Source organism: Lathyrus oleraceus, chromosome 4 (assembly GCF_024323335.1).
Source record: "Lathyrus oleraceus cultivar Zhongwan6 chromosome 4, CAAS_Psat_ZW6_1.0, whole genome shotgun sequence".
Taxonomy (NCBI): domain Eukaryota; kingdom Viridiplantae; phylum Streptophyta; class Magnoliopsida; order Fabales; family Fabaceae; genus Lathyrus; species Lathyrus oleraceus.
In genome coordinates this window covers 435,525,353-435,597,441 of record NC_066582.1, presented here as the reverse complement: position 1 = coordinate 435,597,441, position 72,089 = coordinate 435,525,353, and positions in this window count along the sequence as shown.

The window sequence follows — 72,089 nt, the reverse complement described above, 5'->3', positions numbered from 1 at the left end:
TTTTTCATTATCTTTACTTCAAAGTCCATTTTGATTCATTAATTTTTAAAAGATCAATTTGATCCCTTATATGTTCAAACAACGCAATATAAATTATTTTCATCTAATTCTCTTAAACTGCATCAATTATTCGTGGTATCTGAATTGGTCTTCATTTCCTTCGTTTTCACTTTGAAATTTCTGAAAATTTCTATAAAATGAACCCTAAATCAAATTAGTGTTCAACTTTCATTGATTGTTATCTCCATTGCTTCGTGAAATCCCGAGTTCTATAAACCATGAGTTTGGGGCATTGTTCATTCGTAGCGAAATAGAAGAGCTTTGAAATTTTTGATTCGAAGGTATACACAAGTTATAATATATAATGGAATCCTATTTGTCGTTGTGGAGACATAATTGTTCTTGATAGAGAAACAACAATAAGCAATTTTGGAAAACAATTTGGAATTGTTCATATTTTAAGGTGAATTTTCTTATTAAACCTTCATCGTTGACAAATTTTGGAAAACTACATTTGGTTCCTTAATTTACACATGACTCTACTCAAGTTAGGTGTGATTTTTTTTATTGGTTCTATAAGAAAGTGAGAGATGAGAAGGACTAATTTATGATGAAGCAAAAATGGAGGTTGAAAAACTAAGGATCACAAATGAGAAACAAAAGTAAGATTTGTTGTAACTTCAAATTCAAATGAAGAATATTATGAATTGGAAATTTTTTTTGGAAGATAATTTTTTTTTTGTTTTCACTGTATTAGCATTAAGGATATTTTAATTTTGGATGGTAGCAGAATTATTAGTATGAGAACATTAAAAAGTTATGTATTAGTAGCAAGTTATGTAGCAGGAACATTATGTACCAGTTTGTTTAAATTTAATGGTATCAATATTAGTTTTGTTAATACCAATTTTATTAATACCAGTTATATTAACTCTTTGTGTATACCAGTTTTGATCCGGTAAAATTTGTTTATACAATTTTTGATCTGTGTTGATTTGTTTATACCGGAATAATAGAGTAACATAATTTAACAAAAATTGTACAAACTTTGAATAAACAACATAATTCAACATTCTGCATAAACAAACATTACACCAACTTATTTAGAATACATAAATAGACATCAACATTTCACATTCTAAAGAGATTATGCCAACATTCAAATATGCATACAAAAAGGACTAGGTAGGTTCTAACAAAAAAAATATTATCCAGACAATATATAAATGACCTCCTTGTTTAAAATACGACTAAAAACATTCAATAGGCAATTCCTAAATAAGCTAAATGGTTTTCTTATTTGGAGTGATACTCTTTGTTGGAGTAGTCATCCTTGTAGCTGAGCAAACTGAATTCTTTGATGCACTTAATCTGGTTGTTGGTCATGGGATTACACCTGATGTTGATTCCCTTTTAACACTCAACTTCTTTGCCCTTCCTTGAATTGGTTGAGATGGTTGAGATGTTCTTTCAAATTTAAGAAAAACTTTTATGTTGAATTTTCAATGTCCCCTGCTTCGAAGATGTGTTCAGCTAACATCCTTCAACATGTATTCATGAATCAGTTTATATGAAATTCTACAACGTGTATCCATGAATTAGTTTAAATTATTAACAATCATATGATAATTACCTGACAAGTCATAAGTTGGTGTATGTGCTTGTTCTCTCAAGTTCCCTTATAAGATTGGGTAAAACACCACCACCATCCAAACTTGAAACCTCATCCTATTGCTTTCCCATATTTCCATAATGTAGGTTCTGATCTCTTCCAACATAGTTACCAATTTCTTAGCCCTTGATTCAATAATAACATTATTAAAAGCACCTGACATCTTCATTAACCATTCTTATTCCCTTCATTTCTCTTTCCCATGCCTGCTGATAGGTTAATTTGAAGCCTTCTATATGATATCTTTCAACAACTTTCCAGGATACTTCTTCCTAAAGTTATTATACAAGTGTCTCACACATAATTCTTCGCTCAAAGTTACATAATAGCTCATCCATTGCAGGTAATAGACCATGTAGTACAACATACGATACATCATTAATGAGTATAACATGACACAAATATAACATAAGACAGATATGAAAACTTTTACTATCATATTTCCCATCTTTGCCTCCTTCCTTAGTCAATGCTTATTTTTTAAGTAGAATAATTGAGTTTTCATTAGTAAGATTAAAAATATTGTGTTTTACAATAAGTAAGCAATTCAATAGAGAAATGGATTTGTCGCGGTGTAAAAAATACACCCGGGCGCGTCACACACCTGATATGACAACAAAGTCGCCACCAATCTTTATTTGTTCTAAAGAAACGGAAAAATATCGAATAAAACCCGATAAATCTAAGGGGAATAGTCGTTATGACCAGATCAGGTTCGAGAGTCGGTTATGCGAGGAGAAGGTATTAGCATCCCTCATATCCATTGTACTCAACGAGGGTGGTTTAGTTAGTGTCATGATCGAGTGTTAACATAAATTGTTTGTTATATTCTACCTATGATACGAGAAACGAGGAAAAGACAAGGTTTTTATTTTTTTAGTTTATTGGGTCTGACGAGATGTTGGATCTCGCTCCTACGTATCCTCTGCTACAATGAGGAACTCAAGACCACGTAGTTCTAAGTAAAAAAACCATGTGTTGGTTGATTGCTTTTAGAGAGTGATGTGTTAGACATTCGAGCGTTTAAACCTTTTCTTGTTGCTCTCTCCTAGAGGTTGAAGCTTTTATTTGTTTGCACCGAAATGGCTAGAGCACATTCATTTCTGAAAAGGTTTTTAGAGTCGCGCTCGGGGGAAAAAGAAGTTTGATGAGTTAAGTTGTTTTTAGGTGATTGATGAATATTCAAACGGTAGGCTAAGTGAGGTCATCACATGAATATTCGAGAAAGTTACTTCCGTCCCAATCTTTTTCAATCAAATTATTTATGAAGTTTGTGTGACGAATCTAGTCGTGTTTCTTTAATGGGCAACAAGTGTTCGAACGTTAGGCTAAGTGTGGCCATCACACGAATACTCGGGGAAAAGAGGATAAAATTACTTCCGCCTTAATCCCTTTTCATCCATCAAAAAATTAACTTGATTCAGTTATTTAAATGTGTTTTGATGCAATTGACGGATGTTCAAACGGTGGGCTAAGTGCGACAATCACATGAATATTTGAGAAAAGAGAAGAAAATAACTTCCGCCTCAATCCTTTTTCAATCGAATTATTTATTACGAAGAAGAGTTTGATAACGAACAACTTGACGTTGGATCAAATGTTTGAAATGATTTTTAAAATAATTTAAATTAAGTGGAAGAGATACTTGACGTTGAATCGAGCACTCGTGTTGCATTCAATTGAAATTATTTGGAAAAACGCTCGACGTTGGATCGAACGTACTTTTGTTATTTTTGAAAATGATGCATTTTACGTTATCTTGATTAACAAATGGCTAAAGTAATAAGAACAGTAAATGAAAACGGTAAAAATTATTTAAGCTCCATGAGAATGGAGGTACATTTTTATCAAATAGGGATAATGTGGATGAAGGAAAAAAATAATATGAGCCATATGATTAACAATCTAAATCTAAATGGAGATGAAACAAATAATCACATTCAAACATAACAAAATTAAAATTAATTAGTAAAATTAATTAAACTTAGTTAATAAAATTAATCAAATGATGCTAATTAATTAACTAACTAACTATAATTAACAAAAATAATTAAACTATATAAAAACAAAGAAACAAAACTAAATGGGATTAAATAATAATTAAAAAATAAGAAGAAGATAAGCCCAATAACATAAGAAGGCCTCCCTTTCGGCCTTCTTCTTTCTTTGACGGCGCCTCCACTGAGTACGCATCATTGGGTTGTTTCCTTTTTAAGTTGGGGGGATGTGAGATTTTCCTTTTGCATTTTCTGGTTGTTCTGATCTAGCACCCCTACCTTAGGTTCGATCTCTTTCCATTTAGGTTGGTTCTCCCTCTTCTGATTTAGGGGCTTCACACACTTGTTTTTAGGCAAATTTGCTAGTAGACGAAATATCCTCTGATGAGGTTGTCTGAACTGCCTCTTGTATTCCTTGTTTATGCAAGGGGCACCTATGTTGTTTGAGGCTAACCTTGCAGTTTTACTTCCTCCTCTGCCTCTTATGGGATCGTACCTTCTGGTATCCTCTAGTTTCTTCGCCACTTCTTCATTGAAAACAACACTACACCTTGGGCGCAACATTGTCTTAGAGTCTGTAGTGGTAAATTCATGACCATCAAGCTATGGAAGAGCTTAACGTTAATAAAACCAGAGTCGTCACCGCACTTTTATTGTTTCCAAAGGAAAAGGGAAAAGTACGAACAAAACCCAAAGATAAGAAGTTTTCAAATCAAAACTAATAAAATACCAGAGATTACAGGTAAGGGGGTTGGTTACACAGAGGGAAGGTGTTAGCATCCAAAGTGTCCTAGGTACTCCTAGGGAGCCCTTTTTTATGTGTGTATGTGTGTTTGGTATAAAATGGCGTTTAAGAAAAAGTAGAGTGTGGGGATGAGAAAAGAACTGATTGATTATATTTTAATGTTTGACAAGACCTTCGGACTTGTGCCTACGTACCAACATAAAAATGAGGGATCAAAACCTCGTGGTTCGTGGTATCAATTTCAAAGTGAATGGATTCCTTTTAACAAAAATTTAAGTGAAAAGAGGCACAAAGGGCCCAAAAGTTTGAATGAGTTCTAGTTCTTTTTGTCTTTTGAAATTTTAAGTCAATGTGTTTAGATTTATTTACAAGTTTGATTTAAGAAAAAGAAGTTGGAAAATTCAATTGCATAAGGCCTGAGTTTCTATTTTGAAATAAGGTCTAAGTTTGAAATCACAAGCAAAGAAGGTTTTTGAAAAGGGGGAGAAATTTTGAAATTTAAGAAATTGGAGGAGATGAAGAGACTAATCCTAAGCATAAAATTAAAATTTAAGAGTTGAAAATATCTGACCAATGGGATCCAATCCAACAGATAAGAATGTCATATAGAAAACCCACTTTTCCTTTGGACTTTGAATCAAGCAATAATCAGCAAGCAATTAGCAATATCAGACATCATGAAGATCAAGGCATCAAATAAAGATAGCCACATCCAAGCAATAAACTTCATAGCTAGCAGTCTTCTTTGTCTTCTCATGTATCAGATGAAATACTCCTTGATTAACTCAGACTAAAGCATTAGACGCAATTTCAAAATAACAGTTGTATCAAGATCATGTAGTAGATAAGTTCAAGTAGATCCCAATTCTTGCATCAGATGAAAGCTCAAATCATAAGAACTTGGTCTCAAAATGTTGGCATTGGCCAAGTCCTTTTGCATATGGAGTGTTGCCTAATCCTAAGTCCAAAAGTTCAGATCAAATCCAACAGTCCACCAAACAATCTTTCTTATGGTTTTTGTTGTTTATTAGGTATTTTAAGATCCTAAGACCACAAACAAAAACAAAGTACATAAACAAATATATACAATCACAATATATGGCTCAAATGAGCAAAGTGAAAATGGCATAAACATAAACAAGTTAAATGATATGTAAATGACAAATGAATGGTAAATGAATTGGAATTAAATTGCATAAAATAAATAACTTGAAAGTAAATCAATATTAAATGTTAGTCAAGGTTAATTATATGTTAGTGGTGTTTTGCTTTTCAATTGATTAAGTCATTCTTTGGAGAACACTCAACCATCTATTCACAAGCATGGATCCTTGAACCAAGACATCTTCCAAAGGAAGGAAAAAAGGCCAAGTATCCACATAATACCATGAAAGATGGGAGACTTACAATCTCACTTACTAGAATGCTATGTCTTTAGGGTAAAATTTAGCTCTATGTTAGGCAATCGTAATTGGACTTATGTAGAAGTCACAACTATCTGAGGTCGGACAATAAAAATCTTGGTGTTAATGCATGTTAGAGATTTGGTATAATGGACTAAACTCCTAAAACATACCACACACTAAAAGAAAATATCAAAAGGGATGGACCTATCTCATCCATACTTGTATTGGTTCATCTGACACAAAGTCATTGATGAACCAAATAGCCTTATGATATTGAGATTTCATTGGTCAATGAAAGGGATAGGAAAGAATGGGAATGAAGATAAAAGGGGAGGGAAATAAGAGAAACACAAATTGGTCATGGGAGGAATTTTACCAAATTAAAATTATTCATTCATTTTGGGAGATGAAATGTACATTTCATCAATCCCCTAAATCCAATTATTTTAATCCAATAAAAGTCAAATCAATCTTGACCAATGCCCAAACAAATAGTCAAACATCACAAGACCATAAAAATGGCTCAACATAATTTTTACACAATTAATCAATTAAAAATCAAATTAAAAAATGCATTAAAATTCAATTTTATTTGGTCAAAACCTAAAACCTCTTCAAAATACCAAATAAATGGCCAAGAGATTTATCCTAGGTTAAACAAGGTCAAACGACCTTAGACAAAAAATTTCACAATTTTTAATAAGTCATAAGTATTTTTAAACAATTAAAAATATGCACAAAACATTTAATTCATGAAAAATATCAAAACTAATCCAAAAAATAATTTTAATTCAGAAAATGAAAAAGGAAAATATTTAAAGATTTTTGGTGAAAGTCCGATATTTTTTGGATTAAAAATGAAATTAATATGAATTAAACAAAATAAATGGATTAAACATAAAATCAGAAATTCAAAAAAACAAGGGCCATCAAATCTCCCTCATTAATTGAGGTGGCATATCTGATGGCCAAGTGCACACTTCATTCCATACACCTCAGTCAACGCGTCATAGGGATGGTAATCACAAGGAGCGACCAAGATTAGAACATTTAAACAAGATCTGATGGTTATTAGGCGTGACAACACACCACCGGAGCTAGGGCTCCGGTCTTCTTCTCCGGTGGACCTCACCGGACTGGGCCACCATCAACCATCACCAAAATAAAAAACAAGAACATGAATTCAAAGAAAAAATGCTCAGGAGCTCGAATCTGGCCTCAATTTTCTCCAATTCCAAGTATATAAAAAGATACAGGGATTTGAATTTTGAGGTTCATGAACTGAGTTGCTTCAATTTGACCTCAAAGCAACTCAATCTTGTTGTCTACATTGGTAGGACTTCAGCAAACCAAAAATTACAAAGAATAGTGGAGAATTGAGAGAGAATCAAAGAGATGAAGTTCATGAAATTTCACCTTCGAGTTGCTTCAAATTCACTTGATCTTGATCTGGATTTGCTTGATTCCTCTTCCTCTTACTTGCAGTGATCAATTGAAATGAAAATGGCAATGGATTATTGGAGTTTGAATTTCAAAACAGAAAGTGAAATTCAAACTCGATTTCAATTGAAATCTTCAAGAATTCTATGGAATTAAGGGTTTGGATTGTTCTAGCAAAGCTTAGGCAAGGTGTTGATGAAATTCTGAGCTCATTGCACTTCTATTTATAGCCAAATCAAATGCTCTTTGCACACTTCCAATAAAGATCCAAAAATAGCAAATGCATCATGCAAGCTTGCATGGGCGTGTACAAAGCCCAAAGAATGATTGGAATAAGTCCAAAATCATGCACATGTGATGCTGAAAACAATGTATTAAGCCATGCAATGTTGAAATGAAATTGAACATGAGAATCCTCCAAATGGTACCATGCATTGCACCCATTCGCAAGTCCTTCAATATTGATCCAAATGAGATGATCTTAGTCTTTTTGAAAAGGTGAGATCAAGGGGAACAACTTTCATGTCAAACACTTTTCCATTTGAATCTTGGATCATTATACATTTTGAGGTGGAAGTTTGGAAAATCAAACATAAATGAAAATTTTCTAAGTACCAAGTCAAATGTTCACTTCTTCCACCTTGAATAACTTTTGTTATGGACTTCAAATGGAAAATTTTCCTTCATCAAAGTTGTAGCTCTTTCAAACATATTCAACTTGGTCACAAATGGGACCTAATTTGGAATTGGCATGAAGGAGTTATGCATTTTAGAAGTTGAGGAAAATCACTTGTTCAATGGTAATGGCCCAAAATGACCTATAATGTTTCCTCTTGGCACATGCATTTGCAAATTGAATTTGAACTTCTTCCAAACATAAAAGTTGAATAGGGAATCTTGAATTTAACCATGGAACTTGAATGGATTTCATATCATAAAAATTGAGCAAGTTATGGTCTTGAGAAGTTGACCTCCTAACTAGGGTTCAGACAAAATGACCTATAATCTTTCACCATAAAAATGACTTTCCAAGCAAAACTAGCTCTAGACTTAAACATGAAAGTTGTTTGGAATGTCATTTTTAGTAACGTTTCTCTTGGAATCATTAACTAGTTGACTTTCTCTGGTCAACCACCATGAACCATCTTGCTAGCTTGACATTCTCTTGATGTTTTGGACTCATGGAGGATCATATATGCATACGATGATGTAATATGAAGTATCCCTTTAAATATTTGATCAAATGTTAAAGAAACTTGTTGAGGAAGTCACACAAGATACCCAGAGATTACAGGTAAGGGAGTTGGTTACACAGAGGGAAGGTGTTAGCACCCAAAGTGTCCTAGGTACTCTTAGGGAGCCCTTTTTTATGTGTGTATGTGTTTTGGTATAAAAGATGTTTGAAAAAAATAGAGCGTGCGGATGAAAAAAGAATTCATTAATTATATTTTTGTGTTTGACAAGTCCTTCAGACTTGTGCCTACGTACCAACATAAAAATGAGGGATCAAAACCTCGTAGTTCGTGGTAATAATTTCAAAATTAGTGAATTGCTTTTAGTTAAAAGTTAAGTTTAAAAGGAGCACAAGAGGCCCAAAAGAGTTTGAATGAGTGTTAGTTCTTTTTATCTTTTTGAAATTTTAAGTCAATATGATTAGATTTATTTACAAGTTTGATTTAAGAAAAGAGTTAAAAATTCCATTGGCATAAGGCTAAAGTTTCTAATTTGAAACATGTCTAAGTTTGAAATCACAAGCAAAGAAAGTTTTTGGAAAGGGGGAGAGATTTTAAATTTAAGAAGTGGGAGGAGATGAAGATACTAATCCTAAGTATAAAATTAAAAGTTAAGAGTTGAAAAGATCTGATCAATGGGATGCAATCCAATAGACGAGAATGTCATATAAAAAACCCATTTCCCATTTGGACTTTGAATCGAGCAATAATTAGCAAGCAAATAGCAAAATCAAGAACAATGCATCAAATAAAGATGGTCAAATCCAATCAAGCAACTTCTTAATCTTCCCATGTATCAGATGACATACTCCTTGATTGGCTCAGAATAAGGCATTAGGCACAGGTTCAAAGTAACAGTTGCATCCAGACGATGTAGCAGATGAACTCAAGTGGATCCAAATACTTGCATCAGATGAAAACTCAAACCATAATAACTTGGTTTCAGAAATGTTGGCATTGGCCAAGTCCTTTTGCATGGGGAGTGTTGCCTAATTTTAAGTCCAAAAGCTCAGATCAAATCCAACAGTTCACACAAACATTTTTTTAGGGTTTTTGTTATTTATTAAGTATTTTAAGGTCCTAAGACCACAAACACAAACAAGATACACAAGCAAATATATATAATCACAATATATGGCTCAAATGAGCAAAGTGAAAATGACATAAACATAAACAAGTTAAATGATATGTAAATGACAAATGAAATGGTAAATGACTTGAATTTAAATGACATAAGGTAAATGACTTGAAATTAAAAGCAATAAAAATAAAAGTTAGTCAAATGTTAGTTGTTTAGATGTTAGTGGTGTTTTGCTTTTCAATTGATTAAGTCATTCTTTGGAGAACACTCAACGCTCAATTCACAAGCATGGATCCTTGAACCAAGACATCTTCCAAAGGAAGGAAAAAAGGCCAAGTTTCCACACAATACCATGAAAGGAAGGAGACTTACAATCCCACTTACTAGAATGATATGCCTTTAGGGTCAGAACTTAGCTCTATGTTAAGCAATCATAATTGGACTTATAAAGAAATCTCAACTATCTGAGATCGGGAAATAGAAATTTAGATGCTAATGCATGTAAGAGATATGGTATACTAAAACATACAACACTCAAAAAAGGAAAAAAAATGATCAAAGGGTGGACCTAATCTCATCCATACTTGTATTGGTTCATGATGAACCAATTAGCCTTAGGATATTGAGATGTCATTGGTCAAAGAAAGGGATGGGAAAGGATGGGATTGAAGATGAAGAGGGAGGGGAGATGAGATAACACAAATTAGTCATGGGAGGAATTTTATCAAATTAAAATCATCCATTCATTTTGGGAGATGAAATGTACATTTCATCAATCCCCTAAATTCAATGATTTTAATCCAACAAAAGTCAAATCGACCTTGACCAAGGCCCAAACACATATTAAACACCACAAGTCAACATAAATGGCTCAACACAATTTATACACAATTAATCAATTAAAAATCAAATTTAAATGAATTAAATTTCAATTTTAATTGGCCAAAACCTAAAACCTCTTCAAAACACCAAATAAATGGCCAAGAGATTTATCCTAGGTCAACAAAGGTCAAAGGACCTTGGACAAAAAATTTCATGATTTTTGAAAAGTCAGAAGTATTTTTAAACAATTAAAAATATGCACAAAAACAATTAAATCATGAAAAATATCAAAATTAATCCAAAAAATAATTTTAATTTAGAAAATGAAAGAGGAAAATATTTAATTTTTTTTGGTGAAAGTCCCATATTTTTTGGATTAAAAATGATATTGATATGAATTAATTAAAATAAAAGGATTAAATGAAATAATCAGAAAATCAAAAAAATAAGGGTCATCAGATCTCCCTTATTAATTGAGGTGGCAGATCTGATGGCCACGCGTGCGCTTTCCACCAATACCTTAGTCAAATGTGCCACACACGTGGTAATCACTTTGGACGCGTGAGATTAGACCCTGGGACTCAGATCAGATGGCTCTGGATATTCCAACACACCACCGGAGCCCTAGATCCGGTCATCTTCTCCGGTGAGGGCCACTAGACTGGTCCAACTAAAACTTCATGAAAAATGAAAAATGGATACACTAATTAAAAGGAAAAATGCTTAGGAGCACGAATCTGGCCTCAATTTTCTCCAATTCCAAGTATATAAAAAGATACGAGGATTTGAATTTTGATTTGACCTCAAAGCAACTCAATTTTCTTGCTTACATTGATAGAACTTCAGACAACCAAAACTCCACAAGAACGATGAAAAATTGAGGGAGAATCGAAGAGATGAAAATTCTGAAAATTCACCTTCAATGGAGCTTCAGATTGGCACGATCTTGCTTTCAATTATGGATATAGGAAAGGGATATAGGAAAGGGATGGACTCTTGGAGTTTCAATCTCAAAACAGTTGGAGATTTGAAACTCGATTTTCAAAGAAAAACTTCAAGCTTGTACTTTAATGGTGAGAGTTTGAGGTTGCTAATTCAAAGCTTAGGCATGAGGTTCTTAATTCTGAGCAATGAAGGACTTATTTGTAGCCAAGGATATTGATTTCCACACACTTCCAATTTTCGCAAAATTTCAAAAATTCCTTTGCATGGGCGTGTGCTAGGCCCACGAAATGATGTGTTATGATCCAAAAATGAGTATGCATCATGCTGAATTCATGTTAACAAGCCATGTAATTGTGCATGAAAAATGGAAATGGAAATCATCCAAATGGTCCTTCAACTTGCACCTATGCGCAAGTCCTTCATACTTTGGCCTAATAAGATAACCTTGGACTTTTTGGAAAGGTGAGATCAATGGAAACAACTTTCATGTTAAACACTTTTCAATTTGAAGCTTGGATAATGATGAATTCTGAGTTGGAAGTTTGGGAAATCAAACATATTTGAAAAATTTCTAAGTACCAAGCCATATGTTCACTTCTTCCACCTTGAATAACTTTTTCTATGAACTTCAAATGGGAAACGTTTATTCATCAAAGTTGTAGCTATTTCAAACCTATTAAAGTTTTTCACAAATTTGACCTCATTTGGATTTGTCATGAAGGAGTTATGCATTTTAGAAGTTAAGGAAAATCACTTGTTCAATGGTATTGGTCCAAAATGACCTATAATATTTCCTCTTGGAACATGCACTTGAAATTTGAACTTGAACTTCCTCCAAACATCAAAGTTTAAGTATACATCTCGAATTTGATCATGAAATTTGAATGGCCTTCATCTCATGAAAATTGAGCAAGTTATGGTCTTGAGAAGTTGACCTCCAAACTAGGGTTTAGACAAAATGACCTATAATCTTTCACCATAAAAAATGAATTTCCAAGAAAAAAGAGATCTTGACTTCAACATGAAAGTTGTTTGGAATGTTATTTAGAGTAATGTTTATCTTGGAATCATTTTCATATGACAAAAAGTGTAGGAGATAGGGTCCAGGGAACCCCAGTTTTAACCAGTTGCCTTTCTCTGGTCAACCACCATGAACTAACTTGCTAGATTGACATTCTATTGAATTTTGGGACTCATGGAGGATTATAAATGTGTAGGATGATGTAATATTAAGTATCCCTTGAAATATTTGATCAATTATTGAAGAATCTTGTTGAAGAAGTCACATAATATACCCAGATGAACTAGGGTTTCCAAGGCAAACAAACTCCAAACTCTTGATAATTTCTTGATCAAAATAACATGTGAAGATCATGGGGAACCATATATGATGCTTAGAGCCAAACGTGAACCATTTATTGATTGTGCTCCTTGCATTGAGGGTCTCAAACCCTAGATATGAGCCTGATGGAGCATAGGTGAGCATACACACTACCTTCAAAAGAGTTAAACTATACATTGACATATTTTTGGTATTTTGGTTAGTAAAATAAAGAAAAACAAAGTATGATACAATCAAAAGTGCTTGGTGATCTCTCTCAATGCAAATCCAATGAATGAGGGGTAAGGAGAATGCCAAGGTGTGATCCTAATGCCAATGCATATGATGAGATGGTATGAGGAATCTTAGGGTCAAAATTAGGGTCTTACAGCTGCCCCTATTTAAGGACGATCTAACTGACGTGATGAAGGTTAAAATCTTCATATCAACTCATTAGAATGGGCTTAAATAACAACAATAGAAATAAATTTTGGTCCGTGAGAGACCCCATGATGCATATGATATGAAATGTTAAAAAATAATCTCTGTGGGGAAACTGTTGCCACAAAGGAAAAAAATCCTGAGAGACTAGAAATTCGCAGGAGCATAATGCATTTCTTTAAGGAAAACTCGCTTGGGAGACAGAGACTCTGGGGGATAAAAAGTTGTGCGTAGGCCAGGCTACGTCTAAAACTCCCCTACATGAAAATAAATCAATGGAAAGACTCAGTCGGGGATAAAGGGAAAATATGCAGGGAAACGGGTAAATCAGGACATAACTGAAATACTCAATCCAAATAGGAGACGGTGATTTCACTATGGAAATACGCACTCAAACTCACTGGGGAAGAAAAGAACTTCAACGCAAGAGTACCATAAATATGTCATCCATTACCGATTATTGAGTAAGGAGATAGCATAGTCTGACAGTGATGACATCCGTTACCGGTTAGGGTAAACATATAAAGGATGACTCACTGAGGGCAATATGAGGTGTGTTCATTACCAGTTATTGGGTAAGAATAACCTGCTAAGGAAAAGCCAAATAGGATTTACAACTACCAATTACCGGGCAGAAGATCAAAGAAAGAGAATATTCGTCACTGGTTAGAGTGAACATATCAAGGATAAACTCAAAGGGAAGAATATCAGCCATCGGCTAAGATGAGCATATCAAGGATATACTGCCTGGGAAAAAAGTAGGAATTACATCTATCAGTTACTGGATAGAATACCGAAAAGAGAATATCCGTCATCGGTTAAGATGAACATATCTAGGATAGACTCTGAGGGGAAAAAGTAGGAATTACATCTATCAGTTACTGGTTAGAATACCGCAAAGAGGAGGAAACCCGTCATCGGTTATGATGAAAATATCAAGGATTAACACTCTGAGGAATGAAATAGGGATTACAACTACCTTTTTACTGGGTAAAAAATCAAAAAAAGGGAATATCCGTCACCGGTTAGAATGAACATATCAAGGATAAACTCAAAGGGAAGAATGCCTCTCATCGATTAAGATAAACATATCAAGGACAAATTGCTTGGGGAAACGTAAAATGAATTCGTTGGGGAAAACAAGAGGAAGTAGATCACTATTACCGGGTATTGGGTCTGAGTAAAGTACTCGCAAATTGAGAGGAATATTACCAGTTACTGGGTAATAGACTCTCAGCGGACCAAAAGCATCGATCTAGGTAAGAGCTAGAAAGAAACAGTCAATCAAAGACTCAACCCTGTGAGGATATAACTCAAGGGGAGTGGTTCCATCCAGATAATCTACTGGGAGGAAGCTGAAATAATAATCATCCACAAGGAAATAACTCGGTGGAGAATTAGGAAGGTTAAATTCTTTTTGTCTAGGGGGCTGACACTCTACAATTGAAGGAGGACAGACACACCAAATCTGCGTGGGAGAAATGATATCACCATAGTAGAGGAAAATAATGAATAACAATGCAATAATGAAATCTATGCATGTATATGTATATGATTCATTGATGATTATTTTGACAAGAATAATCATAGAGGATACAATTATTAATGGTATGAATCATTGATACAACACTCGGCTAACCTCGACAGAATGAAGGCATCTGCTGGAGAAAAAGAGTTGGGGATGCGCATAAACCATCCATCTCAAAGGTTTTACCCTGGCTGGGAAAAGCAAGAGGATCTGCTAAGGATTTGAATCATCGACCCTGCAAGGAATTTTAGGTCAACACCATATCAAATGGGAGACAACCTCGTAAAGGATAAAAAATACTGCTCAAGAATCAGTGCTAACGGGGATCAGGGATAACTCTGTTGGCGACCTGAGGGGAATAAAACTCATGTTGGACTTACGCAAACAGTTGAGAATACGTGCCTCTAGTTCGGCTGGGGATGTGGTTGCAAACTCAGTTGGGGAAACTGACTTGCTGCTGGAGCGGAAGAGGTGATCCAACCAACTGCTCAGGGAAGACCAACAATGTTCCGCATTTCAAGACTTACCTGTCCTCAGACTGCTGTTGACATTTCTCAATTAAAGTTGATTGCTCTTTAAAATTAATTTCTTTTATTATTTTAAGGAATTTTTTTTTTTTAATTTTATTGATTTAAATATTTCAAAATTATCATGATAAAAAATTCAATTCTATTTTAGCTGAAAGATAAAATAGAGTAGAAACAATTGGATAAAAAACTCAACTTTAATTAATAGAATGGTAGTCTGTAAATGACAAGACTCCATAGATCTTTACAAAAGTTGAAAAATGGTAATTTACATGGAAGAGGGCTACACTGAATATAATGATCACTAATCCTTCTACCAACTTTGATATCCACCGTGCTCTTGGCTTTGGTTAAAAATGATGAATCTGAGTTGACTGGCTTGCTCAAGAATGTCTTTAAGACTAAAGATCAACCGAATGCAGTTACTTGCCATAATCCCTAATTTTTGCATAGATTGTCCCAAGGTGGGGTACTCAACCTATCGGGATGAATTTCTATTTTATGTCTCTAATTTTTGCCTGGATCGCCCTTTCGGGTTTTCAATCCACTAAGACGCTCATTTTTGCCTAAGCTGCCCTTTTGGGTTTTCAACTTAGCGAGCTGTTCTTTTATTTTTAGGCGAAGTATTTCTTGACTGCATCAGCATTCACAAGACGTGTGAACTCTTCATCATCCATAGTTGTAAGAATCAAAGCATCGCCTGAAAAGACTCTTTTAACAACATATGGGCCTTCATAATTAAGAGTCCATTTTCCCCTAGCATCAGGTTTAAAAGATAAAATTTTCTTGAGCACAATGTCACCTTCTCTTAATACACGAGGCCTGACCTTCTTATCAAAAGCTTTCTTCATTCTCTGCTGGTACAACTGACCATGACACATGACAGTCGACCTTTTTTCTTCAATTAAATTCAGCTGGCCATACCTGGTTTGACACCATTCAGCTTTTGCTAACTTGGCTTCCATTAAAACACGCAATGAAGGGATCTCAACCTCCACCGGGAGCATAACCTCCATGCCATAAACAAGTGAGAAAGGAGTTGCCCCTATTGGAGTGCAGATGGATGTACGATATCCAGGCAAAGAAAATGGGAGCATCTCATGCCAGTCCTTGTATGTTATCACCATCTTCTAAATGATCTTCTTGATGTTTTTATTTGCAGCTTCAACATCCCCATTCATCTTAGGTCTGTAGGGAGAAGAATACGGTGTGCAATCTTGAAGTCTTTACAAAGAGCTTCCACCATGTTATTATTCAAGTTAGATCCATTATAAGTAATGATCTTACTTAGCATACCATACCGACATATAATATGATTCTTGATAAACCTCACAACAACTTACTTGGTTACATTTGCATACGATGTCGCTTCAACCCACTTTGTGAAGTAGTCTATAGCCATCAGAATGAAACGATGTTCGTTCGAAGCTTTAGGCTCAATCATACCAATTATATCAATTCCCCACATGGAGAAGGGCCATGGAGAGGAAATGACGTTCAACAATGTCGGAGGAACATGAATCTTATCTGTATAGATTTGACACTTGTGGCATTTCTTCACAAACTTGCAACAATCAGAATCCATTGTCAACCAATAGTAACTTGCCCTCAATATCTTCTTTGCCATAGCATATCCATTGGAATGAGTACCAAAGGAACCTTCATGGACTTCAGTCATCAATAAGTCTTCTTCGTGTCTATCCACGCATCTGAGTAGAACCATATCGAAGTTTCTCTTGTAAAGCACATCACCATTCAGGTAGAAGTTGCCAGCTAATCTCCCCAAAGTCTTCTTATCTTTCAAAGATGCCCCAGGAGGATAAATTTGACTTTGGAGGAAACACTTGATATCAAAATACCATGGCTTTTCATCTTTGACTTCTTCAATAGCAAACACATGAGTTGGCCTATCAAGACGCATCACAGCCAAATTGGGAACCACATTTCAAAAGTTTACTACAATCATTGAAGCCAACGTTGCAAGAGCATCTGCCATCCGGTTTTCATCTCGAGGGATATGATGAAACTCAACTTTTGTAAAGAAAGTCGAAATCCTCCTCGCATAATCTCTGTATGGTATCAAACCGAGTTGGTTCGTCTCCCATTCACCTTTGATCTGATTCACAACCAAGGCTGAATCTCCATAAATGTCAAGATACTTTGTCATACGGTGAACTGACTTTTTGTGTTTTTGCTTTGGAAAGCAAATGTCGCGGATAGTAAGAGTCGCCACCGACTTTTCTTTTATCCAATAAGGAAAGGTGGAAAAGAACAGGAAAGACCTTAATTAGATTTTAGGTTCGGGAGGTACATTATACAAAGGGAAGGTGTTAGCACCCTTTGTATCCATGGTTATCCATGGGCTCTTAATTGCTGGATCACTTAGGTTTGTCTGAAAAAAAGTGTTTGTGAATTGCTTAAAATTTTTTTTGAAAAGAGAGTTTAACCTTGTAATGATTCTTGTACGAATGTACACAAAGTATTTATCTCGTTTGATTTTGAAAACGGTTTAGAAAAAATATAACTTGGTAATGATTCTAGTATGAATGTATACCAAGTGGTGATTTTCTAGTAGATATTTTGCAAAGTGTGAGGTATGAAAAGTATTTTGAGTTGTGATTCAGCAATTAAGAGTTATACCTACCCAAGGTCTTGATGGGCATTTCCTATCCTTGTGAGGGTAAAACTGTCCTTACTATTGAGAAGTAAGTAGTTTTGTCCTTTGGATGTAAAAGGGCGTCGTAGGGTCATCGATTGGTCATTGAAGGCAACAGTTGTAAGGATACCTTAGCATTCTGAGGGACGATCATCATTTAACCGTAAGCTACACCGAAGGGTCATCGAGGGACAAAATCATATATTCGAAGGCAACATCCGAGGGACTATGATTTATTTTATGATGATTTAATCGAAGGGTCTTTGCTAAGTATATCCCCACATTCGCGGGACATGACCGTTATATCGTAATACCGTAGGGCAACAAAGAGAGGTCCAAGATCACATATTCGAAGGCCATATTTTACAATCAATTAGGTAATTAGGATGAATCTCCACATTAAAATTAATACATTAAGATCAATTAAGCAATTTAGGGTGGATCTTCGCCATAAAATCAATACATTAAAATCAATTGAGTAATTCAGGGTGAATCTCCACAAGGGTATCCCACAAATGAAGTGGAATACCTAACAAGCCATCTTTTCCTGGGATATGTGAGCCTTTACAAAACTCAACAAAACATGTCAGAACACCAAATCAGGGTGCAATCGAGGATTACACCACAAAACAAAGATAACAACAGTAAATAGGGTCGGGTAAATGATGCATGGCTAGGATAAAACATGAGTGAAAAATCAGAACAGAAAAGTCAGCAACTGTCACGTTCGCTCCTGCCTCGCCTAGCGAAGGCTTAGCGAATACTCGCTGCCTGCTCGCTTAGCGATGTGCTAGCGAGCGGCTGCGGGTTCTGGTTTTGATATCAGTACAATTTCAACCAATTTTATGCCTTATGGCTTTCATTACAGCAACTATATGGTTAATCATTTAAGGTATTCAAGTACACATTAAAATTCACATGCCAAACTTAAGATATTTTCATAAATTTAATCATAATGCCATATGCAAATTAAGAACATAAAGCGGTAATAGCAATGCAAACCTGTTTGCAAATTGAATTGCGACCTTGGATTGGCAAATCGGATTGAATTGGGCAGAGATAACTTTGATGCCGCCGAGTTCCTTCAGGGTTTGCCTCCCGTGAGTGTTAGGGTTTGCTTACTAGGGTTCTCCTTTCTCCGTTTTCGTTCCCCTCCTCTGAATGAAGTCCTTAGTATTTATAATGCTTTTTCGTGACCTAATGGGCTCAGAATGAAGCCCAGAATTTTCTGTTATTCGCAGGTTTCGCTAGGCGAGCTGTATAGCGAAGGGTTCGCTAGGCAAAGGAATTGCTCGCCTAGCGAGCATGCCAGTTTTGGGCCATTTTCTGGATTTGGCCATCTGTGAGCTGGCCTTTGTTCTTTTGGGATCAATGCCTTGAAAAGTAAGTTGGAGTGCCTAAGAAATGCCTTGTAATATTAATGGGCAAATTTTGGGGTATGACATACTTGATTCTGAGATCAATGGCCTCTTTAAGCCCCATAATGCAAGCTTCATACTCAGCCATACTGTTCGTACATTTGAAAGTCAATTTAGCCGTAAATGGAAAATGAGTGCCCCGAGGAGTAATAATCACTGCCCTAATTTCATTTCCATATGATTAAGAACTCCATCAAATATCATGCCCCAACGGGAACCGGGTTCTGGCCCTTCTTCAAGCAATGGTTCATCATAATCTTTCATTTTCAAGTACAAGATCTCTTCATCAGGAAAATCATACTGTACTGATTGGTAATCTTCAATCGGTTGGTGAGCCAGATGGTTATCCAAGACACTACCTTTAATAGCTTTCTGAGATTGGTATTCAATATCATACTCAGATAACAACATCTGCCAACGGGAAATCCTCCCAGTTAAAGCAGGCTTCTCAAAAAAATACTTGATTGGATCCATTTTGGATATTAACCAAGTAGCATGATTCAACATATACTAGCCCAGGTGCTTAGCAGCCCAAGCCAATGCGCAACAAGTCTTTTCTAGCATAAAATACCGAGTCTCACAGTTGGTGAACTTCTTACTCAGGTAGTAAATCTCATATTCCTTCTTTCCAGATTCGTCTTGCTGACCCAGAACACAACCCATACTTTCATTAAGCACCGTCAAATACATGATAAACGATCTTCCTTCAATAGGCGAAGACAGAATTGGAGGTTCAAGCAGATACTCTTTGATACTGTCAAAAGATTTCTGGAAATCTACTAGTTACAAGACAGATCTTTCCGGAGAAGCTTGAATATAGGTGCACACGTGGCGGTCATGTGCGATATAAATCTTGAAATATAGTTTAAGCGGCCGAGAAATCCTCTAACTTGCTTCTCATTTTTATGCATAGGCATCTCTTGTATTGCTTTGACCTTGGTAGGATCAACTTCAATACCCTTCTCGTTGACAATAAATCCCAATAACTTACCAGAACGAACACCAAAAGTACACTTATTGGGATTCAAGCGAAGTTTGTACATCCTCAAACGCTGAAATAACTTCAACAAATGTTCAACATGTTCTTCTTCATCACTTGATTTAGTAATCATATCATCAACATAGACTTCGATCTCTTTGTGCATCATATCATGAAAAAGAGTGGTCATAGCTCTCTGGTAAGTTGCACCAGTATTCTTTAGACCGAAAGGCATCACTCTATAACAGAATGTTCCCTAGGGTGTAATGAATATGGTCTTCTCCATATCCTCGGGTGCCATCTTTATCTGATTGTAACCGAAAAATCCGTCCATTAATGAAAAGATTTTGAATTTAGTTGTATTGTCTACCAACATGTCAATGTGTGGCAGAGGAAAATCATCTTTTGGACTAGCTTTGTTCAAATCTCTATAATCAACACACATGCATACTTTTCCATCCTTCTTCATAACAAGCACAATATTGGCCACCCACTACGGATACTCAGCGGTAACAAGGAAAACGGCATCAATCTGCTTTTGCACTTCTTCTTTGATTTTTACTGCCATATCAGGATGAGTCCTCCTCAACTTCTGCTTGATTGGCGGGCATTCTGGCTTCAATGGAAATCTATGCTCCACAATCTCAGAATCCAAACCAGTAATGTCTTGAGAGGACCAGGCAAACACATCTGAATACTCTCGGAGAAGATCAACCAACCCCTTCTTAATCTTTGGACACAGTTGACACCCAATCTTGACTTCCTTCATATCATCTTTGGAACCCAAGTTGACTAACTCAATCTGCTCTTCGAACGACTGAATGGCTTTTTCCTTGTGCTCAAGTAGGCGAGACAATTCATTAGATACTTCATCATCAAAGTCTTCCTCAGCCTCAAACACAGGGAAATCAAAGTTTGGAGAGGGAGTAAAATCATTGTATTCAGTGGGTTTGAAAACCAACCTACATAATGATTTGATATTTTGATTTTAGAGAATTGAATTGTGACCAAATATTATACAGCTGGACAATTATTATTTATTTATGTTTTTCGTGATTACCATTTTCAGAAAAGAAAAAAAGTAAATATAAAAACATCATAGATGTGGATGAATAGAATTACCTTTTATTGATGATATTTGAGAAATTCCAAACAATGTTCACTTCTCCCTTAGGCATAGGAGAAATATTTTTCTTAAAATAAAGAAAAAACAAATTACTTAGAGCGATGGACAATAACAGGAACATCAACAGCAACCCAATTGTTGCAAGTCTTGCCATACGTCACATAGTTGGCGCAGTCTTCATCTTCATCGCCTTCAATCACGGCAGTTAAGTGTTGTTCATTACCATGGGTGAACCCTTCTCTACGGAAACTCGGTTGCATTTCTTCAGATTTAGCATTAAATGGCCTTTGCTGGAATCCTAAACCGGCCCGATTCTTGTTTTCGGCGACCTCTACCATATGGCCCTATTGATATGTGTTGCCTGCCTCAATAGCTCTCTGAGCATCCTTAAAAGAAGACATGGGTGCCCTAATTTTCTTTTCTTCAGCAATAAATAAGGCCTGGAACGGAGTTCCTACCTCTTCCTCAGCTTCCACATATGAAAAGGATGGCAGATGGCTCACCAATAACGCTTTTTCTCCACCCACAATGACAAGCTTTCCACTCTTCACAAATTTCAATTTCTGGCGCATAGTGGATGTTACAACTCCAACTTCATAGATTCATGGCCTTCCTAACAAACATTTATAGGCTGGGTGGATATCCATTACTTGAAAAGTGATTTGAAAATCGCTCGGACCTATCTTCACTGGAAGGTCCACTTCACCAATGACGGTCTTGTGAGAACCATCAAAAGCTTTGACAATCACGCTACTATACCTCATCGGGGCGCCTTGATAGGATAACTTTGACAGAGTTGTTTTGGGGAGTACATTCAAAGAAGAACCGGTATCAACCAACACATTTGACAATGCATCTTCCTTACAATTCATTGATATATGTAGCGCCAGATTGTGATTTCTGCCTTCCTCGGGAAGTTCTTCATCACAAAAACTCAAGTTGTTGCAGGAAGTAATGTCAGCCACAATGTGGTCAAACTGATCCACAGTCATGCTCGACGTAGGCTTGCTCTAAAACTCTTTGTAATGCTTCTCTGTGTGCTTCGGAATTCATCAGCAGAGACAACACTGGAATCTTAGAAGGAGTTTAGAGCAGCTGCTCCACCACATTAAACTCGCTCTTCTTGATTAATATTAGTACCTCATCATCATCATTAGGCTTCAATTTGCTGGATTCACCAGACTGACACATCGGAGGACTAACTGGGCTTACTACAGGTTCATTAACCTTCTTACTAACCGACACATCTTCTATATCCTTCGGGAAAACGGGACCAAAACCACGATCGCTACGGGCCACCTTTGCAATATCTGCAATGTTCACAACAGAATTGGTCGTAGGCAACGGAACCTCTTGACCATTCTTCACCATGGTAGCATTATACTGGTAAGGAACAACTCTATCGGATGCATACGGGACGGGACCCTCTAACCGTATCACTAACGACGATACCGATCTATTGATATTGTTACTGCTGCTACAGTCAAACTGAATCACCACCCGCTCTGGGGTTCTAAACACTGTAACAGTCACATTGACATCATCTATATCCCTAGACTATTGAATCTGGATTACATTTTCATCCATCAACTTCTGGATCTCTTTCTTGACGATCACGCGCCCACGGGGGTTTACACTGTAAATTGTGCAACCTTCATGGTCGTGCTCACAATCACTGATGGTACACAAGGTCTTATGCATCTCCGACGAAGACCTACGAATACATCATACATCGAAGACTCTGAACTTTCCCGGACAACCATCCACCATATTGACAGAGGAATTACCATGAGTGGGAAACAGATTGGCTTGCACATTCAGCGCACGGTCCTCAAAGGACACCATCCCACTCTTCACAAGCTTTTATACCTCATACTTCAATGGGTAACAGTTCTCGATATTGTGGCCAGGAGCTCCTTGATGAAAGGCACAACGGTATTCAGGCTTATACCACCACAGGAGTGGCTCTGGGATTTAAGGCGGGCTCCTTGGTTGGAGTAGGTTCTTGAGAACCAAAGACTGGTAGAGTTCGGCATATGACATAGGAATAGGGTCAAAAGAGACCTTCTTCCTCTCGAAGTTTTGTTGTTGTTGATTATTATTGGTGTTGTTGTAGTTGTTGGTTCTCCATTGCGGCTGTTGTTGACGTTGTTGTTGAATTGGTACTGATTGATTGCTAGAATTGTTTGAAAACATTGGAATTACTTATGAAACTTGATGTTGATGTTGACGCGGTTGCAGATTTCTTCTGACATGAGGCCTCCTCTGCCTCCCTACGGACACTGAATTAGTTTCTCCTTCCTTCTTTTTGGCAAAACCACTTCCATACTTTCTATTGGATGACACCTCTTCCTTAGACAAAGGTCCCTCTCGGACTCTTCTTCTAACCTCATCCCCATGTTTACCATTTTGGTAAAGTCATTGGGGGCACTGGCAATCATGCGTTCGTAATAAAACGAACTCAGGGTCTTCAGGAAAATCTTGGTCATCTCCTTTTCTTCTAACAGAGGATTAATTTGAGCAGCAAGCTCTCTCCACCTCTGGGCATACTCTTTGAATGTCTCTTTGTCCTTCTGAGACATAGACCTCAGTTGGTCTCTATCAGGCGCCATGTCCATGTTGTACTTATACTGCTTCAAGCTTCACCCAAATTGTTGAACGTGCGAATACTTGCATTGTCTAGCCCCATGTACCATCTCAAAGCGGCACCAGTCAGACTGTCTTGGAAGTAGTGAATTAATAACTGATCATTATCAGTTTGCATTGACATTTTCCTGGCATACATAACAAGGTGGCTAAGCGGACAGGTATTTCCCTTATACTTTTCAAAGTCAGGGACTTTAAACTTCATCGAGATCTTAACGTTTGGTACCAAACATAGTTCAATAACACTCTTACCGAACAAATATTTTCCTCTCAATGTCTTCAATTCCTTACGCAGCTCAAGAAACTGATCCGTCATTTCATCCATCTTCTCATAAACATCAGGGCCTTCAGACGGCTCGAAATGGTAGATGGTGTCCTCAACACGAGGCAGCGTATGAATAACCGGAGGCGGCTCAGACATGACCGGGCTAGATGCCGGCATAGAAGCAAATATGGGTGCAAACTCTTCAGGCATAAAATTCGATGGCATCCCCCACGGGAATCCAGCAGGCATAGACGGACCAGGTTGAATAGCACCGACAGGCCTAGTTGAGGCGGCAACCTCTGAGATAACAGTCCTTTGATGATGAGGAGTTGCAGGAGTTGGAGAAGGCTGGTTCTGAGCATCTAGAACAGACTCCATCATAGTAGTTAGACAAGTAATCTCATCCTCCAATTCTCGGTTCTCTTGCTTTAAGTGCTCCATGATTCTCGGTTGATTGGGGCGAATGTTGTATCAGTGAGTTAGCTTGGCTGAAGCATAGAAGAATAACCGATAAGACATCTGGCAGAAGAAACCTGTTTATGCAAATGATGCATGAAATGCAATGTTTTGGATTAACATACTATTTTATTTGCAAATATATAATAATAACAATTTAATTGACCATAAAAGTCTCTTTAATTCATAAAAGTTTGGAAGTATTACACTGAGTACAATTTCAGAAACCAAAATACGAATTCAAGAGAAAAGGAAACTAATCATCCTAAGGATCCCCTAACAACAGTGTCAGATGATCTGGCCGCTAGTGCGTACTTCCTTCGAATGCGTCGGATCTCGGATTCAAAAGAAGTCTTCATCTGAGCCTTCTCGAGGACAAGCTGATCAACAATTTTTTTCCAAGCACCGGAAGTTTGAGGCATACTAGAGGAAGATGAACCCTCTGGCTCTCTCTGTCTCTTTACTGCTCGGTCTTTAAGAAGTTCAATAAGTGCATCTTTGTCCTTTGACTCAAGCTGCAACTTCTCATGCTTTCGATTCAAAGCATGGAACCGCTCTTCCCACTTGTCTTTCTCTTGCTTCATCTTGGCGAGTGCGTTTTCCAAATCCTCTACATCTTGGTTAGGGAGAGTTGATGGCTCAACCACTACCAAAGACATAGGTCTTTCACAAGCATACGGCATCTTCAACTCCAAAGCTCTCTTCTTCACCCAAAGAGTGTAAGCTTCCAAAGCTACACAGTTGCATGGACCAAGCTTGGATCTTCCTTTCCTATGCACATTATGCCAAGCATGAATCATCTTATGCTTCAAATGTTGGGGATCTTTACCCTCTTGATAGAAAATACCTTCTAACTGAATGTTATTAGGTTTGTCTCTCAAGGGGAACCCAAGTTGACGACGAGCCAAAGCAGGGTTATAGTTGATTCCTCCTTGTGTACCAATGAGATGTACATTAGAGAATTCACCACAACTATCAATAATATCCAAGCTACTCAATGCAGAGTCATACTAAATTATATCATCATTAGTGAGGGACATAAGTCTCTTAGACCACCGTAGACATTGTTTGTTCTCCATAAAAGTAGGCGTCTGAGGCAAGTGCGAAATAAACCACTTGTACAGAAGAGGAACACCACACGCAATGGTTCCACCACCTTTAGAATTCCTCAAATGCAAAGAGAATTACACATCACCCAAAAGAGTAGGCACATGATTCTCAATCAAGAAAATTCTAATGGCGTTAACATCAACAAAACCGTCAATGTTAGGGAACAAAGCTAAACCATAGATGAGCAACACAAAGATAGCTTCAAAAGCATCCACACTACCGGCTTGATAAAAAACAATAGCTTTCCCTATGAGAAACTCAGAAGTCAACCCAAATATTCCGCCTTTCTTCATCCAATGAGCCTCAATCTCAGACTTCTTCAAGTGAAAAGCTTCAACTGTGATATGAGATCTGGGAATCTCCTTTAATCCACTAAAAGGCACTTTGTCAGAAACAGGTATTCCCAAGAGATGGACATTCTCCTCTAACGTAGGCATGAGCTGATAATCAGGAAAAGTGAAGCAACGGTAGAGAGAGTCATAGAACTGAACCAGCACACTCAAGAGTCCTTCAACCACATCAGTAGATAAGACAGATAAAAGCTTCCCATGGTGTTGCTTGAAGTCTAAGGGATCTAATACAAAAGATGATAGCTTCCTTAGCTCTCTCAAGTCCGGACATCTGAAACTGTACTTCTTAATGTTCCTTCATCCATAATCCATGGTCTGAAAATATTTGCAAATAAAACCTCAGTTCCTTGAAGTCACTTTTCATGTGATGAATGTTATGATGCACATGAATGCATGAATGCAACAATCACGAATAAGGGATCACACACAAGGCAAACAAACAAAGGTCAAGGGATGAATCAAGTCATTGTCAAGATCAATCATCCTTTTGGGTGGATTATGGTTTTCACCTTATCAACACCCAAGTTCCATTGATATTGATAAGACTTGATTGGATCAACCAAGAATCAAAGGGTTTGTTGTGAGTCACGAGCATGGTGTCAGACTAAGAACCATCCCAAAGGAGTGTACTAAGGATATCAACATGTAGATCATGTTCTAAAAAAGTTCTCAAAGTCTTAATTCCATCTACCGGATATTATAGGTTTGGATGACTGGCTCATCAATCCATAATATTCTCAAGAGAAACTCGTCTGAGTGTAGTATCGCATAACAAATGTTATCAAGTCTACACCTGAACAGTTTCTGCACTACATCCTAAATAGGCCAAGTTGGGTTAAATGTTCTACGGTCCTCAGCTTCTCGGACCCCAAATCAGAGAAAGTAATGCCTATCCATAGATGACTTGTGTGACATCAGTAACTCCAAAAGGGTCTCCACTGAGTAGATAGATCTCAAGCCAACTTGTTAAGGACTACTCCACACAAGTCGAACATGACTATACCATCCTCATATCTTAGTTGCACTCAAGTTTGGGTTAGAACTTATCTCACCACTCAGAGGTCACCAAGCACAACAAACATATTATATCACACAAACAAATATACGAACATCAAATATACAAATATATACACATAAAAAAGTAGGCTAAACCCACTTGGGACTACTCCCCAGCAGAGTCGTCACTTAATTTATGTAGCGGTAAATTCATGACCATTAAGCTATGGATAAACTTAACGTCAATAAGACAAGAGTCGCCACCTTGATTTTATTATTTCCAAAGGAAAACGGAAAGTACGAACAAAACCCAAAGATAAGAAGTTTTCAAATCAAAACTAATAAAATGTCAGAGATTACAAGTAAGGGGGTTGGTTTCACAAAGGGATGGTGTTAGCACCCAAAGTGTCCTAGGTACTCCAAGGGAGGCCTTTTTTATGTGTGTATATGTTTTGGTATAAAATATATTTGCAACAAATAGAGTGTGGGGATGAGAAAAGAATTTATTAATTATATTTTTGTGTTTGAAAAGTCCTTCGGACTTGTGCCTACGTACCTGTAAGACCCCAATTTTGTCCCTAAGATCCCTCATGGCATCATATCATACCATATCATTGCCTCAAGGATCTTTGTACACCTTTGCTTCCCTCCTAGTGGGTGGGTATCTTGTGAGTGTGGTTCTTGATCACCAAACATGTATTGCACTTGTATATCATTGCTTTTCATCTATTTTGTTAACCAAAAGTACAAAAATATTGTCATCTAACCATGTTACTTGCAGATGAAGCAAACTAAGCCAAACAGTCAAATCAGCCATTGAGAAATGGATGGTGCCCATTATTGAAGAATTTGGGCACCATGATCATTCATCAAGAGTTCATATAAGTTGTGACATCATTTGGAATCAAGATCTCAAGTGATTAGGGCTTGGAATTCATCAGAACATGGTTCAGTCAAGCAAAACCCTAGCAAAGTCAACAGAAGTCAACTGTGGTCAACTGTGCATTTAATCAATGATTTGATGGTGGGAATTGGTTTGAGAGGCCTCATTCATGTCCATATAAGCCTCATATAACATGTCAAACATCATCATTGAAGAATTTGAAGTCAAACAAGAAGTTGCCAAAAATAGAAAGTTGACCTGTAATTGGAATTTGCCAAAAATGGAAACTTCTTCTCCTCAACATTACTTCATCATACAAGCTTCAAATGAATTTTTGCCCAACATGAAAGTTGAAGATATTGTTCTCCCATTTCCAAAAAGTCCAAGAACACTCATTTCTCATTTATGGTTGGTAAGTTATGATCAAATCATTCTCAAAAAAATTTGAACTTCAAAGTGGCATATCTTCCAAACCATTTGGCCAAATTGGGTAGGGTTTTTTGCTACAAGTCCTATTTGATGTGCTCTATCCAAATCTTTCATCACAATTCACCAAAAATATTCCAATCAAAATGGCATTTTTTAGTTGACTTGAATTAAAAAGGAAGGGTAAAAAAGTTGACTTTCAAAATAACCATTTCCATTGTTTTCTACCAATTGAACTTGACTAAAAATGACATTTTGGACATGCTTAAGGCCCATTTTCGCAGCTGTAGTACCATGCCCTTGCCATTTGAGTGAAATCCATAAATTAGCAAAAACACTCCAATTAGCAAAATGTGATTACACTTCCATTAACCAACTTAAACAAACACTAAAACACAGTATATATGCTCACTTTTCTGCTGAAAAACCCTAGCCACTTTCACAAAACAGATCAAAAACTCTCTTGCTCTCAAAACATTCATTTTCTCCATCTTGAATTTTTGCTGAAAACTCCAAGAGAGCTCGAACTTGTGTTGGTTGCTTCATCATTCACCATCATTTTGGAAGCATTTGTGAGCATCAAACCACAACTGTAGCACCATTATACAGCACTGTTTCATCAACCTTCTTCCATGGCAGATATTGAGTAGAGCTATTTCAAAGGTTGCTGAGCTAAAACTCCTTGATCATTCATCATCTTGGACCTTATTGCACATCTGTTTCTACTTTGCACGGCCAAACAACATCTGAATCACCACTGCCCTCCAAATTTGGTAAGTTTTCGAATCACACCATTTCCAAAATCATGCTATGCTTTAGGAAGATCTCTTCGTGCTGGTTTCAATGAACTTTGAATCATAAAAAATGGTTGCATATTGAGAGAGATACTTGGATTCAAAGTTTCATATGTGAATGTGTTTTTGCTTGGTTCTCTCTTGTTAGCATAAATTAATAAAAATGGATGTTGTAATGTTGATGTATGCTGTTAGATAATTCGATTGGTATGTTTGTTTGCCAATTCTGGAAAAAAAATTTATCACGATTGTTGGGGATGGTGAACAGTGCACCGAACCCTAATTTCTTGAAAACCCAGAACGCGATTGGCTGTGTTGGATCTTTTGTTTTGCATGCGGGACACTGTTGCATCGCCATGAAGCCATTTGCTGCGTGCCACCTCACTAAGTGAAACGCAGCGTTTCACTTAGTGAGTCTCATTATTACCAAAATGCCATTCCGTGTCACATTATTTCATTAAATCATTTTATTTCTTCATTTTATTTCATTTTACATGGCCAACTTACAAAAATCATAGCACACTCAATTTTGATCCAAATTAGATGGGATTTTTTGCAAAATGCTCCTCTTGATCTCTAGTTTTTTATCATGATTTTTCCAGATTTTTTGCATGTGTGGATTTTAAAATGTGCTAGGGATTGTTCATGTTGTCCATTTTGTGCATGTCTCACCAAATTGATTGTGAAATGATGATACATTATCCAATGCTTCCCAAATTTTTTGTGCTTAAACTAGACATGTTCATGGTGATTTTGGTGTAGAGTTTGTGAATTTATCATTTCTGGTTGTGGAGTTATGATTTTTTGATTAGGGGTGTGACAATTTGTGTCATACCATTCATGTCCAACTTCATGATTTTAATTACCATGCTTCTTGAACTCAATTTGGTTTGAATCTTTACATGAATGCACTTATGGATGTCTAGTTTACATGTGAATTTTTCTGGAATTATTGATGGCATTTCCTAATTGTTTGGGATTTTCTCCCCTGTTTGGTCATTTGTTGACTTTTTGTGACACATGTTCTCATTTGATTTGTGAAATTCTCATGCATTATTGGATGAACTTGAAATTTGACATGTGATTTGTAGACATCTTAAAGTTTGTCATGGTTTTGATCCCATTCATTTCTAATATGTTGTCACTGTTTTATGATTTATTGAAGTTGGTGCATGTTTGGTTGACTTCTTTGAGCATGCTTGAACTTGCCTTGCCTTTCTGATTTTCATTGACCTACTTCCCTTGATCCAAATGAGCTGAAATTTTATATGCTTATCATGTTATGGATTATGATTGATCATGAATTATTTGAGAATTTATTGAAATGTTTGAGATTGGTTTTGAGCTAAATCATTCTGTTGACTTCTTTGAACTTCTATATGCCATGCTTTGACCTAATTTGCTTATGAAATGATGATGATGATTGATATGAACATGAAACCAATTGAGTTTGTTTCTTGATTGTTTGAAATTGATTTTGGACACTTGTCACTTGCTGTTTTGATTTTCTTATCTCTTTTTGACCCTAGGCTTGTCCTAGTGGTCATGTTGCTCATGTTTAAGTTTGTTGTTTCAGGTTAAGCAACAAATGTTTCAAAGAGATCATTACAAGTTGAATGAGTTTGATTGATTATCATGAACTAACTTGTTTGTTTTGTAGGTTGCTTGGCTCACATGCTTTGAGCATTGTGCATTGCACATTTAACTGATTGTGTTGACTGTTGATCTCTATCTCATTTTGATTTAACTTTGAATTGTATACTGATGTTGTCTGACTGGTTTCAAGTACCTTTAGTTGCTTATAGTTCTTTAAGAACTTGCTTTGCTTTGCTTTAATAGTAATTTGCATTGAGGTATAATTCCTTATCTTCATGTAGTCTGGAAGACCTGGCCTGTTACTTGGCCAGGCAACTGTCTGAAGTCCTCCTTAAAAGGCAATGCTTGTGTGTGTTTACATTTGTCCCAAGCGGGAAAAGTCCTTTAAATAAGGCAATTGGTAGAATCCAAGAGATATGCAACCTATCTCCTACTATTCTGTGTGTCACTCACCTTGCTCACACCATATGTGTTGATGCATAGTGAGTAAAAACCCAAGATCTATCGAGTCAATAATCTGTGGAGAGAGTTCCTACTTTCTGAACTCCCACACCTTCTGATATTCAATGCTCTCCCTGACCAGGGATAAGAGCAATGAGGCACACCCCTCATATCTTTTCATCTGCTTCACCTTAGCCCCTCAATGGCAAGGTTAAGAGCACCATTAACCCTATTCCAGTTGGCTTCAATGCCTAACCCTTTGTGTGAGCCTGATTGTTTGGTTATAGTGTGTGCTGAATGACTTTGATTGATCAATTACTTGGTTCATTTATACATGTCTGCTTGCATACTTTGTGCATTTATCATCATCAATTACTCATTAGTGCATGATCATCTCATTTGTCTTTGTGACATATCCTTGTTGATTGCCCATTGAGGACAATTGTAAGACCATCCTTTGGCCATTGTTCCTATGATATGGAAGTGAGTATAAGACCATCTCATTGGCCACTCATCTTCTCTTTGCTTGATGCATTTGCATTTGTTGTATGTGAGGATGCAATTGTAAGTCCCTGCAAGTTGGCATTTGCTTTCCTATGATCATATGTTGGATATTGGTATAAGCCCAGACAGATTGGCATCCGGTATCCAAGTTTCGTTTTGTTTAGGGAGATTGGAATAAGTCCAGCTATTGGCTTCCGACATCCTTGTTTCTTTGTTTAGGAGATTGGTGTAAATCCATCTATTGGTATCCGATATCCGCTTTTGTTTGTGAGATTGGAGTAAGACCATTGAGTGGCATCCGGTATCACTTGTTTGCTTATTTTGTTGTTGCTCATTGCCTATTCCAAAGGACACACTTGAATCATCTTCTATATGATTTCAAGAGGTGAACATTCTAGGAAGTTTTACAATCCATTTTCATCCATTCATCCCCATTATGTCCTAAACCTTTTCACACATTACTTTCAAACTTGAGATAGATATTGTGCAAACATCTTCATGTTTTCAAATCAAAAAAACCTGGACCCCAAGTCCTTGACTTTTTTCAAACTCCCTTTCATAATACTTCTTTGAATCAATCTTAATCATACTTTGACCCTACTTTCATAATCACAATCAATTAACTTCACCCATTCATTTGTTTTGGCTTTGTCCATTGTTAATCTTTTCACACATTAGCCATAGGTTTCAATTATCATTGTGGTTGATGTAAATCTTACCCTATCCTTAGTGAGTCGACTATAAGACTTCCGTACTGAAAACAGGGTTAACCCCTCTAGTACGTCGAAGCTATCCTCGCATGGTGGATGTTGGTCTTGGTTGAGTTTTCTCCCATTGATAATGAAAAGCCTCAAGTGCTATTGTTTAAAATTGAACTCACTAACTTTTGGAAATCTTTTATCCGAACTACGGCATTTTGATCCTTACCTTTGATGGAAGGTACGTAGGCAACGGGTTCATCCGTTCGAACACAAAAATAATAAAAATTGTATATTCTTTTCTCATCATCCCAATCATGTTTGCACAATAAATATGTCAAAAACAAATAACAATTTTATACAACAAGTGTGAAAAGGGCTCCCTAGGAGTACCTAGGACGTAGTGGGTGCCTAACACCTTCCCATTGCGTAATTTACCCCTTACCCAGACTCTCTGATCTTTTAATTAGTTTTCTACGCGTAAAACTTCTTAGGCTTTTGTTCGCTTTTTAGCCAGTCCTTTGGATAAATAAAAGTGCGGTGGCGACTCGAATTCATTGTATGCTTTGCTTATGGTTTAATCAATAAATCATATAGCGACGAATACACCGCTACAGAAAAGTGGCGACTCTGCTGGGGATCAAATCCTTGGTTGTATTGCCTACTTTTCACCTTTGTTGTGCTATATTGTTATTTGTTATATGACATATTCTTGTACCATTTGGGATAACTGTATTGATTGTAATGTTTGAATTGCTTGATATACAATTGCTGTTTGCTTTGGTGATCTGTGAGATGAGTTCTATACCCGAACTCGAGTGCATTCTAGGATAGGAGAATGGCATAGTCTTGTTGACTGGTGTGGAGTATTCCTTAGCCAGTTGACTTGCGAGTCCATTCACTTGGTGGAGGTCATGTTGATTTAATAATGTCACACAAGTTATTTGTGGTTAGGCATTATTCTTTCAATCATGTGCCGCAGAAGCCAAGGACCGTAGTTTACCAAGCCCATCTTGGCCTATTTTTAGGAACGTAGTGCGGAGGTCGTTCAGATGTAAGTTCTGATGCGATTGTTACGCGATACTACACTCATAAGAGTTTCTCTTGAGAATATTCTTGGAATACGAGTATTCGTTCCTCCGATAATATTCGAAAGATGGAACGATGATTATGGGAACCTCTGGTAGAACATGTCTGGCAGGTTTAAACCCTAGTACACTCCCTTTGGGTGGTTCTTAACCGAGACTCCATGCTCGTGACTCTCAGCAAACCCGTGATTCGTGGTTGAGTCGTTCAGACAACCTTAATATCAATGGAACCTGGGTGTTGATCAGGTATAAAAACTAAATCCCCCAAAAAGGATGGTTGATATTAAGGATGTCCGAGCCGATTCATATACCGTTAATATCAATGGAACTTGGGTGTCGATAAGGTGAAAACCTAAATCCACCAAAATGGATGATTGATATTAGGGATACAATGAGCTTTCCCACGACCTTTGTCTGGTGTGCCTTGCTTGATCCTTGAGTATGATTGTTGCATTCATACATTCATGCATTCATCTGCATCCATATCATCTGCTAAAAAGAAAATTTTCAAGGAACTCAAAGGAGTTTATTTGCAAAAAATTTCAAACATGAAAAAACCGGGAAAATTTTTTCACCTGATATATCTGATGAGATATTCTCACATACGATCAAAATGCTTAAATATTTCAAAGTTTGCAAATAAAACCCTCGAGTTCCTTTGAAATAAAAAACAAGCATATGCATAAACACTTCATGCATCATTTGCATAAGCGGGTGTTTTGTTCCAGTCTCCCGTCCTGTGGTCTGACCCTGCGATCTTCATTTATTTTGAGACGCACTTCGCCGGTACTATACCAGAGCCGATTCTTCCAGAGTGGTGGATCATCATGAGCAAGAGAGTTGTGAACTCGAGGAGGATTTTGCCAGACTAAGTACTGTTGATGGATTTATTCCTGGTTAACCAATCCCGGGCTGGCATTGGCTACTGTTCTGGGGCATGTAATGAGCAAGGTTTGTTCACAAGTGGAGGATTTATCCATACTGATCAACCTGAAGAAGAAGCTGCTGCCATCTTGGAAGAGGATGCAGAGGACCTGAACAATTTCATCATTCCTGGTGGTGTCTGCCACAATTGGGTCGCTGTGGATGTTCCTACGGTCATTCATAAGTCAGCGTGATTTGTTCACTTTGTTTAAAACCCTTCTCCCATGCCAAAAGGAGAAGTGATGACATTGTTGGCAGCATTTTAATGCAATGATGTTTTCATTCAATTAATGCATTGTTAAACATTTGTTTTTCCATTCGTTTTCACTTTTTGCTTTTGCATGAAATCGGTGATCACAAAAAACCCTGAAAAACAATAAAACAACATTTTTCATCTGCATAAATGATTTGTTTGTTTAAATATCAAAAGCTTTTCATTATCCAGAATCATTATGCAGGGATTTCTAAACCCATTGAACATAATGATCCAACGCCATCTCCCAATCTTGGATTCCTTGTATTTGAGGCAGAGGAAGATGATGTTAAAGGAGATTCCTGATGAGGTTTCCTATCCTTCTTGAGCACGAAAAGGAGCTCATTCAGCTGTATCATGAGAATCAGCTAAACAGTCAAACTGGGGCATTACAAATGTAATATATATATAAAAAAAAAATGAAAAATGAAAAAAGAGAAAGAGGGTGAAAAAGATGAAAAAAATCAAAAAATCAGGAAAATTTTTCAAAATTTCTTCAAAAGAAAAAGAAAAAATTATACCCTCAAATCCCTAGTTGACTGATGCTGAATGGATTCAGAGTCGTTATGACCAATTGAATTCGATTGAAGAGAAGCGGTTAACTGCCATGTGTCATGGTCAGTTATATCAGCAGAGAATGAAGAAAGCATTCGATAAGAAGGTCAAGCCTCGTGGGTTCCGAGAAGGTGACCTTGTGCTCAAGAAAGTTTTGTCTTTCGCGCCCGATTCCAGGGGCAAGTGGACTCCAAACTACGAGGGTCCATATGTTGTTAAGAGAGCCTTTTCAGGCGGTGCTTTGATGCTTACAACAATGGATGGGGAGGATTTCACTCGTCCTGTGAATTCAGATGCAGTCAAGAGATACTTTGCCTAGAAAAAAGTATATGCAAGAAAAAAAGCATAATAGCTCGCTAAGTTGAAAACCCGAAAGGGCGGCTTAGGCAAAAATGAGCGTCTCGGTGGAGAACCCGCAAGGGTAATCCAGGCAAAAATTAGAGACTTGAAAAAAAAAGAATATTTGCATCCCGCTAGATTGAGTACCTCACCCTGGGGCAATCTAGGCAAAAATTAGGGATTTGGCAAGTGACTGCATCCTGACAAGACTTTCTGGTCCACAGCTGTCATTTCGTCAGAAGATTCTCGATTCGTCGTCAACTGAAGCTTCGAATACATTGAGATTCAAATTGGTAGAGAAAGGATCATTATGTTCAATGTAGCCCTCTTCCAATATATATCACTGATTTCAAATTTGTACAGATCTATGGAGTCTTGCCATTTGCAGGCTACCATTCCATCAAATCAATTTGAGCTTTTTATCCAATTATTTGCACTCTTATTTGTTTCAATTCAATAAATGTTTTGCATGTTTTAAATTGATAAAATGTCATTGTTTTAAACAAATATTTTTTTCAAAAATATTGTTTTAAACGAAGTGAACATTCACAATATTGAAAGGATACTCAAGAATATCTCAGTGCTCTCCCGAGGGTGGCATGATTTCCAACAGGTAAGACATTTGTTCATATTCCTGGTTTGGTTGTATCTTCTTTCTTCAGATCTTTGTTAGGGTTGTTCCTCAAACAGAGTTGTTGTTGGGGTTGTTCCCCAGTATAGTCGCAAGCAAAGTGTTGTTGAAGACTTCGTTTTCTCCAGCAGCAATCTTCCCTAGCATGGATGTTCCCTTGTGAGTTTCAGCGGTTGATTGGTTTGTCATCCTGGCGCCCCGTCACTTTCTCCAGTGGGTCGACATCCCCAGACTTTATTTGTCTCCTCAGCACATTCGCAAGCAGAGTTGTTGTCACTCTCCCCAGTGCAGGTGCCAGCAGAGTTGGTCTATTTCCTCAGCACGGTCGTTTTCCTTTTAAAAGACTCGGTAAGTCGGCGGTTTGATACCCGGTACTTTACCTTTTCCCCGGCGAAGTCGTCTGTAGAGTTGTTGCTGTCTCTCTATCAGAGTGTTTGTTCTCCTCAGCAGAGCAGGATTTATTTTCTTATTCAGTGGTTGATTGGGTTGACATCCCAGTATTTCAACCATCTTTTCCTCAGCATAGTCTGCAGAACGTTTGTTGTGGCAGTTTCTCCTGTTGAATACTCCTTCAATCCCCAGTATGGTCGAATGATGGCTCTAGCATTTAGAGAACGGATTGATTTCCTGACTGCTTGTGATCCCCAGTAGAGTGGCTTATATTGCAGAATCTACTTGTTGCGATCAGTTTGCTTTGTGTATTCTCCCCAAGTAGAGTGGCTTGTTGCAGAATCTACTTGTGTGGTACATTCTCCCTCAGTGGGTTGTTCCCCAACGGAATTATGTGGAGTTGCTTCTACAGCAGTTCGTGCTTGTGCAATGCACCCTTTTGTTTCTCAGTTGACACTGGGATCCCCTGCAGATATCTTGGGTTTTCTCTTGTTCTCCGACAGATTCGTCTTGGTGGCTGTTTTACCTGTTGTGACTTTCTGTGCCCTGATCGGTTTGTTTGCTGATCCGTCACTCGGAGATTTGGTTTCCTGATATCTCTGATTCTCTGCTTCCTCAGCAGTATCCGCAGATCTTTGTTTCTCAGCATATAGATCTCCAGCAGGTTGGCTTTCCAGTTGGTTTTCCCCTGGAAGTATAATACCGGGCGTTTGATTCATGGACCTGTTTGTGTTAGAATTGTCTGTTTTGTCAGCATTCATCAAACATACATCACGCATATTCATGTATATTTATAAACATTCAGATATTCATGTTGCATTGTTTGCCATATATCTTTTTGATTGTTGTGTCTCCTGCAACGGGAGATGCAGATCCCTAATAGATCTCCCCTAGCAGATGTCGGGTGTCTAAATCTCTCCATATAGAGTCAACCCCATAAGCAGAAAGTGTCTGTTGTCTGTCCTTCTGCAGTTCCCCACTGAGATATATCCTCGTGGATGACGGTTTCTTCCGTTTCCTCCTAACACATATATTGGGACGGATTTTCCTATTTGAATTACATCCTCATTAGGACATGTCTTGATTCAGTCTGTCTTTTCGGATTATTCCCGAACTGGCTATTTATCAAAAGTCTTGTGCTTCCTAGTGGGTTGTTCCCCAGCGGAGTAGTTTTGGTTTTCTACCTAACAGTCGGTAGTTGTAAATCCTATTTTCCTGCTCTCCGGCAGTTTGTGGTTTGTTATAAGCCCTATTTTGGTTTCCCGTGCGGATTTGTGATTTGTTCTATCCCCACGCGGAGTTGTTGGTTTTCTACCCCGTATTCGGTAGATGTAAACCCTAATTTTGTGGTTATCCCCACCAGAGTTTGGCCCTCTGCCTACAAACCAGCAGTCGTAAGTCCTATCTTTGCGGTTTTTCTACCTACGAACCGGTAGTCATAAACCCTGTTTTCTCCACTTGCAGAGTTAATTTTGTTGTTCATCCCAACCGATGACAATCCCTTCTTTGTGGTTATCTTCATTCAATACTTGATGTTGATCTTCCTTTCGCTTGGATAAGTCGCTCAGATAAGCACTTATATCCCTAGCAAGTCTTTTGTGGATAATTGCCGTATGCTAGCAATTTTATCCCCAGCGGGTCCTTTCACCTTTTGTCAGTGATTGTGTTCCCCGGATCATTGATTTTCATCAATGCATTCCCAGCGAGCCTTATTTCATTTACCCTCTTGTTGGTAATGTCTGTTGCTCCCTTTGATTGTTCATCATTATATACCTAGTTTGGTATCCCGATGCCTTTCTTTTCAGATTTTATCCTATAAACAACCTACAACCCGGTTAAGGATAATCTTCCTTTCGAGGTTATTATTCACGTTCTGACGGTAATGAATAATATATCTCATGCACTCTTCCGTCGAAGCCTTTCGTGTTTCCCTGGTCGAGTAAGATTCGCTTTTTCCCTTTGCGGAATCGAATATTTCTTCGTTATTGGATAATTGCCGGATGCTTGCAATTTATCCCTTTGAGTTGTCTTTCGTTTACCCAGATGCTTGGTATCGATTGTCTCTCTTTTTGGTTAGTCACCTATTATATACTTCGGTATCTCTGGTGTCTTTTCCTTTCGAGTATATTATTCACGGTCTGCCGGTAATGAACAATATGTCTCATGCGCTCTTTGGTTGGAGTCCTTTGTTGATCTTCCCCAGTCGAGTAAGATTCGTATTCCTTGTGGAATCGAATGTCCGTCCTATAAACAAGTCTGCTGTTCTAGCTTTCTTCAGGATGATGAGTGTTTTGGAACACAAACCAATTCACGATTTCGGATCTTATCCTATAAACAACCTACAACCCGGTTCAGGATAATCTTCCATGTGAGTATATTATCCACGTTCTGACGGCAATGGATATTATATCTCGTTCACTCTTGGGTCAATCTTTTGATTGTTTTCTCCGCAGAGTAAGTTTCGTATTCCTTGTGGAATCGAACGTCCGTCCTATAAACAAGTCTGCTGTTCTAGCTTTCTTCAAGATGATGAGTGTTTTGGAACACAAACCAATTCACGTCTTCGGATTTTATCCTATAAACAACCTACAACCCGGTTCAGGATAATCTTCCATGTGAGTATTCTATCCACGTTCTGACGGCAATGGATATTATATCTCGTTCACTCTTGGGTCAATCTTTTGATTGTTTTCTCCGCAGAGTAAGTTTCGTATTCCTTGTGGAATCGAACGTCCGTCCTATAAACAAGTCTGTTGTTCTAGCTTTCTTCAGGATGATGAGTGTTTTGGAACACAAACCAATTCACGATTTCGGGTCTTATCCTATAAACAACCTACAACCCGGTTCAGGATAATTTTCCATGCGAGTACATTATCTACGTTTTGACGGCTATAGATAATATATCTCATGCACTCTTTTGTCGAACACTTTGTTTGTTTCCCCAACTGAGTAAGATTTGCATTCTTTATAGAATCAAATATCCATCCTATAACAAGCTTGCTTTCGCTCTCTTCAGGATGATGAGTGTTTTGGAACACAAACCAATTCACGTCTTCGGATTTTATCCTATAAACAACCTACAACCCGGTTCAGGATAATCTTCCATGTGAGTATTCTATCCACGTTCTGACGGCAATGGATATTATATCTCGTTCACTCTTGGGTCAATCTTTTGATTGTTTTCTCCGCAGAGTAAGTTTCGTATTCCTTGTGGAATCGAACGTCCGTCCTATAAACAAGTTTGCTGTTCTAGCTTTCTTCAGGAAGATGAGTGTTTTGGAACACAAACCAATTCACGATTTCGGGTCTTATCCTATAAACAACCTACAACCCGGTTCAGGATAATTTTCCATGCGAGTACATTATCTACGTTTTGACGGCTATAGATAATATATCTCATGCACTCTTTTGTCGAACACTTTGTTTGTTTCCCCAACTGAGTAAGATTTGCATTCTTTATAGAATTAAATATCCATCCTATAAACAAGTTTGCTTTCGCTCTCTTCAGGATGATGAGTGTTTTGGAACACACACCAATTCACGTCTTTGGTCGGTCACCTGTTACATACCTACAACCCGGTATCCTTGGTGTTCCTTCCTTTCTGCTCCCTATTATGACCTCGGTCCCTTGTGGAGTCAGATTTTCCTGAGTTTATGTACCTTTTCCAGGTCTTTCTCAGATGTTTGGTTGATTGATATCTCTCACCCTTATACCGGTCTTAGATATTCATTCTTCCGGAGTTTGTTACCCTTATACCGGTAACATCTCATTCTTTGGTGCTTCCTCAGTGGAATTTCCTTTTGCTTCTTCCCAGGAGTCAGCTTGTGTCTCTCCAATGGATTTATTCTCCTTTGGAATTTTCTTTTCCCCAGTGAGGTCTCCAGTCTGATTTCTGTCATTACCCTAATCAGAGTCGTGTCTTGTTCACGCTGTGTCAGTTTTGTTTTCCCAACTTGAAGTCGTGTCCTGCTCACGCATCCTTTTTCTTTTACTATCCCCAATAAGAGTCTTGTTAGAGTCTCTGTTCCTGGTGAGTGTATTACTCCGATGGATCGTCTTTTCTTCTGTGTGAATCATATTCCCCACAGAACTTGTGTCTTTTGCATGCATACATTTGCATCATGAGGTCTCTTAGGGACCAAAATTTGTCTCATTACTGTTATTTAAGCCCATTCTACCGCGTCGAGATGAAGATTTCTAAACTTCACTTCTCCGGCTAGAATGACCTTAAATAGGGGCATCTGTAAGACCCCAATTTTGTCCCTAAGATCCCTCATGGCATCATATCATACCATATCATTGCCTCAAGGATCTTTGTACACCTTTGCTTCCCTCCTAGTGGGTGGGTATCTTGTGAGTGTGGTTCTTGATCACCAAGCATGTATTGCACTTGTATATCATTGCATTTCATCTATTTTGTTAACCAAAAGTACAAAAATATTGTCATCTAACCATGTTACTTGCAGATGAAGCAAACTAAGCCAAACAGTCAAATCAGCCATTGAGCAATGGATGGTGGCCATTCTTGAAGAATTTGGGCACCATGATCATTCATCAAGAGTTCATATAAGTTGTGACATCATTTGGAATCAAGATCTCAAGTGATTAGGGCTTGGAATTCATCAGAACATGGTTCAGTCAAGCAAAACCCTAGCAAAGTCAACAGAAGTCAACTGTGGTCAACTGTGCATTTAATCAATGATTTGATGGTGGGAATTGGTTTGAGAGGCCTCATTCATGTCCATATAAGCCTCATATAACATGTCAAACATCATCGTTGAAGAATTTGAAGTCAAACAAGAAGTTGCCAAAAATAGAAAGTTGACCTGTAATTGGAATTTGCCAAAAATGGAAACTTCTTCTCCTCAACATTACTTCATCATACAAGCTTCAAATGAATTTTTGCCCAACATGAAAGTTGAAGATCTTGTTCTCCCATTTCCAAAAAGTCCAAGAACACTCATTTCTCATTTATGGTTGGCAAGTTATGATCAAATCATTCTCAAAAAAATTTGAACTTCAAAGTGGCATATCTTCCAAACCATTTGGCCAAATTGGGTGGGGTTTTTTGCTACAAGTCCTATTTGATGTGCTCTATCCAAATATTTCATCATAATTCACCAAAAATATTCCAATCAAAATGGCATTTTTTAGTTGACTTGAATTAAAAAGGAAGGGTAAAAAAGTTGACTTTCAAAATAACCATTTCCATTATTTTCTACCAATTGAACTTGACTAAAATGACATTTTGGACATGCTTAAGGCCCATTTTCGCAGCTGTAGTACCATGCCCTTGCCATTTGAGTGAAATCCATAAATTAGCAAAAACACTCCAATTAGCAAAATGTGATTACACTTCCATTAACCAACTTAAACAAACACTAAAACACAGGCTGAAAAACCCTAGCCACTTTCACAAAACAGATCAAAAACTCTCTTGCTCTCAAAACATTCATTTTCTCCATCTTGAATTTTTGCTGAAAACTCCAAGAGAGCTCGAACTTGTGTTGGTTGCTTCATCATTCACCATCATTTTGGAAGCATTTGTGAGCATCAAACCACAACTGTAGCACCATTATACAGCACTGTTTCATCAACCTTCTTCCATGGCAGATATTGAGTAGAGCTATTTCAAAGGTTGCTGAGCTAAAACTCCTTGATCATTCATCATCTTGGACCTTATTGCACATCTGTTTCTACTTTGCACGGCCAAACAACATCTGAATCACCACTGCCCTCCAAATTTGGTAAGTTTTCGAATCACACCATTTCCAAAATCATGCTATGCTTTAGGAAGATCTCTTCGTGCTGGTTTCAATGAACTTTGAATCATAAAAAATGGTTGCATATTGAGAGAGATACTTGGATTCAAAGTTTCATATGTGAATGTGTTTTTGCTTGGTTCTCTCTTGTTAGCATAAATTAATAAAAATGGATGTTGTAATGTTGATGTATGCTGTTAGATAATTCGATTGGTATGTTTGTTTGCCAATTCTGGAAAAAAAATTTATCACGATTGTTGGGGATGGTGAACAGTGCACCGAACCCTAATTTCTTGAAAACCCAGAACGCGATTGGCTGTGTTGGATCTTTTGTTTTGCATGCGGGACACTGTTGCATCGCCATGAAGCCATTTGCTGCGTGCCACCTCACTAAGTGAAACGCAGCGTTTCACTTAGTGAGTCTCATTATTACCAAAATGCCATTCCGTGTCACATTATTTCATTAAATCATTTTATTTCTTCATTTTATTTCATTTTACATGGCCAACTTACAAAAATCATAGCACACTCAATTTTGATCCAAATTAGATGGGATTTTTTGCAAAATGCTCCTCTTGATCTCTAGTTTTTTATCATGATTTTTCCAGATTTTTTGCATGTGTGGATTTTAAAATGTGCTAGGGATTGTTCATGTTGTCCATTTTGTGCATGTCTCACCAAATTGATTGTGAAATGATGATACATTATCCAATGCTTCCCAAATTTTTTGTGCTTAAACTAGACATGTTCATGGTGATTTTGGTGTAGAGTTTGTGAATTTATCATTTCTGGTTGTGGAGTTATGATTTTTTGATTAGGGGTGTGACAATTTGTGTCATACCATTCATGTCCAACTTCATGATTTTAATTACCATGCTTCTTGAACTCAATTTGGTTTGAATCTTTACATGAATGCACTTATGGATGTCTAGTTTACATGTGAATTTTTCTGGAATTATTGATGGCATTTCCTAATTGTTTGGGATTTTCTCCCCTGTTTGGTCATTTGTTGACTTTTTGTGACACATGTTCTCATTTGATTTGTGAAATTCTCATGCATTATTGGATGAACTTGAAATTTGACATGTGATTTGTAGACATCTTAAAGTTTGTCATGGTTTTGATCCCATTCATTTCTAATATGTTGTCACTGTTTTATGATTTATTGAAGTTGGTGCATGTTTGGTTGACTTCTTTGAGCATGCTTGAACTTGCCTTGCCTTTCTGATTTTCATTGACCTACTTCCCTTGATCCAAATGAGCTGAAATTTTATATGCTTATCATGTTATGGATTATGATTGATCATGAATTATTTGAGAATTTATTGAAATGTTTGAGATTGGTTTTGAGCTAAATCATTCTGTTGACTTCTTTGAACTTCTATATGCCATGCTTTGACCTAATTTGCTTATGAAATGATGATGATGATTGATATGAACATGAAACCAATTGAGTTTGTTTCTTGATTGTTTGAAATTGATTTTGGACACTTGTCACTTGCTGTTTTGATTTTCTTATCTCTTTTTGACCCTAGGCTTGTCCTAGTGGTCATGTTGCTCATGTTTAAGTTTGTTGTTTCAGGTTAAGCAACAAATGTTTCAAAGAGATCATTACAAGTTGAATGAGTTTGATTGATTATCATGAACTAACTTGTTTGTTTTGTAGGTTGCTTGGCTCACATGCTTTGAGCATTGTGCATTGCACATTTAACTGATTGTGTTGACTGTTGATCTCTATCTCATTTTGATTTAACTTTGAATTGTATACTGATGTTGTCTGACTGGTTTCAAGTACCTTTAGTTGCTTATAGTTCTTTAAGAACTTGCTTTGCTTTGCTTTAATAGTAATTTGCATTGAGGTATAATTCCTTATCTTCATGTAGTCTGGAAGACCTGGCCTGTTACTTGGCCAGGCAACTGTCTGAAGTCCTCCTTAAGAGGCAATGCTTGTGTGTGTTTACATTTGTCCCAAGCAGGAAAAGTCCTTTAAATAAGGCAATTGGTAGAATCCAAGAGATATGCAACCTATCTCCTACTATTTTGTGTGTCACTCACCTTGCTCACACCACATGTGTTGATGCATAGTGAGTAAAAACCCAAGATCTATCGAGTCAATAATCTGTGGAGAGAGTTCCTACTTTCTGAACTCCCACACCTTCTGATATTCAATGCTCTCCCTGACCAGGGATAAGAGCAATGAGGCACACCCCTCATATCTTTTCATCTGCTTCACCTTAGCCCCTCAATGGCAAGGTTAAGAGCACCATTAACCCTATTCCAGTTGGCTTCAATGCCTAACCCTTTGTGTGAGCCTGATTGTTTGGTTATAGTGTGTGCTGAATGACTTTGATTGATCAATTACTTGGTTCATTTATACATGTCTTCTTGCATACTTTGTGCATTTATCATCATCAATTACTCATTAGTGCATGATCATCTCATTTGTCTTTGTGACATATCCTTGTTGATTGCCCATTGAGGACAATTGTAAGACCATCCTTTGGCCATTGTTCCTATGATATGGAAGTGAGTATAAGACCATCTCATTGGCCACTCATCTTCTCTTTGCTTGATGCATTTGCATTTGTTGTATGTGAGGATGCAATTGTAAGTCCCTGCAAGTTGGCATTTGCTTTCCTATGATCATATGTTGGATATTGGTATAAGCCCAGACAGATTGGCATCCGGTATCCAAGTTTCGTTTTGTTTAGGGAGATTGGAATAAGTCCAGCTATTGGCTTCCGACATCCTTGTTTCTTTGTTTAGGAGATTGGTGTAAATCCATCTATTGGTATCCGGTATCCATTTTTGTTTGTGAGATTGGAGTAAGACCATTGAGTGGCATCCGGTATCACTTGTTTGCTTATTTTGTTGTTGCTCATTGCCTATTCCAAAGGACACACTTGAATCATCTTCTATATGATTTCAAGAGGTGAACATTCTAGGAAGTTTTACAATCCATTTTCATCCATTCATCCCCATTATGTCCTAAACCTTTTCACACATTACTTTCAAACTTGAGATAGATATTGTGCAAACATCTTCATGTTTTCAAATCAAAAAAACCTGGACCCCAAGTCCTTGACTTTTTTCAAACTCCCTTTCATAATACTTCTTTGAATCAATCTTAATCATACTTTGACCCTACTTTCATAATCACAATCAATTAACTTCACCCATTCATTTGTTTTGGCTTTGTCCATTGTTAATCTTTTCACACATTAGCCATAGGTTTCAATTATCATTGTGGTTGATGTAAATCTTACCCTATCCTTAGTGAGTCGACTATAAGACTTCCGTACTGAAAACAGGGTTAACCCCTCTAGTACGTCGAAGCTATCCTCGCATGGTGGATGTTGGTCTTGGTTGAGTTTTCTCCCATTGATAATGAAAAGCCTCAAGTGCTATTGTTTAAAATTGAACTCACTAACTTTTGGAAATCTTTTAGCCGAACTACGGCGTTTTGATCCTTACCTTTGATGGAAGGTACGTAGGCAACGGGTTCATCCGTTCGAACACAAAAATAATAAAAATTGTATATTCTTTTCTCATCATCCCAATCATGTTTGCACAATAAATATGTCAAAAACAAATAACAATTTTATACAACAAGTGTGAAAAGGGCTCCCTAGGAGTACCTAGGACGTAGTGGGTGCCTAACACCTTCCCATTGCGTAATTTACCCCTTACCCAGACTCTCTGATCTTTTAATTAGTTTTCTACGCGTAAAACTTCTTAGGCTTTTGTTCGCTTTTTAGCCAGTCCTTTGGATAAATAAAAGTGCGGTGGCGACTCGAATTCATTGTATGCTTTGCTTATGGTTTAATCAATAAATCATATAGCGACGAATACACCGCTACAGTACCAACATAAAAATGGGGAATCAAAACCTCGTAGTTCGTGGTAACAATTTCAAAATGAGTGAATTGCTTTTAGTTAAAAGTTAAGTTTAAAAGGGGCACAAGAGGCCCAAAAGAGTTTGAATGCGTGTTAGTTCTTTTTGTCTTTTTGAAATTTTAAGTCAATATGATTAGATTTATTTACAAGTTTGATTTAAGAAAAGAGTTAAAAATTCCATTGGCATAAGGCCAAAGTTTCTAATTTGAAACATGTCTAAGTTTGAAATCACAAGCAAAGAAAGTTTTTGAAAAGGGGGAGAGATTTGAAATTTAAGAAGTGGGAGGAGATGAAGAGACTAATCCTAAGCATAAAATTAAAAGTTAAGAGTTGAAAAGATCTGACCAATGGGATGCAATCCAATAGACAAGAATGCCATATAGAAAACCCACTTCCCCTTTGGACTTTGAATCGAGCAATAATCATCAAGCAAATAGAAATACCAAGAGCAAGGCATCAAATAAATATGGTCACATCCAAGCAAGCAACTTCTCAATCTTCTTCTTAATCTTCCCATGTATCAGATGACATACTCTTTGATTGGCTCAGAATAAGGCATTAGGCACAAGTTCAAAGTAACAGTTGCATCCAGACCATGTAGCAGATGAACTCAAGTGGATCCAAATACTTGCATCATATGAAAGCTCAAACCATAATAACTTGGTTTCAGAAATGTTGGCATTGGCCAAGTCCTTTTGCATGGGGAATGTTGCCTAATTTTAAGTCCAAAAGCTCAGATCAAATCCAACAGTCCACACAAACATTTTTTAGGGTTTTTGTTGTTTATTAAGTATTTTGAGGTCCTTAGACCACAAACACAAACAAGATACACAAACAAATATATGCAATCACAATATATGGCTCAATTGAGCAAAGTGAAAATGGCATAAACATAAACAAGTTAAATAATATGTAAATGGCAAATGAAATGGTAAATGACTTGAAATTAAAAGCAATAAAAATAAAAGTTAGTCAAATGTTAGTTGTTTAGATGTTAGTGGTATTTTGCTTTCCAATTGATTAAGTCATTCTTTGGAGAATATTCAACCCTCTATTCATAAGCATGGATCCTTGAACCAAGACATCTTCCAAAGGAAGTAAAAAAGGCCAAGTTCCCACACAATACCATGAAAGGGGGGAGACTTACAATCCCACTTACTAGAATGATATTCCTTTAGGGTCAGAATTTATCTCTATGTTAAGCAATCGTAATTGGACGTATATAGAAGTCTCAACTATTTGAGGCCGGGCAATAGAAATTTAGGTATAATGAACCATGCTCCTAAAACATACCACACTCAAAAAAGGAAAAAAATGATCAAAGGGTGAACCTAATCTCATTCATACTTGTATTGGTTCATGATGAACCAATTAGTCTTAGGATATTGAGATGTCATTGGTCAATGGAAGGGATGGGAAAGAATGAGATTGAAGATGAAGAGGGAGGGGAGATGAGACAACACAAATTAGTCATGGGAGGAATTTTATCAAATTAAAATCATCATTCATTTTGGGAGATGAAATGTACATTTCATCAATCCCCTAAATCCAATGATTTTAATCCAACAAAAGTCAAATCAACCTTGACCAAGGCCTAAGCACATAGTCAAACACCACAAGTCAACAAAAATGGTTAAACACAATTTATATACAATTAATCAATTAAAAATCAAATTAAAATGAATTAAATTTCAATTTTTATTGGCCAAAACCTAAAACCTCTTCAAAACACCAAATAAATGGCCAAGAGATTTATCCTAGAAGTATTTTTAAACAATTAAAAATATGCACAAAAACAATTAAATATGAAAAATATAAAAATTAATCCAAAAAGTAATTTTAGTTCAGAAAATGAAAGAGGAAAATATTTGAAATTTTTTGGTGAAAGTCCCATATTTTTTGGATTAAAAATGAAATTGATATGAATTAATTAAAATAAAAGGATTAAATGAAATAATCAGAAAATAAAAAAAAGGCCATCACATCTCCCTCATTAATTGAGGTGGCATATCTGATACCTACGCTCACGCTTTCCACCAATACCTCAGTCAAATGTGCCACACGTGTGGTAATCACTTTGGACGCGTGAGATTATATCCTGGGACTCAGATCAGATGGCTCTTGTTAAGCCAGCACACCACTGGAGCCCTAGCTCCGGTCATCTTCTCCGGTGAGGGCCACCGGACTCGTCCAACCAAAACTTCATGAAAAATGAAAAATGGATACACTAATTTGAAGGAAAAATGCTCAGAAGCACGGATCTGACCTCAATTTTCTCCAATTCCAAGTATATAAAAAGATACAGGGATTTGAATTTTGAGGATCATGAACTGAGTTGCTTCGATTTGACCTCAAAGCAACTCAATCTTCTTGCCTATATTGATAGGACTTCAGACAACCAAAAATCAACAAGAATGGTGAAGAATTGAGGGAGAATCGAAGAGATGAAAATTCTGAAAATTCACCTTCAATGGAGCTTCAGATTGGCACGATCTTGCTTTCAATTATGTTTTGCCTTGCTTCAGATGCTTGTTAGAAGTGAAATGGATCAAGGAAAGGGATGGACTCTTGGAGTTTCAATCTCAAAACAGTTGGAGATTTGAAACTCGATTTTCAAAGAAAATTTTCAAGTTTATCCTTTAATGGTGAGGGTTTGAGGTTGCTGATTCAAAGCTTGGGCATGAGGTTCTTAATTTCAAAAATCCCTTTGCATGGTTGCATGGGCGTATGCTAGGCCCATGAAATGATGTGTTCTGATCCAAAAATGAATGTGCATCATGCTGAATTCATGTTAACAGGCCATGCAATTGTGTATGAAAAATGGAAATGGAAATCATCAAAATGGTCCTTCAACTTGCACCTATGCGTAAGTCCTTCATACTTTGTCCAAATCAGATGATCTTGGATTTTTTGGAAAGGTGAGATCAAGGGGAATAACTTTCACATTTAACACTTTTCTGTTTAAAGGTTGGATCATGATGAATCTTGAGGTGGAAGTTTGGGAAATCAAACATATCTGAAAATTTTCTACGTACCAAGCCATATGTTCACTTCTTCCATCTTAAATAACTTTTTCTATGGACTTCAAATGAGAAAGGTTTCTTCATAAAAGTTGTAGATATTTCAAACCTATTAAATTTAGTCACAAATTTGACCTAATTTGGATTTGGCATGAAGGATATATGCATTTTAGAAGTTGAGGAAAATCACTTGTTCAATGGTATTGGTCCAAAATGACCTATAATGTTTCCTCTTGGAACATGCACTTGCATGTTGAATTTGAACTTCCTACAAACATAAAAGTTGAATTAGACATCTTGAAGTTGATCATGAAATTTTAATGGCCTTCATATCATATAAATTTAGCAAGTTATGGTCTTGAGAAGTTGACCTCCAAACTAGGGTTTAGACAAAATGACTTATAATCTTTCACCATAAAAAATGACTTTCTAAGAAAAACTAGATTTTGAATTCAACATGAAAGTTGTTTGGAATGTCATTTAGAGTAACGTGTCTCTTTGAATCATTTTCATATAACAAAAATTGTAGGACATAGGGTCTAGGGACCCCTAGTTTTGACCAGTTGACTTTCTCTGGTCAACCACCATGAACCAACTTGCTAGCTTGACATTCTCTTGACTTTTGGGACTCATGGAGGATTGTAAATATGCAGTATTATGTAATATGAAGTATCCCTTGAAATATTTGATCAATTGTTAAAGAAGTCACATAAGATACCCAGATGAACTAGGGTTTCCAAGGCAAACAAACTCCAAACTCTTGATAATTTCTTGATCAAAATAACATGTGAAGATCATGGGGAACTATATATGATGCTTAGGGCCAAATGTGAATCATTGCTTGATTGTGCTCCTTGCATTGAGGGTCCCAAACCCTAGATATGAGCCTGATGGAGCATAGGTGAACATACACACTACCTTCAAAAGAGTTAAACTATACATTGACATATTTTTGGTATTTTGGTTAGTAAAATAAAGAAAAACAAAGTATGATACAATCAAAAGTGCTTGGTGATCTCTCCCATTGCAAACCCAATGAATGAGGGGTAAGGAGAATGCCAAGGTGTTGGTGTAAGCCCTAGAGGCCAATACTTTTGGTACTTGTATCGAATTATTTATTAATAATAAAAGGCTTTTTCTTTATTACGTTTGTTTAATAAAGTCCCTAGAATAGCTAGTCTGTTTAATGTATCAAGTATGACTTAATCAGGAGATCACATTAAACATAAGGACATTATTCTTAAAGTATCCATAGTCGAGCTTTAGTGTGAAGTGGGATAACATTAAAGCATTAAGACTATTATGTTTGTAGACTGATGATCACATCTCATGGATCATGGATAAAGAGTTATCAAGTCTTAAACATAGGTATGAATATTAAGAGTAATATTTATACCGGATTGACCTGCTATGAGAATACTATATAGAAAGTTATGCAAAGTGTCATAAGTTATTCTCATGGTGATAATGGTGTATGCCACTCTTCGACCTGAAACCACTATGGACCCTAGATGTAGAGTCGAGTGCCTTATTGCTGATCAAACGTTGTCCGTAACTGGATAACCATAAAGACAGTTGATGGGTACTCCACGAAGCATGCTGAGGGACATGAGTGACCTAGATGGAATTTACCCATCCTGTATAACAGGATAAATGTCTATGGGCCCAATATTGAACTGGACAAGGATGATACGGTCTATGCCTTGTGTTCAATATAGACATAAGGGCAAAAGGGTAATTATACACATAAGTATTATCACAGAAGGTTTTGTCAGATCACATGACATTTTTGTGTCTTGGGTAGCAGTGATGTGTTGCTAGATACCGCTCACTGTTTATTATGTTAAATGCGTGATTTAATATAATTGCCAACGTCACGAAAACCTACAGGGTCACACACAAAGGACGGATTGATGAGAGATAGAGTAACTAAGGAATACCGTAAGGTACGGTGCCCTTAAGTGAATTATAGAATATCGTAAGGTACGGTGTACTTGAGTAGAATGCGAAATATGGTAAGGTACCATGGGCTTAAGTGATTTTGGGCATATTATAAGATATGGGCCAAAATACACTTAAGTGGGCTTTTTAGCTTGAAGCCCACACAAGTGGTTCTATAAATAGAACCCTTGTGCAGAAGCATTGATCGCGGTTGCATTATTTTCGTTTTCTCTCTCTCTCACTCAAAGCCTTCACTCGTACCAGCTAGCACTGAGATTGAAGGAATCCGTTCGTGTGGACTAAGTAGAGATGTTGTCATCGTTCAACGTTCGTGATCGCTTCGTGGATCTGCATCAAAGGTTTTGATCGTCACAAGAGATCTGCACCAAAGGTTTCAATCGTCACAAGAGGTAAATATTCTATCACTGATCATGACCATTCGTAAGGATCTCTAAAGGAGAAAATTTTAATTTCTGCTGTGTTTTGGACCGCAATTCTCCTTCAATGGTATCAGAGCCACTTACGAAACCATGACTCGGATAGCTGTTTATTTTCTGTATTAATATGATTAAAAGACAGAATGAATCAATTAATTAAACGGGCAATTAAATTTGGCATCATGAGTGTACGAGTTGGATGATTGATGTTGACTATGCTTCGGAATCCGACATTAGTATGGTGAAGCAGCGATACATCGATCGTCCATATGTTACACAATTGAGACCGATCAACTTATATATGATCCTAATGCAGAGTACGGTATATGTGATATACTGTTTCTGTTTCGTTCATTCAAACACTAAATGGTTGTTTTCCTTTGAGCGATCAATGGTCATTTGCTTCGGAATCCGACATTAGTATGGTGAAGCAATGACCTGTTGATCAATCATACTGAATCAACAATCGAGGTGTGTTTGACGGTGTGAAATTGGCGCATTAGGGTTGGTGACGGCGCAAGGGTTGTGCCGTCAAGGAGTTGTGAATTTAGGGCTTTTGGAACAGGTCTGTAGACTGTTTCAAAGTTCTGTTATTTTGGCCGTGACGCTCGTGACAAGCTTGTAACGATCGTAACAAGCTGGACGTGACGGTCGTCACGTGCTTTGTGACGGTCGTCACATTCACAAGTCCAGAATTATAGGCGTTTCTGTTTTTGGCCGCGTGACGGTCGTAACAAGCCTGTGACGGTCGTAACACGCTGGGCATGACGTTCGTCATGGGCTGGGTGACGGTCGTCACACTCACAGGGTCAGAATTCTCGGGGTTTCTGTTTTGTGACTACGCAAGGGTTGTGTTACGCAAAACAATGTCCATTTCAAATGAATTGTTCATTAAAATTTTTTGGACCCCCGACTAACTCTGCGTAGTGTGACCGGTCGCCGAAATTTAATTTGGTTTTAATTAATTAAAGGAATTAAAAATTGATAATAATAATGTGTTTGTTATTATTGCCCTGTTGTGATCAGTTATGGCCTTAGTTATCCTTTATCTTGTTTTGGGTTTTAAAATACGACATGCGTGTCGTGCCTCTCCTTATAATCTCTTAATGTAACTTCTTTTCTCATTTCAATCCCTCGTATGTAAAACGAGTTTCTTCTATAATGTAATGTTATGAAGAAAGAGAAGAAGACAATGTTATGAAGAAAGAGAAGATTTCAATATCAAAGGAGGACAACCTTGAAGATCAAAGGAGGACAGCCTTGAAGATCTTGCTTGGAGAAGCTTAGATCATTGTTAGGTTAGCTTAGGTTCTCTCATTGGCTTGGGAGAACAATTGCGCTAGGGGCCATAACTGTTTCATTATGTATGTTGATGCATGTGAGAGACGATTTATATGATAAATAAGCCGGTGAGTTCAGAACAATTACAATTCCCTCAAACTAAATATTAAGTTTATGCTTTCCAAATTTTAGCACTCATCAAGACTAGTATCGGATAATGTAGGTTTCGCCTACGCGAGGTGCATGTTCTATATTAGTAAGGTGCGATGGGATAATTGTAATATCCAACTGCTAAAACAACGGGTCAACCTTAACTAAACAAATTATGATAATATTATATATGTTTGCTTTCCAAGTTTTAGCACTTATCAAGACTAGTATCGGATAATGTAGGTTTCGCCTACGCGAGGTGCATGTTCTATATTAGTAAGGTGCCATGGGATAATTGTAATATCCAACTGCTAAAACGATGGGTCAAACTTAATATAATAATATTATATATGTTTAGAAGCAAGAGTTGGGAATGATCCATATGATGGATTGGAATAAGGAGTTATTCACCCAACTGAAATTTTTGAGAGTTGTATGAGATACAATTGGAAGGAGTTCCTACCTAAATAACCTAGTTTTGTGTAATCCGCCTACGCGGACTTAGAACGAAGTGAAATATGGATCTCGACCCACTAGAAAATCTTCCAACGGGATTTTCCGAATCAAATGATGAGGGTCATTTGTTTTGAGTAAAATAATGGGAGCATATTTAATTAAAGGCCTAATTAAATATGTCAATGATACTTATATTTTCATTAATCTCAACAAACACCTCTAACAAACATTTTGCGATCAATCCTTGACAAAGATAAATTGTCTGGGATAAATTTTCTAGATTGGCACCGAAACCTGAGGATTATCCTCAAACATTATAGAAAGTTGTATGTCTTGGAGACACCTGTTCCTGAAGAGGAACCTCCTAGTTCTGCACCTAAGGCAGAAAGAGATGCTTATAAGAAGCATGTCAACTGCTTGTCTCATGCTGGATGTCATGAACTCAGAGTTGCAAAAGCAACATGAGAACATAACAGCGTTCGATATGATCGAACACCTGAAGATGCTCTATCAAGAGCAAACAAGGCATGAAAGGTTTGAAGTTTCAAAATCCCTTTTTCAAGGCAAGTTAGCTGAGGGAGCCCCTATAAGTCCCCATGAGCTCAAGATGATTGGGTATGTGGAAAACCTTGAAAGGTTGGGTTTTCCCCTCGGAAAGGAACTTGTGACTGATTTGATCTTGCAATCGTTGCAAGATAGATTCAGTCAATTTGTCCTAAATTTCAATATGAATGATTTGGATAAATCTCTTCCTGAGCTGCTAGCCATGTTAAGAACTGCTAAGCAGAATCTGAAGACAAAAGGGAAGTCCATTCTGATGATCGGAAATGGAAAGAGACAGAACAAAAGGCCCACCAAGCAGGGTGATAAAGGGAAAAGCAAGGAAGTTGCCAAACCCAGACCCACTGTTGCTGCTTTGAAGCCTAGTGGAGGCATAGCAAAGGCAGGCACCTACTTTCATTACGGTAAGACCGGACACTGGAAGAGAAACTGTCCAAAGTACTTGGAAGATGGCAAAATCTCCATTCACGAGAAAAGGTGAAAGAGCTAATGATCTTTTGGCCCTCATACATACTGATGTATGTGGACCACTGAACATACTAGCAAGAGGAGGTTTTCAGTACTTCATCACATTTACTGATGATTTCAGTAGATATGGTTATGTGTATCTAATGAAACTCAAATCGGAGTCCTTTGAAAAGTTCAAGGAATTCAAGAATGAAGTACAAAACAAACTAGGTAAGAATATTAAAACTCTTCGATCAGATCGAGTTGGTGAGTATTTAAGCCTAGAGTTTGATGACCATCTGAAAGAGTGTGGGATCCTATCCCAACTTACTCCTCCTGGAACACCCCAATGGAATGGTGTATCTGAGAGAAGAAATCGAACCCTGTTAGACATGGTCCGATCCATGATGAGTCACGCCGATCTTCCAAACTCCTTTTGGGGACATGCACTATTGACAGCAGCTTACACACTTAACCGTGTTCCGTCCAAAAAGGTTAAGAAGACACCATATGAGATAAGGAGTGGTAAGAAACCACATATGTCTTACATAAAGATTTGGGGTTGCGAGGTTAATGTGAAACGACAAATTTCAACTAAGCTTGAGCCCAAATCTGACAAATGCTTATTTGTGGGGTATCCCAAAGAAACAAGAGGGTATTACTTCTACAATCCTTCTGAGGGCAAAGTGTTTGTCGCTCGAACTGGAGTTTTCCTAGAAAAGGATTTTATTTCCAAAGGAACCAGTGGGAGGAAAGTAGAGCTTGAAGAAATTCAAGAATCACAAAGCATAGATACACCTATGGAGGAATTAGAGCAGGAAAGACAAGAAGTTGTGGAAGAGCAACCTGCTCAAGTAGAACAAGACCAGCGTAGGTCAAGCAGGATACGTCAACTACCTGAGAGATATGGATATCTCATAACTAATCAAGGTGATGTATTACTCATGGATCAAGATGAGCCTGTGACCTACCAAGAGGCCATAACTGGTCCCGAGTCTGAGAAGTGGCTAGAAGCCATGAAATCTGAAATGGATTCCATGTACACAAACCAAGTTTGGACCTTGGTAGAGCCTCCTGTAGGAGTTAACCCTATAGGATGCAAGTGGGTCTTCAAAAGGAAGACTGACATGGATGGTAAGGTACATACCTATAAGGCAAGACTGGTTGCAAAAGGATATAAACAAATTCATGGGATTGACTATGATGAAACCTTTTCACCAGTTGCAATGCTTAAATCTGTTCGGATTTTACTTGCTATCGCTGCATATCATGATTATGAAATATGGCAGATGGATGTCAAAACTGCTTTCCTTAATGGAAATCTTCTTGAGGATGTGTACATGACACAGCCTGAAGGATTTGACATACCAGAGGAAGCCCAAAATATATGTAAGTTACAAAGATCAATCTATGGATTGAAGCAAGCTTCCAGAAGCTGGAATCTTCGTTTTGATGAAACAGTAAAACAATATGGATTCATCAAGAACGAAGATGAGCCTTGTGTCTACAAGAAGGTTAGTGGGAGCATGATCGTTTTCCTGGTATTATATGTAGATGACATATTACTCATTGGAAACGATATCCCTACCCTACAACAAGTAAAGTCTTGGTTGGGGAAATGCTTTTCTATGGAGGACCTAGGTGAAGCAGCCTATATATTAGGAATCAGAATCTATAGAGATAGATCACAAAAACTGCTTGGCCTAAGTCAGAGTACATACATAGACAAAGTGTTGAGACGCTTTAATATGCATGATTCCAAGAAAGGATTCATACCTATGCAACATGGCCTGTGTCTATCAAAAACACAATCCCCTTTAACTAAGGAAGAAAGGGATTGCATGAATAAGATTCCATATGCATCTGCAATAGGATCTATCATGTATGCCATGTTATGTACTCGATCAGATGTCTCGTATGCTTTAAGTGCAACGAGTAGGTACCAATCTGATCCTGGTGATGCTCACTGGGTAGCTGTCAAGAATATCCTTAAGTATTTAAGAAGGACTAAGGACTCATTCTTGATATATGGAGGTCAGGAAGAGTTGGCTGTAATTGGATACACCGATGCTAGCTTCCAGACAGATAAGGATGACTTTAGATCGCAATCTGGTTATGTGTTTTGCTTAAACGGTGGCACTGTGAGCTGGAAAAGTTCAAAGCAAGATACAGTTGTTGATTCTACAACCGAGGCCGAGTATATTGCTGCCTCAAGTGCAGCAAAGGAAGCTGTGTGGATCAAAAAGTTCATTAGTGAACTTGGCATAGTTCCTAGCATTGTGGATCCCATTGGTCTCTACTGTGATAACAATGGTGCTATCGCACAAGCCAAGGAGCCTAGATCTCACCAACGATCCAAACACATACTTAGGCGTTATCATCTCATTCGAGAGATAATAGATAGAGGAGATGTGAAAATATGCAGAGTACCTACACTTGACAATATTGCTGACCCACTGACAAAGCCTCTTGCGCAGCAGAAGCATGATGGCCATACTAGATCTATGGGTATTAAGGGTATGCCTGATTGGTTCTAGTGCTAGTGGGAGATTGTTGGTGTAAGCCCTAGAGGCCAATACTTTTGGTACTTGTATCGAATTATTTATTAATAATAAAAGGCTTTTTCTTTATTACGTTTGTTTAATAAAGTCCCTAGAATAGCTAGTCTGTTTAATGTATCAAGTATGACTTAATCATGAGATCACATTAAACATAAGGACACTATTCTTAAAGTATCCATAGTCGAGCTTTAGTGTGAAGTGGGATAACATTAAAGCATTAAGACTATTATGTTTGTAGACTGATGATCACATCTCATGGATCATGGATAAAGAGTTATCAAGTCTTAAACATAGGTATGAATATTAGGAGTAATATTTATACCGGATTGACCCGCTATGAGAATACTATATAGAAAGTTATGTAAAGTGTCATAAGTTATTCTCATGGTGATAATGGTGTATGCCACTCTTCGACCTGAAACCACTATGGACCCTAGATGTAGAGTCGAGTGCCTTATTGCTGATCAAACGTTGTCCGTAACTGGATAACCATAAAGACAGTTGATGGGTACTCCACGAAGCATGCTGAGGGACATGAGTGACCTAGATGGAATTTTCGCATCCTGTATAACAGGATAAATGTCTATGGGCCCAATATTGAACTGGACAAGGATGACACGGTCTATGCCTTGTGTTCAATATAGACATAAGGGCAAAAGGGTAATTATACACATAAGTATTATCACATAAGGTTTTGTCAGATCACATGACATTTTCGTGTCTTGGGTAGCAGTGATGTGTTGCTAGATACCGCTCACTGTTTATTATGTTAAATGCGTGATTTAATATAATTGCCAACGTCACGAAAACCTACAGGGTCACACACAAAGGACGGATTGATGAGAGATAGAGTAACTAAGGAATACCGTAAGGTACGGTGCCCTTAAGTGAATTATAGAATATCGTAAGGTACGGTGTACTTGAGTAGAATGCGAAATATGGTAAGGTACCATGGGCTTAAGTGATTTTGGGCATATTATAAGATATGGGCCAAAATACACTTAAGTGGGCTTTTTAGCTTGAAGCCCACACAAGTGGTTCTATAAATAGAACCCTTGTGCAGAAGCATTGATCGCGGTTGCATTATTTTCGTTTTCTCTTTCTCTCACTCAAAGCCTTCACTCGTACCAGCTAGTACTGAGATTGAAGGAATCCGTTCGTGTGGACTTAGTAGAGACGTTGTCATCGTTCAACGTTCGTGATCGCTTCGTGGATCTGCATCAAAGGTTTTAATCGTCACAAGAGATCTGCACCAAAGGTTTCAATCGTCACAAGAGGTAAATATTCTATCACTGATCATGACCATTCGTAAGGATCTCTAAAGGAGAAAATTTTAATTTCCGCTGCGTTTTGGACCGCAATTCTCCTTCACAAGGTGTGATCCTAATGCCAATGCATATGATGAGATGGCATGAGGGATCTTAGGGTCAAAATTGGGGTCTTACAGCTTTGACCATCAGGATCCCCAAGGGCTCGACATAGTTATCGTCTTCGGTCTGCATAAGGTCAGAGTCCACCTCCATCGCTGACTTTGGCTTCTCGCCAAATTGGAGTCTTCCCTCATTCAAAGCTTTCTTAACATTGAGAAGTCTTATGATCAAAAAAATTATGGTACTTACAAAACCTATCTTTTTTCATTGTTCTATTGGAGGAGTTTTTAATCCTTGAGGTACTATAATATGTCCATATGTAAATAACAAATCAAATATTTCGTCACATTTCGTTATGTCAAAAGTATACATTTTAGTGAAAAAAATTCCTTCTTGTTGGGCTCGACATAATTTTTCCCGTTCAATGACTTCAACAACTTGCATACGTAGGGAGATCCTAGCTTAAGTTCAACCATATTTACCTCGTTTTCATCAACACATTCGCCGCCTACATCTGTGGGGTAGTTATCTGCCTCTTTGTAAGAAACTTTTTCTTTTTTGTGATACTTATTTGTTTTGCCTTTTTCAACTTTTAAGTGTTCGACCTAGTGAACCCTATATGCCAATTGTGCCATGTCCCCAAGGTAATAAGTGTCTAACTTCTTCCTAATTGAGTAGTCTAGGACACCATCAACCATTTCGACCAGTTCGTGCTCAGGGACTTGTGTAAAGCACCTTGCCTGAAGAAGTCTAAACCTATTGAGATAGTCATCAATGGACTCAGAGACTTTTCGCATAACACTAGCAAACTCTTTCAAACTTATTTTCGACTGACCCATGTAAAACTATTCATGGAACAACCTCTCCAACTGGCTCCATGTTTGGACAGAGTGTGGATGTAATGTAGTGAACCAGGTGAAGGAGTTCTTTGTAAGAGAATTTGGAAAATAATTCATTTTTTAAATTCTTATTATTCGCAATATCACCCGCTTCAGTCTGATACTTGACAACATGTTCGACCGCTGACTCACTCGTGTCGCCAACGAACTTAGTGAATTTGAATACTTTCCAACCCTTGGGTAACTATATATGTCGAATATATTCTGATAAAGGGGAAATGAATTTAGGCCCATGGAGTCCCACACGGTGGCCATTCTGGACCAAAATTCGTTCGACCACATTTGCTATGTTATTGTGCCCAACAAAATTGTTTTGCTGAACATTTCAAAGGTCCTGATCCACATCTTGGTTCCTCTTAACAATATGGGGTATGGGATTGGCTTGAGCCACGTATTCCACTTCTTCCCTATTTGGGAATGGTTCATGTCGAAACCCTTCATTCTGGCCTACATTCGCCTGTACCAATCCATTTTTAGGCATTTCTACATGTCCCACATTTGATATCTGAGAGGCTGGTCGAGACGGGATATGTGGTGTGCCAAAGAAACCAGCTATTCACCCCATTTGGTTTGCCAATAGTTTATAGGTTTGGTTTGTGTTTGTAATAAATGGGTTGACAATAGTCCTCATTTGTTGGATGAAAGTGTTTACTAATTTCATATTACTCTCGTTCATTTGTTGCCTCATAGCCATCATATAAGTAGTATTCAACGACGACGTTGTTTGGGTGATATAACATATCCCTCATAGTCGACCCATATTAATTATGGTCGACACCGAGGCCTTTTGAGAGTTATACAATGGTGTCATTGCCATTGCGTTGTCACTAAAAGTAGACATGTTAGTATGTAAGCCAACCATCATCAACCTTGACATGCCATAAGGGTAATCCATATTGTTCATTGGCATAGAGAAGCCAAACAAAGGCCTTGCGACTGTAGGGTTAAATAAGGTATTTCTTGACTGCGGTGGGTGAGTTACCCCTTGTGATGGTACCAGTGCAATTGGCGTCGATGACATCACCAGAGAAGTTGTGCTAACAGGTGTTGATACAACCAGATCCTCAAACATCGATTTAAGTGGTTGTTCTACTACATTTTAGGGATTATTTTGTGTACTAGTGTTGTCTATAGAAGGATGTGTAATTTTTTATAAATACTTTCCACTTCTTAAATGCATGCAAACAACCTAGAAACATTCATGAATGTAGAACAAGTTTTAAAGAGAAAACTGTGAATATATACATAAGTTAAAAATTTTAGCACATGTCGCACTGGACATTCCAATTTGTTTACATTGAAAATTGGTAAACAGTCGCTAGTCTCTTATTAAAGATTGTAGGCAGGATCGACTAGTGAATCCTAGGACACAATGCTAAAGTTTTCTGTTTATTGTCTTTTTTGAAAAAAGGTATGATTTCGACTGGGTCAAAAAAGGTTATAAAGAAAGTGTAGAGATGTAATTTCGATAATAATAAAGCAAAAATCTTACAGGAAAACAAGAGTAAAAAGAAATGCTACTAGAGTACACATGAAAGGTTGTTAGGCAAAAAAGATAAATTGAATTGAAAGACTTTGCATTAAAGTAAAAAGTGGTGTTTCAAGGTTCATAGATTCTCTCAGTGAAAACTCTTTTTTCTTAATGTTGGTATTTGAGATTCTGTAATAAAATGAACACACTGAATTCTACAAATAAAATTCTTATATATACTAGTACGAAATAATTGCTTCCAACGTTTACAATTTCAGCTTTTGTCACGTAAAAGCCTGCATGCCCTCCGCTTTTGCATTCTCTCCACGTGTCCTTCAAATAAAACTCAAAAGTAATCTATATTTGAACGTGATATCAGCACACCCAAATAACTACTTCTTCGACACACTTGATGCCGTCGAGAATCTTTATTGTCGAAATGTTTCCACAATATTTCCAAAAATTACTAAGTCCCAATATTTTTCCATCCGAAGCTCAATCTGCTTACACGTCATCAAAAGTTAACATATCTTTAACTTTGAACTATTACTGAGGTTTTTTCTCTAGAAAATTCTAGTTAACATGATGTTAAATATATTTCAAACTAGGTTAATAGAAATTAATTATGCTAATAGAAGTTAGTAAAGGTAGTTTCTTTGGTTTTTAGTTTTTTAAAAGGCAGCTATTTGCTAAACAAATAACAACTATTTTGTATATAAATAACTCTTATGAAGTTGAATGCAATATATCATTTTTCATTCTCTCACATAGTTCTGTTAATAACTCTCTTTTTCACTTCTTCTCAGCTATTATCCTCGGCAGAAGAAACTTTGTTGACGCTCCAACTAACTATCATAGCTAGTGTAATTTCTCTAAAATTAAATATTAAAAAATAAATAAGTGGAGAGTCAAAATCTCACAATCCCATAAAATGCCAAAAATACAATTAAGTCAAAAACATTATATATTAAATTATGGGAAGCCCTTGTAAAAAATAATTAGATTTTATTTGATAAAAATAGCGGTTGATCGATAAGATAACTGATAGTTTATAGTTTATATGGATAACTTATGATAGTTTATAGTTTATATGGATAACTTATAAATTATAATTTATAATTGATGGTTGATGACTAATAGATGATAAATTAATTGAAGTGTTTAATAAAACAAATTTATAAATATAAAATGACATAATAATATTTAATACATAATTATTTTATTTTAAATTTAAATAATAAAATAAAAATATTTTTTTATTAAAATAATAAAGATGTGAGTGGAAGAAAAAATATAAACGCTAAAACATTATTTAAAATAGAATTAAAAAATAAATTATAAATTAATAAAATAAATTATAAATTAATAAAATAAATTATAATCTCATGATAAAAACACCGTTATCAAATAGATCTAAATTATTATATAAATTTATAAATTATAAATTATAACATAACGATTATTTTTCTTTTAAATACTTCAAAATATTATAAAGGGAAGTAAAAGTATTTCATTTTTAATTTATTCAAATACATGTTTTTTTTTCTTGTCAATATCACATTTTTATTCTCTTCCAAATAACGATTTTTTTTTTTAAATATCCAAAATTTTCAAAAAAATTTCAAAATTAACCATTTTTTCAAAAAAATTACACAAATGGGCAAAATTTGCCCTAATTGTGTACATAGGCGCCACCCTAGTTGGCGCCTACCCTTAATGGGTAGGGCAAGTCGCCACTAGGAGTGGCGCCTATGCCCAATCCCTTTTTTTTTTTTTTTTAAATGTTTTATTAATTTTTTTTTTTAATTTTTTTTTTTAAATATTAGATATTTGATAAATATATTTTTTTTTATAAATTATATTAATTTATATTAACACTTATATATAAATAAAATTATTACAAGATATATATATATTAATTTATATATATATAAATTTATATATATATATATATATATATATATATATATATATATATATTAATTTAATTTATAAACAATTAATATTATACACATTTAATTAATATATATATAAATATTTATTTACAAGATATATATATATATATTATATATATATATATATATATAAATTAATATATATATATATATATATATATATAATTTATATATATTAATTTAATTTATAAGTAAATAATATTATTTATAAATTTTTGGGAGAATTAGGGTTATTCATGTTAAGGTTAATCTATCAATTATAATTAGGGTTTATTGATCGGTTATAATCAGAGTTTGGTAGTTATGACCTAATTGAAACCCTAATTAATCAAGTGCGACACTAATTAGGGTTAAGTAGACTGGTGTACAACCCAGATCTTTTCCTATAAATAAAGTGTTATTTCTTTGCATTTTCTTCACCACTGTTTCCTATCACTTTCTGTATCAAGTTGAGTTCATGGCATCTCCAAGACCGTCGTCATGGCAGCGAACATCATCAAGGCGCCCGGATCCTGAACCAGTAATCTTAAAAAGGGATGGGCATGTTATTTTCTCGCCTTTGAAACCCCCAATGGAGATGAAATTTTGGAACATCCGTTCGTTGGACCAACTAAAAAGGTCCTTGATGTCTTGGTTAGAGGGAGATTACCAACCTGGTGAAGTCATCAGAAGGATTCAGAGGCTTAGAACAAGGTTCTCATTTGAAACTGGAGAAACGATACGTTGGTGGGTTGAAGTTGAAAGCGACATTGATTGCATCCAAATGATGCATGGATCAGACGACATAGTGTTAACTGTTGTAATTTCTTAGATTTTAATGGTTGTTTGTCATGTTGTTGTTGTATTTGTTATTGTTCTAGTACTTGTTCTTGTTTTAGTACTTGTTTTTGTTCCAGTATTTGTTTTTGTTTTAGTAATTGGTGTTGTAATGTGAGATGTTTGTGTTTGTTGTTCAAGTGTCATCTTCTATTTGGAATAAAAAGTAAACTTAAATTTAAAATGATTTTGGTACACAAATTTATGAATATGAAAACTAAGTTGTGGAACTAGATCCACGATATGGACAGTTGTTCTTATTATGCCCTAGTTGGCTACATATGCTACACTTCCTCTGCATTTTCTCTGCGACGTCCATTTCAGTTCTAATGCGCCTGCTATTTGGGCGACCACTTTTATTCCGCCGCATCGATTCGTTGTGCCAAACAACTTCCCCGTCATACTCTGGCCAATACGCCTCCAATGCTACCACCGGAAAGGGATTGTCGTATACATTGAGCAATGTTGCAACTTTGTAGATTGGAGACACTAGCGATAATGCATCGAAGTGGCTGTGTGAACACGCTGCAATGACATGGGAACAAGGCATACGATAGGCCTGAAATTGACCACAGTCGCACCAACGGTCTGGTATTAGGACCCTATACTCTTGCCTGGGCAGCCCTTGGTTGTGGTCAATTGTTTCCTTGACACTAAAAGTGTGGCCATGGCGGTCGAATTCCGTAACCCGATGGCTGCTGGCTTTGGCAGATTCCTGCCTCATAAACTTCATGCAGGCATCACTATATACCTGACTCGTCTGCAACACTTCATGCCAGCGCCTGCCTCTTGTTACGAACAACGTTGCCATCCGAAAATAGGTCGCACTCACCAATGCGGTTACCGGGAGGTTACGTATGCCCTTAAAGACGCCGTTCATTGATTCCACAAGATTTGTTGTCATGTGGCCCCACCTCACCCCATCGTCATATGATCTAGTCCACTTCGCTCTGTCGATATTATCGATCCACCTCCCTGCATCAGAGTTTGCCAACACTATTTCCCGGCGGTAGTATTGGAATCCAGGTTGGTTTAATGCATACCCCGCATTTATCAAAAATGTTGCTTCAAGAAGTTATCCTTGAACTCCCGCATAAAATTTTGGGCAATATGCCTGATGCAGTAAACATGGGTAGACGGGGGGTCATGCCAACCATTTGCTGGATTATTGTATGCACTGTCTATTGAAGCGTGCCTGTCAGAAATCACGCAGATGCCAGCTTATGGAGTCACGTGCGTTCGAAGATTTTTAAGGAAGAAACTCCATGCAGCAGCCGTTTCTCCTTCCACCAATGCAAAGGCTATTGGGAAAATATTTGAATTGCCATCTTGTGCGACCGCCATCAGTAACGATCCTTTGTATTTCCCATACAGCCAAGTTCCATCGACTTGAACAAGTGGTTTGCAGAATGTGAACCCGATGATGCAGGGACGGAATGCCCAGAAAAGTCTGTGGAAAATTCCATTACCTTCTAGACGAGTTCCGTCAGGGGATTGTGCAGGCAAGGTCTCCATTATAGTAACCGTCCCAGGTGAATACAATCGTAGTGCAGCCAGGTAGCGTGGTAGTTGTTTGTATGATTCCTCTCAGTTACCGTACACCAGTTCAATTGCCTTGGTTTTCGCTAACCAAGCCTTTCTGTATGACGGTGTATATTTGAAAACAGCCACACAATGGGAGATAATTGTTTTGACCTTCAGTGACGGGTCAGCCTCAACTAGAGGTAATATGGAATGGCAGATCATGTCATGGCTAAGTTTGCGATGATCCTGTGCCATGTTGGTGTTGACGCAAATGTGAGCTTGAGATATGGACCCTATCACCCACGCATTATGCTTCTTCTTGTACGATGCCATCAACCTATATCCACACTCCGGATTTTTGCATACAATAACGTATCTTTCCGGATTTGACTTGATAACATCGTAGTCAACACAATTTTTCAAGTGCCAGTTCTTTATTGCTAACAGACACTCTTCCTTGGTCCGAAATTGGTCACCCTTCTTTAAGTCCTCATCAGACCTCATATATGGATTGTAGAACATATCTAATGAGGGCTCATCCTCGCCCAAGTTAAGTGTTGTGAAGTGCGCAGGAGGTGAGTAGCGTTGCGCTATAGGTATTTGAGGTTGGTCTTCGTCTTCAGAATGACGGTTCACCAAGTCATCAACCACGTCTTCAGCATCATCAACCACATCGTCTTCAACGTGGTGCTCAGCATCTTGTTCGTCATCAATCACATGATCAATAACCTGTGATTGAATATTCTGAGTTGGTTGAGGTTGTTCCAACACAATGTACAACACTATGTATTCGTAACCAGAGTACTCATGGTTACGAAGCATGTATTGTGTCTCCATGTCATTTTGAATCAATGACTTATAAAACTTGACAGAGTTGTTTTCTGAAAAAAAAGGTTGTTGATAAAAAATTTGGGACACGGGTTGTCTTAGTTTGGACTCAATCTTCCTTTTCAGATAAGAGAAGTCACCTCCTCTATTTAGACAAAACCGAGTGCATTCGGTGTTTCTAAATAGGAAGCCAGACATATCACATTCATAAGTCTCACCGTTGACGTGAGCTTTGACTTTGTATTGTGAAGAAGATGACATGTTTTGTGAAGACATTGTGAAGGTTTTGTGAAGGTTTTGTGAAGGTTTTGTGAAGGTTTTGTGAAGATATTGTCAAGGTTTTGTGAAGATTGCTGTGAAGATATTGTGAATACCTTTGCGAAAATGTGTGTGAATATTTATACTGCAAGAATCTTACTGAAGATTGCTGTGAAGATATGTGTGTGAAGATTGCTGTGAAGATATTGTGAATACCTCAGAGATTCCCATGCATGCCTGTTCCCCATCAAGTCTTCACCACCAAGTCTCAGAGATTCCCACGCATGCCTTACACGTGTCACACCCTTGAATGCAACACTCCCACCTAGTCTGTACTAATGCATGCCAACCTATCCACCTAGCCTGAACTTAGTCTCAGAGATTCCCATGCATGCCTGTTCCCCATCAAGTCTTCACCATCAAGTCTCAGAGATTCCCACGCATGCCTTACACGTGTCACACCCTTGAATGCAACACTCCCACCTAGTCTGTACTAATGCATGCCAACCTATCCACCTAGCCTGAACTTAGTCTCAGAGATTCCCATGCATGCCTGTTCCCCATCAAGTCTTCACCACCAAGTCTCAGAGATTCCCACGCATGCCTTACACGTGTCACACCCTTGAATGCAACACTCCCACCTAGTCTGTACTAATGCATGCCAACCTATCCACCTAGCCTGAACTTAGTCTCAGAGATTCCCATGCATGCCTGTTCCCCATCAAGTCTTCACCACCAAGTCTCAGAGATTCCCACGCATGCCTTACACGTGTCACACCCTTGAATGCAACACTCCCACCTAGTCTGTACTAATGCATGCCAACCTATCCACCTAGCCTGAACTTAGTCTCAGAGATTCCCATGCATGCCTGTTCCCCATCAAGTCTTCACCATCAAGTCTCAGAGATTCCCACGCATGCCTTACACGTGTCACACCCTTGAATGCAACACTCCCACCTAGTCTGTACTAATGCATGCCAACCTATCCACCTAGCCTGAACTTAGTCTCAGAGATTCCCATGCATGCCTGTTCCCCATCAAGTCTTCACCACCAAGTCTCAGAGATTCCCACGCATGCCTTACACGTGTCACACCCTTGAATGCAACACTCCCACCTAGTCTGTACTAATGCATGCCAACCTATCCACCTAGCCTGAACTTAGTCTCAGAGATTCCCATGCATGCCTGTTCCCCATCAAGTCTTCACCACCAAGTCTCAGAGATTCCCACGCATGCCTTACACGTGTCACACCCTTGAATGCAACACTCCCACCTAGTCTGTACTAATGCATGCCAACCTATCCACCTAGCCTGAACTTAGTCTCAGAGATTCCCATGCATGCCTGTTCCCCATCAAGTCTTCACCACCAAGTCTCAGAGATTCCCACGCATGCCTTACACGTGTCACACCCTTGAATGCAACACTCCCACCTAGTCTGTACTAATGCATGCCAACCTATCCACCTAGCCTGAACTTAGTCTCAGAGATTCCCATGCATGCCTGTTCCCCATCAAGTCTTCACCACCAAGTCTCAGAGATTCCCACGCATGCCTTACACGTGTCACACCCTTGAATGCAACACTCCCACCTAGTCTGTACTAATGCATGCCAACCTATCCACCTAGCCTGAACTTAGTCTCAGAGATTCCCATGCATGCCTGTTCCCCATCAAGTCTTCACCACCAAGTCTCAGAGATTCCCACGCATGCCTTACACGTGTCACACCCTTGAATGCAACACTCCCACCTAGTCTGTACTAATGCATGCCAACCTATCCACCTAGCCTGAACTTAGTCTCAGAGATTCCCATGCATGCCTGTTCCCCATCAAGTCTTCACCACCAAGTCTCAGAGATTCCCACGCATGCCTTACACGTGTCACACCCTTGAATGCAACACTCCCACCTAGTTTGTACTAATGCATGCCAACCTATCCACCTAGCCTGAACTTAGTCTCAGAGATTCCCATGCATGCCTGTTCCCCATCAAGTCTTCACCACCAAGTCTCAGAGATTCCCACGCATGCCTTACACGTGTCACACCCTTGAATGCAACACTCCCACCTAGTCTGTACTAATGCATGCCAACCTATCCACCTAGCCTGAACTTAGTCTTAGAGATTCCCATGCATGCATGTTCCCCATCAAGTCTTCACCACCAAGTCTCAGAGATTCCCACGCATGCCTTACACGTGTCACACCCTTGAATGCAACACTCCCACCTAGTCTGTACTAATGCATGCCAACCTATCCACCTAGCCTGAACTTAGTCTCAGAGATTCCCATGCATGCCTGTTCCCCATCAAGTCTTCACCACCAAGTCTCAGAGATTCCCACGCATGCCTTACACGTGTCACACCCTTGAATGCAACACTCCCACCTAGTCTGTACTAATGCATGCCAACCTATCCACCTAGCCTGAACTTAGTCTCAGAGATTCCCATGCATGCCTGTTCCCCATCAAGTCTTCACCACCAAGTCTCAGAGATTCCCACGCATGCCTTACACGTGTCACACCCTTGAATGCAACACTCCCACCTAGTCTGTACTAATGCATGCCAACCTATCCACCTAGCCTGAACTTAGTCTTAGAGATTCCCATGCATGCATGTTCCCCATCAAGTCTTCACCACCAAGTCTCAGAGATTCCCACGCATGCCTTACACGTGTCACACCCTTGAATGCAACACTCCCACCTAGTCTGTACTAATGCATGCCAACCTATCCACCTAGCCTGAACTTAGTCTCAGAGATTCCCATGCATGCCTGTTCCCCATCAAGTCTTCACCACCAAGTCTCAGAGATTCCCACGCATGCCTTACACGTGTCACACCCTTGAATGCAACACTCCCACCTAGTCTGTACTAATGCATGCCAACCTATCCACCTAGCCTGAACTTAGTCTCAGAGATTCCCATGCATGCCTGTTCCCCATCAAGTCTTCACCACCAAGTCTCAGAGATTCCCACGCATGCCTTACACGTGTCACACCCTTGAATGCAACACTCCCACCTAGTCTGTACTAATGCATGCCAACCTATCCACCTAGCCTGAACTTAGTCTCAGAGATTCCCATGCATGCCTGTTCCCCATCAAGTCTTCACCACCAAGTCTCAGAGATTCCCACGCAATAATATTCAATCTTATTTACGCTTAATTATTTATTTTAAATAAGATTCCCACGCATGCCTCACACTTGTCACATTTTTTCATCATCAGATTCCACCAAGTCTTCCCCAAGACAAGACAACTCCCACCTAGTCTGCACCAATGCATGCCAACACTCCCACCTAGTCTGTACTAATGCATGCCAACCCATTTTGATGAGGACAATGCATCTCTCAAGGGGGTGGTAAATTAAAAATGTTGGATAAATATTTGGAGTGATTAAACTCCCCTCACTGATAAAGAGATTCTTAAAATCGTGTTAGTAGTTTCTTACAAATAAAGTAAAATAGTGATTATGTGTTTAAAATAATATTCAATCTTACTTACGCTTAATTATTTATTTTAAATAAGATTCCCACTTGTATGCCTTCCACGTGTCACACCTTTGCATCATCAGATTCCACCAAGTCTTCCCCAAGACAAGACAACTCCCACCTAGTCTGCACCTATGCATGCCAACACTGCCACCTAGCCTGCACCTATTCTGCAAGATTCCCACGCATGCCTTACACTTGTCACACCTTTGCATCATCAGATTCCACCAAGTCTTCCCCAAGACAAGACAACTCCCACCTAGTCTGCATCTATGCATGCCAACACTGCCACCTAGTCTGCACCTATTCTGCAAGATTCCCACGCATGCCTTACACTTGTCACGTTTCTGCATCATCAGATTCCACCAATGCATGCCAACACTACCACGCATGCCTTACACTTGTCACATTTTTGCATATTCAGTTTACTTGAAAACGAGTATAAATAGAGGGTCATTCTTGCAAGTTTTCATCAACCACTAACACTTTTATTCAGAGAACTCAGGCGAAACTTCTCATCCACCAAGCTTCTTCCTACATTGCAGTCATGTCGCTTCTTACCATGGGCCAAGAACACAGAGGAACTAGGGCAAACATTGCCTCATTCGTAAGTTTTTCTTGAACATTGCCTCTTTCGTATGTTTGTAATTAGTTTTTTAAAAGTCCAATATAATGATTTTTTATATTGTTTGTTTTTAAAGGATCCCAAGAAATTTCGTCAACGTTCACACCCAATGCCTTATCCAGACCCATGGTGCGTACCTTACATAGAGCGTGCGGGTTTCGGTCATGTAATGCATGTCGTAAATGCCACCATTGATGCCAAATTCATTTTGGCTCTGTGTGAACGTTGGAGACCTGAGACACACACCTTTCACCTACCAACTGGTGAATGTACCGTCACATTAGAGGACGTGTACATGCTTTTAGGTCTTAGAATAGATGGTAAGCCTGTGACCGGAAATGTTCAACAACCTAACCAAATATGTGTTCAAATGTTGGGGGTAGATCTGGTCGAGGGTGAGGGGTCTGCCAAAGCAAGGGGTCAGGGTATTAAATTATCTAGCCTACAGTTGTACCACGACTCCATAACTTTGACTGAGGAATCCTCCGAACAAGAAAAAGTCATAAAAACCCGGGTTTACATTATGCTATTGTTTGGGAACTTGCTATTTCCCGAAGGGACGGGAAATAGCATAAATTTTATGTACTTGAGTTTGCTCGGGGACATTGATAGAATAAGCACATATAGTTGGGGTTCTGCAGTATTAGCATTCCTATATAGCTCTTTGTGTAAAAATGCACAAAATGAGCACTGTACATTTTCTGGATGTACTTTTTTGCTTCAAACATGGGGGTGGTGGAGATTGCCGAGGCTAGCCCCAGAAAATCCTAATGACTACTCCTTCCCCTACGCAACTAGGTAAATTTATGATCTTATTTCATTTTGTATATTTATTCTATAAATATTTGTAACTAATATTATTTATCTTTTTTTGTTTAGGTTCATTACAACCGGACTGGATTACAGTCTTACCCCCAAAAATAAAATTATATTTTATCGTCAACTGTTGGATCGTCTCCGAGCACAGGATGTATTACCACTAAATCACTCAACTTCTAACTGATTTATTAATGTCATGCATTCTCGATAAATAACATATTTACTTTTTTCTTTGCAGTTTATTTGGAGGCCATATTTGGGATTGGAACATCAACCCAACCCCGAAGATGCAGCTGTTTGGACAGCAAAAACGGCCATAATGTGGTTCACCACTGTGGAGATGCACCAAAGTGACCGTGTCAAGCTTCAATTCGGAATGCATCAAGAAATCCCAGGCCCCCCAATGTCTATGGAACCTTGGCATCTAAAAAAAGTCAGCCACCAGTGGTATGCCCAAAATTGGAAGGAATTTGCTAAGGAGTTTCGAAAAATGTGGAAAGACCGTGCCCACTATGTTCTACAATTTCCGGTGGCGCCCAACGAAATGAAGCCGACAAGGGAATATGTGGAATGGTATAGAGCAAATACCAATCCAGAAATGATTGTGTCTGACCCGTTCTATTTGGACGATCCCCGGATGCAACAGCCATATTTCCAACAACAACAACCACCACAGTATTCCCAACAACAACAACCACCACCTTATTACCAACAACAACCACCACAACCATTTTACCAACAACAACCACCACCACCTTATTACCAACAACAACCACCACCACCATATTACCAACAACAACAACCACAACACATGTCCACCCCCCAACCAAATCAACAATACATACCAC